The 72089-nt window shown below is 32.2% G+C and overlaps 3 protein-coding genes across 4 annotated transcripts; 2 read left to right on the plus strand and 1 right to left on the minus strand.

The window, feature by feature from the left end:
* Positions 1-27074: 27074 nt before the first annotated feature.
* Positions 27075-36070, plus strand: LOC133680318 (homeobox-leucine zipper protein REVOLUTA-like). Its single transcript, XM_062103182.1, has 18 exons — positions 27075-28160; positions 28668-28827; positions 29377-29459; positions 29570-29660; positions 29776-29871; positions 29987-30100; positions 30199-30282; positions 30416-30571; positions 30642-30716; positions 31175-31281; positions 31426-31609; positions 32863-33051; positions 33467-33547; positions 33967-34101; positions 34283-34614; positions 34826-34931; positions 35112-35261; positions 35682-36070. The coding sequence occupies exons 1-18, from the start codon at positions 27922-27924 to the stop codon at positions 35829-35831; spliced, it is 2532 nt and encodes an 843-aa protein (XP_061959166.1). The 5' UTR covers positions 27075-27921; the 3' UTR covers positions 35832-36070.
* An 8203-nt stretch (positions 36071-44273) lies between these two features.
* On the minus strand, positions 44274-47945 carry LOC133680658 (CASP-like protein 5A2). The gene is made up of 3 exons (XM_062103694.1): positions 47478-47945; positions 46403-46535; positions 44274-44736 (listed from the first exon to the last, which is right to left on the minus strand). The coding sequence occupies exons 1-3, from the start codon at positions 47690-47692 to the stop codon at positions 44545-44547; spliced, it is 540 nt and encodes a 179-aa protein (XP_061959678.1). The 5' UTR covers positions 47693-47945; the 3' UTR covers positions 44274-44544.
* Positions 47946-57609: 9664 nt separating this feature from the next.
* Positions 57610-66709, plus strand: LOC133679465 (uncharacterized). Of its 2 annotated transcripts, none has more exons than XM_062102067.1 (19): positions 57610-57965; positions 58694-58797; positions 58952-59038; positions 59136-59211; positions 59311-59385; positions 59488-59541; positions 60432-60491; positions 60588-60704; positions 60897-60991; positions 61099-61307; positions 61652-61749; positions 61940-62043; positions 62195-62360; positions 62604-62726; positions 63424-63506; positions 63920-64061; positions 64887-64916; positions 65087-65157; positions 65605-66709. In XM_062102067.1, exons 1-19 carry the CDS (start codon positions 57927-57929, stop codon positions 66416-66418), a joined length of 2547 nt encoding a protein of 848 aa, XP_061958051.1. In that variant the 5' UTR covers positions 57610-57926; the 3' UTR covers positions 66419-66709. The 2 variants fall into 2 exon arrangements, with proteins under 2 accessions (XP_061958051.1, XP_061958052.1); XM_062102068.1 differs by having other exon boundaries at positions 65608-66709.
* Positions 66710-72089: the final 5380 nt, after the last annotated feature.

Genomic DNA, 72089 nt, shown 5'->3' on the forward strand with positions numbered 1-72089 from the left:
GAGCTTATGATTCGTTAATTAATCATACAATATTTTCAAAAAAGGTTTTCTATTGCTTCAAGTTATTATTCTGCGCCTCATGAAAGCATTTGGATCCCGAAAGCCATTATCCGAAATAAGTTTTTATTAGATTCTAATCCCAGGAGCGTTAATTGATTCCTGACAGACTAGTTATGGCGTCCCCACACAAAAAGCAACAAATGCTGACTTTCTGGATCGATTTAAATCTCTGAATGCTTTTCTTTTTCTTCGCCATTTTTACAGTACTTTCATCCTGTAATCATTTCACCTCTGAAAATTACCATTTCATATCAATAAATGCCATGCATGACCTTTGTACTCGGGTCAGAGATAACTTGGATTTCTGCTACACAATCGTGGAATTGCCAGACGTCGGAACAAAATGCGCATCTAAATATGAAGAAGCACTTTCTGGGTTCAGTGGGAAATCGAGGGTCTGATCTGCTTGGACGGCCGGTAAAGTATCATCAAATGTCGACATGGCAGCTGCTGATCTGTCTTCTGTCTTCGAATATGCCTGCTTTCCCACCATTTTTTTTTTTTACTTGTAAAGATGGATGCTCTTTCCAAACCCGCTTCCGACCTCGCCATTAAATGATAGAAACATTAAGCTATATATGTCATTGTCTACCAACTTGAATCAAGAAATGTCCCAACAGAGAGACAAAAAAAGCTTGTCAATATCCCTCAGATTTTACACAATCATGCTTTCGAGAATCCAATATATGTTCACTTACTGATTAAATCAGAAAAACTCTTTCCAGTCTCGCTCTGATGTCTAAGGACGGGTACTAATCTTTCTCAACTGAAAGTCTGAAAGCTACTGCTTTCCAAATATCCAAATTCATAAACTCTAATTGCAGGTCTTATACTGGCTTTTTTTTACACATTTCTTTTATTGTAAGATGAGCATATACTGTCAGAATTCTTCCCTTCTTTTGAAAGATCATGGAAATGTCGGTAACCTAATAAATCAGACTTCGAAGACGCCTGCCAGAAGTCACGCTCCACCCCGTGAACTCTTAAAAATCAGCATCTGTTTAATTATCACGAAGGATGGAAATGGGGGAGGAATAGAAGAGTAAACTGGGAGGATAGAGAGGAGAAAGGAAGTAACAAAAACAAAATCAACTGAATGAATCGATAAGAAAGCAGTCGCGGAAGAAGGAGAAATAGCAAGCATGTCACCCTCTAGCAACCATGCATGTTATCCGAGGTAAGAAAAACCCACGTCAAAAAGCCCCCCGGCCCCATGAAAACATAGAAAACTAACCTAAAGCAGACCATAGAAAACGAAAAACTCAAGCACACATAATTAGGCAGCAACAAAACCAAACTAAAGAGTAAAAACAACATAATTCAAAACACCAAAACCAATATATATTTGAACAGAAAAACCTAAAAACAACCGGGCAAAAGTAAAAGATGTTGGAAAAACAATGACCATATTTGGAAAAACATAACAGAAGGAATCTAAAAAAACAAAACTAGAAAGTAAAACAGCCAAAAGAGCGTCAATGCCAGCATACATGTAATAGGCAGTCCTTCGCCACATCAACAAACCAAAAAGACCATCCCAAGCATAAGCAAGCACCAGCCATGGTTAGCCCTAGAAAACCTGAATGTCACCCAATAAAATATCGCAAACAAAAGATTAATACTTCGAAAAGCGCAGAAGGAATCAAGCAATCCACAAATGACCATCAACACTGAATACAAAACAAAAGAGAACATTCAAAGCAAATGCAGGGGTTGGGGAAAGTAAAAAAACAAACAACGTGAATGAACTGGTAAGATGCTACATGAACCTAAGAGCAAGAAGCAAAACACAGCCACGAAAAAGAGAGAGAGAGAGAGAGAAAACCAGTCTAGCAAATGGTTTGGGAGAGCCTACAGGAATCACAAAATGCGGCTAAAGCTCCCGAAAAAATGTTCTTAAAGCCCTTTATAGCACTAAGATGCATTCGTGACGCGAAAAGACAACATACAGTACCCCAGCAGTACCAACAAAGACATATGAAAAACGTGGCAAGCCTACAACAAATGAAATGGCATGAGTAAAAAAGAAGCCAAAGTAGGCATCATATTCACATGAGATCAGTCCAAATAAGAAACTTCAGCTGCTTGAACATTTGAAAAAAAAAAATTGCCTACTCCATTTACTTGATTTTCCTTTTATTATTTATTCATTTATTCTTGGTTCCATTGAGGGGCCTATACCCAGCTTTTCTACTCAGAGACAATTAAAGTCATCACCGTAAAGGTTGTTTTGATCCAAAAGAGTACATAAAATAAGAATAAGATGGGAACACGTCAAATCATGTTTCAAAAAAAATTAAATTTTTTTTATTAAAATTTAATATATTTTATATGTTTTAAATCGTTTTAATGTGTTAATATTAAAAATAATTTTTAAAAAATAATAATAAATTATTAGCATGTATTTCGACACAAAAAGTTATTTGAAAAGCAATCACAATCACACTATCAAATACACTCTAAAAGTCCAATAAGGAAACCTCTCACTCTATCTTAGTTTTGAAAAGTTTGTTTGGTGTAACGATAATTTTTATAGTTGTAGTTTTAAAAAAATAAATTTAATAAAAATATTTTTAATTGTTGTTATTTAAATTTTATATGTGTTTGGTTAAAATTATTGTTGAAATAACTATTATATTAAATAAAAAAACAATTCAAAATTGTTTGGTTACAACTGTTTTTAAAAATAAAATAACTAAAAAAATAAATATTAATTAAATTCATAGCTTCAAATTAAATAAGCATGCAATTATTAAAACATAAAAAATGTGTCTCTTGTTGTTTGTTGTTAGCATTAAGCATGCATGAAGATTTGTAATCAAAAACTCTCCAAACCTTATAGTAATAATTTGTGTAAATATGATGGAGTGTTTAATGTAGCCAAACAAAACTTTTGTTTCTCCAATCATACAATAGAGTGTTTAAATTATAAAGGTTAAATGATCTATAGATTTTTCAATGATAAGAAAACTAACAGATTTGTGATTTAGGAAAAGCATGAAAAAATAGCCTTACCATAACCAAGGTTAGACCTCATTTAATAGTAGGCCCCACAAATTAAACCACACTTTTATTTTATAACCGAACACTATATTGTTGTGGTTAAGACAAAAAAAACAAAATTAATCTCAAGCCCAACAAGCTCAAAGTTAGCAAATGAATCAGCTACTTCCCTGATGAACTACACATGCACATTTAAGACTCTTATTTCTACTATTTACATGTTATTTGTTTTATCACAATCCATGATTTACTAAGATTAGTCCCTTCACTTCAAATGTTTCTCAAAGTCTCATAACAATAATGGACCGTTTAACTTCAATGTAATACAATCGAGTTCACATCATTACAAAATTATACGTAAAAAAAATTTAAATACAGAAATTATAGAAAACATTATACACTACCTATATAAGAATAATGATGCACATTAATATGAAGAACAACTTAATCCAATTCAAAGTGTTTATGACTGATATGTAGGTACCTTTGGCAAAAAGAAAACTAATTGTCAGGCCAACCTGGAGCCACAACGACAATGCATAAAAATACAAACATCGAACAACTAATTGAGTAAAAAGTAGCTTGATTTCATACAGGTTCATAACACCAAAGATTTTATAAGTAGGATAAGCTTGGAAAAAGCACTTCATAATATGATGGATTAGTCCATATTATCCAAAACAAGGGGAAAAGGGATCATTCAAAGAAAAATATAAAAGCAGAGCTTTTATATACCTTATTCAATATAAAAATTAGGATGCAAAATATACCTTAAAGTTTTGGAACCTTGAGCAAGAATTGTCCAAAGAGCCTAATATGAAACCAACAATAATATTGTGAATTACTACTATAAATTGGCCAAAACACTCTAGTAGTACATGTGCATGAGTCTTTTCTAAAAACACATGAAGGTCATAACACATAATTATTGTATTTTCTTGAATATTAAATGCTAAATCAAACACCTAAATGTGGGCTAAAAATCGCACCAGTCAACATTTTTTGAAACATTTCAAGTAATAAAAGGATTTTATAATCCTTAAATGAAAGCTAAATCAGTCTAGCATTTCATGCACCATCCAATAAAACAGAGACTCAATAAATACAAACAACAAAGAAATAAAAGATGATTTATAGACCAAAAACATTCGTGAAGGCACATCAAAAGCATAGGAAAAACGCAAGAAAACATTCGGTTATATGAAAGAAACCCATGTTGCAGCAAGGCTGCAAATTAACATTAAGCCTAACATGAAACTATTATGCCTAAACCAAGAAAAATAGAGTAAAAAGGCATTAATAAAATATTAAATGGCTAAAACTCATTCAAGAAAAGAGGAATTTCATGCAAATTTTTCAAGACTTAAAGAATAAATCAATCAATAAGAAAAGGAAGAAAACTCATTCCCTCTTACCTCCTTAAATTGAAAATACAATAAAGCACATCCATACCAAAAATCTATATTGTTCTAACGATGAACATTCAATTAATAAATATTTTTTTAATCAATCACTTCCAAACCGAACAAACTTTCATTATATATATTGATTTGTTAACTAAAAATTGAGAAATCAAATACAACAATAATTAGTGAAAAATAAAATAACCCTTGTTATCAAGCAAACAAACTAATGTAGAAATTAAAGAGATATTAGGAAAACAAAAGTTCTCAATATGAGAACATGAAAATCAATAGAACCTTAAGGATAAGACATGCTTAAGAAAGAAAAAGACTACATATGTAGCAACAAATAACAAATCATTACCCATGATCAAAACATACGCTTGTCTAATAGGCCTATTAAGACTTAAGACATTGTTAGTTTGTGTATTCCGTACTGTCACACTGTGATATCAGTCGGGACTCCCTGAAATCGAGGGGAAATGTATATATCAAGGAAAATCAGGAGTTCCCACCTCATAATTAAAGGAAACTAGAGATTTTAAAATATACACTAATTCCAGATATTCATATAAAAAGTTAGTTATTCTTAAGGGAAGAACTACATCACCCTTAAGGCATCCTTTCTTATGAAAGTTTACCCTTATTATGTGTTTTTTCATAAATTTATCTTTTTTATTGCTATTAATTATCCTAATTGTTTTTAGGTTTTTTTATTTTATTTTCAATCATTTTGAGAAAAATTTGACGTCAATCTCTAGAAATAGAATACTCGTTGTCTTGGTTATTCGCAAAAATCAAATATTGACATTGGTCCCTTTTAAAAGAAGACTTTCCATTCATGAAAACTTTGATATTGATCCTAAATAAAGAGACTTATTAAAAAAGGCTAAATTAAAGATCTAGTTTTTAATTTCTAAGTTAACACCTAAAGTTCTTGAATTTTATTTCTAAGATCCCATTTGCTTCAAACATTGAAATTAAATAACAAAATATTTTTTTTAGAAAACCAGGGTTGGGTTTTTGAGTTTATTGGGTAAGTCGACTCGATAGGTATTTTCATTTTGGTCAAGTTTTAATGAACTTAATAAACTTGTTATTATGTCCAAATATGCATCTATAACTATAAAAACCGAATTAAACCTGTACATTTTGGCTTTAAAAATATTTCACCGTGGAAAGAGCATCGTACTTGATTTTACAGTGCCAATAAATTTGGTTTGTTGATTTAAAAGGGAATGCATTAGAATATTTAGAATAAACTTATATGCTTTGATGTGAGTATAACATTGTTTTTCCTGATCCTCTTTTCTCAATCTTTTTCCTCTGTTTTTTTTATATCTTTCTTTTCAATTTTCATGAACCCCCATCTTTGTTTTCATGAGAGTTTTAAGTGCTATATATAGGTGAAAGATTAGTTGTATGACCTTTAATGTTCATCAATTTTTATGCACAAGATAAGGCTAGAAATCTTAGCTAAAAAAAGGAATACAATATTTTGTCATTAAAGGCCAATGACTATGGTATTTTGCTTGGATTTAGGGAGAGTGAATCAAGAGTTGGATCTTTAACAAAGATGAAAATGATATATTTAAGGTGCTAAATAGGTTGATTGAGAGTTGAGAGTATGTTTTTGGTTTGGATTTTAGGTGGTTTCATGGAGTTAAAGCCTCATTCTTTGCATCATGATTAAGGCTAACATACTATAAAATACTTTTTTTTCCTTTTATTCCTGTCACATATATCAACTTGGGTCTGAAATTGGGGTGAAATATCAATAGAAAATTAGCCTTCCCTGTATGTATTTCAAGCCTAAAATTTATGGAAAATTAAGGTCAAAATGTCATCATTTTCTTTGAAAATTCAAACTTTGTTATCATTTTTTTTAGGTGAAACACATTATTTCATTTAATGTGAAATGGTGTTTTCTTGCTTTACATTTTCTTCAATTAGGATTACATCAATTTTCCTATTAGTCCTTCCATTTCAACGCCTTTTGCTCTTCAATCTCTAGACTTTTAATATTTTTATTTTGGCTAATTTTCAGCTTTTTCTCTTAATTTGTTTCAATTTCTCCCCTGATTAAATTACAATGTGCCCTATGATTTTTTTTCATTGCTCTCATATCAGTCATTGGTTCTTGAATTATTGATTTTTAAGTTAAATTGACTTTCATTTTCAGTTTTTTTTCAATTGAGCCCTTAATTGATTTTCTAACTTGGTTATTTATTTCAAACTCATCGTTGAATTTCCAATTCCTTTCAATCTTAATTAAATTAAACCAATTTAAGTTATTTATTCAATTGTTTCTTCATCTCAACCCTCAATTATGGTCCAGAAATTTCCAAACTCAATTTTTGCTTGTGATACTTAATTATTGATCCAATTTCAATCGCAGCTATGTATTTTTTTATTTTATTTTCTAAATTTATTTTATTTTTATATTTTTTTTTAATTTTCACGATTTATTATTAACACACAAAAATAAAATAAAAATAATGAAATGACTAAATTTACTGAAAAGAAATATTTTTTGTATTTTTCTAAAAATATACAAAATTAGGGGTCAAAAATTGAGTTATGACAATTGCCCCATCCTTAAAATGTTTACGGTACAAAGTCTTGTAAAATGCTTTATGTAGTATACTTGTAAAGCAAAATGATGTTTGAAACGAGAGGGATCTAACACCCAAAAAAATCCCATGTGTTTGAAATAAAAGGGATCTGACACCTTTTACATTTAACAAAGGGATTCAACACCCTAAAAAATCACATAGATGGAAGGAAATGGATTTAACACCCTCAAATATTCTATGTTTGAAATAAAAAGGATATGACACATTTAGATCCAATAGAGTGATCCGAGAACTTCAGAAATAACATGATTGGAAGTAAATGAATTTGACACCTATATATTTCAAAAGAGAGTTATGATACCCTCAAAATCTCATATTTGAAATAAAAAGGATCTGACACCCTTAGGTCCAATAGAGAAATCTGAGACCCTAAAAAACTGCATAGTTAAAACCAAAGAGATTTGACACCCTTAAAATCCAAAAAAAAGATCTAACACCTTTGGAGATTTTATTTTTAAAACAAAACGTATCCAATACCCTCAGAAATCACATAGTTGGAAGAAAAGAGATCTAACACTCTTAAATTCTAAAATATGGATCTGACACTCTCACAAATCACATAGTTGGAAGTAAAGAAATTTGATAGTTTTAAATTTTAGAAAAGGATTCTGACACCCTTAAAATTTATATAGTTAAAAGGAAATGGATCTGACACCTTTAAATTTTAAAAAATGATCTGATTCCCTTGAAAATCATATAGTTGGAAGAAAAAGGACCCGGCACCTTTAGATTCCAAAAGAGGGATCCGATACCCTCGGAAATTTCATGTTTGAAACGAAAGTGATCTAATACCCTCAAAAATCATATATTTGAAAGGAAAGGGATCTAACACCCTTAAGTTCAATTGAGGGATCCAACACTTTTAAAAATCACATAGTTGGAAGGAAATGAACCTCGCACCTTTAAATCCCAAAAGAGGGATCCCATACCTTCAAATATCACATGTTTTAAATGAAAGGGATTTGACGTCCTTAAGTTCAATAGAGGAATCCGACACCCTTAGAAATCATATACTTGAAAGAGCAAAAAGGATCCAATACCCTTAATTTAAAACAAAAAAAAAAGAAAGGATGTGACACCCTTAGAAATTATATGATGGTCTCATTATAATAAGTGACATATGTAAGATAGTCTCATTATCATGAGCAACCTATCCAAGATGGTGAAAAATACAAAAATGGTTGATTTTAGATGTAACCTACCTCATTAATCTTCTTTTTATTTATATTTAGATTAATATCTCTTCTTTCTTTTATGTTATTTAGAAAGCTTATTTGAAATGACAACAAATTTTTAATTGTGCATTTATTTTTTTAAAGATATTTTTCTGATTAATCTATATTTTTATTAATCTTTTGTATAGATGAACTTTATTTTTTAAAATAAAAAGAAATTTATTTTTAAATAATATTTCTAATATATGCAATCTTGCATATTATTTTTTTCTTTTATTTTATTCAATAAATTTAATTTGTGTATCTATTTTTATTATCATTTGATTGAATAAAAAAATATTTTAATTAAAAAAATTTCCAAATTTTATTTTTAATCATTATTTATGGTTTTTTTTCACTTATTTATGTATAGACTTTTTTATTTTCACTTAGAATTTTTAAAAAATATAAAATCATGTAGAAAAAGTTTGTTTATAAATTGTTTTGTTGAGAAAAAACATATCTAACCCACTGTTAAGCATGGGTCACATATATATATATATATAGTCTTTTATTGTAGAAATGACACAATTGAAATTTTCTCTAGTTTTTTATTGCAGCAATGGCAAATCTGTAATTTTTGGTATTTTTCTTTAGAAAACAATTTTTTCTTATAATTTTCTTCTCTTTATACTTAATATTTTTATTATTTTACACTTGACCTATTTATTTTCTTATCTTTATTTTTTTTGTAATATTTAGTTTTTCTTTTTTTCTTTACACTTTTTGTGGAAGAAAATAACTAATCCCTTGGCGATATTATTGTGTCCTAAGACACATATTACTATTTATTACAATAGTATAATTATTATTTTGCATCTTGGTCATTTTATATTTTGTCTGTGCTTCAAGGTTAGGTAGTCTTTTTACTATGACATAAGTCTATTGAGGATTGTGTGTGATTATTTTGGTACTTGTGTTTTTTAATGCATAGTAAAATTATTAATGTAACCTTTAAATAAAATAATTTAATACTTTTTGCACAAGGGTGTTTTCATATTTTTCATATTTGATAGAACAATATAATTACTACATTACCCTTACCATTCAATTTTTTTTAGCGTTGACTTCAGTTTTGTACAAAACAAATAGTTGATGATGCTGCCTCACATACGTTAGCCACTCTGTCGTTTTTTGGTGACGCGTGCGGTTGGCTTTGGTGGTTATAACCGTGATTCCGCCACACTATTTGATTTATCTCGATGTGCTCTTCTTCTTTGGATGGCGCATGTATGGTGGTTCTACATGATTTGACCTGAAATTGCTTTTCTTTTTTTCTTTTCCTCCTCTTCTTCCTTGGATTGCATGCTAACCTTGCAAAAAATCATATCAACTCTTCTCTAATTTGCAATTGTTTTATTTACATTGATTATTTCTATTTGTATTTTATTTTTTATTTCATCCCTAGTCATTTGATTTTTTTAAAATTTATTTTTAAATTTGGTTCTCATTCTTTTAATTGCTATTTGTTTTTTTAATTGTTTTCTTGATTGATTTGTTTTTTTTTTCAATTCCACCCCTAAGCATGTATCTTCATTTAATTTTTATGTCAAATTTGGTCCTAATTCTTTTAATTTCAATTTTTTTAATCATTTTCTTATTGGATTTGTTTTTTACAATTATATCCCTAAACATTTAATTTCATTTGATTTTTTCCTAAACATTTAATTTCATTTGATTTTTTCATATTGAATCTAGTCCTAATTCTTTTAATTGCTATTGTTTTTATTTTGCATAGTTTTTTGATTGATTTGTTTTCTCAATTTCATTCCTTAATAATTGTTTGTTTAAGAATCTTGTTTCTTTATTTTTTTGGGTTTGCCTTTATTGAGGTCACTCTGGTTTTGTGACTCAGGTAATAAATCTGAAAGATTAGCCCGAATCGACTTTTGTTTTTCTTTAAAGCATTTGTTTTTGGATATTTTTTTACAATATTGTTTTTGCTTTCCTATTTATAAGGTCATCCCAATTTCATGTCCTATATCACGTGTTTGATTTGTTGACATAGATTGCCTACCGGGTTCGCTCAAAACGTTTTTTGTTATTTTTTTTTGCTTTGACAAGTTTTAAAAGTTTATATTTTTAAATTGGCTTACAATAAGTTTCTTGATATGACCCAAATCCAGAGTTTCATAAGATGCGAGCTTTTTAAGATTTAACCATGTTTAAGATATTTATTTTGGTTTGCTTCATTTTTACAAATGCTTTAAATTTCACCCCTAATGATTTTTTTAATCTTTAAAATTTGGTCTTTATTCTTTTAATTTATATATTTTATTTGGGATTATTTTTTATTTTTTTCATCTTACATCCTCTTTTGGTTTTTTCTATCAAGTTTTATTCTCATTCTTTTTGTTACTTTTGTAGGTTTTTTTATTAATATTTTCTACTTATCTCACCCTTCGAAATTAAATTTGTTAAGAATTATGCTTCTTACTTGAATCAAGGTAAACAATTTCACAGGATGCAGTTTTTAGAGATTAGGCTAAGTTTAAGAGGTTTACCCTGTTTTTTTTCTTTTTTTAAATTGATGTTGTCTTATTTTTTATCCTTTTTTGAACTTTTATTTTGTTATTTTTTTGTTTAATTCTCTTTTTTAACTTTTGTTTTCTTATTTTTTTTAGTTTGATTCTATTGGGCTAGCTCTCAATATTTTTTTCTATTTCACCTTTACCTTTTTTAATCTATAAACAATCTATCATATTACAAATGATTTTCAATTTCACCTCCCAATGACTTTTTAATCTTTCAATTTTTTTCCTCTTTTGCTCCATTTTTGTTTTCATTTTCTTTGCAAGTTTTTTTTTATTAATATTCTTTTCAACAATTTCATCCTTTAAAATTAATTTGGATGATATTTAAGCTTCTTAAGTGAGCTCGAGTTCATAATTTAACAAGTTACAAGTTTTTAAATTAGATTATGTTTAGCAGGTTTGGTTGGGTTTGCTTGGCACCCCCCTCCCTTTATTTTTTATGCTGATGTTGTTTAATTTTTTAAGTTTAACTCTTTTTTTCTGGTTTTCTTCAGTTATGTTATTTTTGAGTTGTTTAATAATCCGAATAGGCTCGGATGTGGTTTTTTTCTTGTTGTTTTTTTATCAGTTTATTTATTATTGTTTTTTTTTGTAAATATGTTGTCAATTTAACCAATGACTTGGGACTTGAATTTTTTTAAACCTATCACCTTTTTTACTTTTAAAAGAAACTTTTCGGCCGTCATCGACATGCGAGCAACATATCTAGTACATATATTAAAAGGAAATAGTTTTTTACCGTAGAAATGACTCATTTGAAATTTTCTCTAGCTTTTTACTGTAGCAATGGCAAATTTATAATTTTTTGTTTTTTTAGAAAACTATTTTTTCTTATATTTTTTCATAAACTTATTTTTCAAAAAGAAAGAAACTGCATGCAACCATAAAACTCACTACAATATAAACTTGTTCATAGATCATTCTTTATATAACAAGTTTATATTGATCATCAATGTGTTTGTTGGACTACATCATTAATTAAAGATTGGAATAAGTACATAAGGTTCTGGTTGGTTCCGTTTGTTTGTTCATGTTGTTGGCAAAGCTTGTGTCGAGATTAGATAATCTTCTTTAAAGTTTGTTTAATATTTTCGTGAAACGTGTTCTTTAAAAATATTTATTTATTTATTTTTAATATTAGCATATCAAAATTTTAAAAAATATTAAAAAACATCAATTTAATAATAAAAAAAAATGAAAAAGCTTGCATCAAGGTTAGATGATCTTCATGTCTTCAAATTAATAATAGGAGTATTTATTTTAAGTGGAAGCTTTCAGTTTCCAGTAAAATTGAAAACTATCTGTATAAAATACAGCTCTAAAGTCATTGGGCAGTTGCCACATACACACATGCTATAGAGAAAAAAACAAAATAGTCGTCAAACAACTTTCCTCCAGCACCAGTCATCGCAATATTCCTCCCCGTTACAAAAAAAAAATAAAAAATAAAAAAAAAATCTAGAAAACATTCCTACGTAAAAACAACTGTAATAGAGAAAGCCTGGATAATGTTGGGTGTAAGCAGACACCACCAACCCCTAAGGAAGTTAATGTCCATCAAAACACAAATTATTGTTTATTGTAATAGATAATTATGAATTTACTCTTAGATAAAAAAAAAACAATGCATTAAGATTTGAGAATAAGATTGCGTTTTACAATTGTATGAGTTTAGATTAGTAATTTTATTTTACTTTGTACAATAAAGTTATTAACTTAACCCTAAAATAAAATAATCTAATACCTATTACTTAGAAATATTTTTGTATTTTCATTTTTTTTAGAACAATATAACTACGTTGATGCCTTTAAAGAGGAAAACAATTGAACTCTTACTCAACAGCTTTTTTTCATCATTTTTCATTGTTTTTATTGTAACTTTCAAGGGTCTCACGAGACATTGTTATAAATATATTTATTAAATATAATTTAAAAAAAATTGTTGGTGTAAGCGCAATAGCATGCACCGAGTGGGTGGACAGCCTCGGCGTTGTTCAGGCGGCGCGTAGAGGCCATCCAGCCATTAAACGTTGCCTCCCCGGGCTGCATTTGAAAGATATCAGTGCCCTAGACTAGATGAACAGAGTTTTAAAACCCGAACCGGATCGGCGGGTCAACCCGGGACCCGGGCGACCCGGGCCTGGGACCGGTCCGGGTGGAGGCAAAAACCTGCTTGGGAATTGACCCGGCAAAACCTGGTCGACCCGGGACCCGGTCCACCCGGTCAAATCCAGGTGAGACCCGGCTGATATATATATGTGTGTGTGTGTGTGTGTGTGTGTGTGTGTGTGTGTGTGTGTGTGTAACGGCATCGTTTACGATTAAAACCATACTACAATCAAATTATCTTCAATGAAGATGAATCAAAGCATCGTCCAGAACAAAGCCATCAAAAATCGCATCTTTAACACTAACTTTAGGAGATAAAGCAAAAAACAAAGGCTTTAAACTATTTTCAAGACTTTTTACATACTGGGCATCGTCACTTTTCTGGTAACTGGTAAGTCAATGGAGATGAATCAGAGCCGTTGATTCGATTGTTGCCAATCAATATGAGCTGTGAGATTCCAGGAGAGAATAAGAGGAGCTGGAGGTGACCTGACTCGGTTGAGAAAATCCAGTCTGGTTCACGGGTTTGAGAGACCAAGAGAGCCGCGATTTGAGGAGACTTGGTGAGTTGGATTGGAGAGTCGAGGACTGCAACTCGGAGGAGGTGAGTTGGTAGTACAAGGTTGGGGATTGTGAAAGAGAGGAAACAAGAGGGGATTATGGTTTCGAAAGTTTTTATGTCAAGGGCCATTGAGTCTGGCTTTAGAAGAAAAGAGGGAGAGGGAAAGAAAGGAAAATCAGGACAGGGGAAGGAAGAAAAAATAGGACGATTGAAGTTGAAGTTAATTTCTTCATTATTCAATTTGTTAAAAAAAGGCAGAGACAAAACTACTTGGAAGTAAAGGTCACAATCTAAGCTTTTTTTTGGGTTGACCCGGTTTGACCCGGGTCAACCCATCTGACCCGTAACCCGGTCATTATATCGGGTCGACCACCAGGTCGGGTTTAAAAACTATGCAGATGAGACAGTGCGTGTGCCAATATTCGTGGCAGTTTGCCATCAACGGTCATTTCTTTTTTCCTTTTTCTTCTCTCTCCTTCCACCTAGATTTTCACGTCAGCCCTTAAAAATTCAAGAACAACCCTTTATTTTGTTGGTTCTTCATATTTGATCCATTTTATTTTTATTATGATTTTTTTATCTTAAATAATTTATTAAATTTGGTCCTCATTCTTTTGATTTATATTTTTTTATTTGGAATTTATTTTTTCAATTGATTTTGTTTTATGATTTCGCCCTCCTTTGCTTCTTTTTTTTTCTATCAAATTTAATCTTTCATTGTCAATTTTTTAGCCTTAACAACCTTTTTTTTTATCATAAGTGATTTTATTTAATTATTTCACCCTTCTTTGTTTTTCTCCTATCAAATTTAATCCATATTCTTTTAATTCTCAATTTTTTTGACAAGTTTTTAAAATTTATATTTTTAAATTGTCTTATAATAAACTTCATTGGACTCAGGTTCAGGGTTTCACAGGTTGCGAGTTTTTAAAATTTGACAAGGTTTAGGATATTTTATCAGGTTTTCTTGTTTTTTATAAATGTTTTTTAAATTTCACCTCCTGTGATTTTTTTTCTTTAAAATTCATTCTCCATTCTTTTAATTATTATTTATTTTATGTGGCATCATTTTTTAATTTTTCATTAAATTTTATACTCACTATTTTTTTTAATTTGTTGAAAATTAAGCTTTTTGATTGAATCCGAGTCAAAGATTTTAAGTGCTTGATTTTTCATTTTGTACAAAGCTCTACTATCATTCTTCCATTGAAATTCTAAGCATTATCAATTATTATCTTTCCAGGTGCTTCATAACAAGAGATTAAATCTCATTCAATGAATCTATTCACCACCTTCTAGGTTATATGAGCTTATGAACTGTCTTCCATCCATTTTGTGAAGTAGTCAATATCCACTAAGATAAACCGATGTCGGTTGCTGGCTTTTGGATTGACATACCCAATTACATCAATTCTCCATATTGCAAATGGCCATGGAAATGTCAAATGGAATAGATGAGCTAAAGGCTTATTTATCTTATCATTATACACCTAACATTTATAGCATTTTCTGACTAGTTATATGCAATCCTCTTCCATGTTCATGCAAAAATACCCCCAACCTCAGTATTTTCCTAGTCATCATATGTCCATTAGCATGAGTTGCACAAATCCCTTCATGAACTTTTTAAAGCACTTTTTTTTTCCTAACTAAACATCTCAATAATGTTCCATTAGACGACCTCTTGTATAACACTTCTGCATTGAGGTAATAGTTCATGGTTAATCTTTGCAAGGTTTTCATATCTGTATTGGATACCCCTAGGAGATACTTCTGGTGTTGGATAAACTATTTCATATCATAATATTATGGATTCTTATTCGTTTCTCCTTCGACTGAGCAACAATGAACCGAAGTATTTCTAACTTAAATACTTATGGGTTGCACTCTATTCCCATAATCAATTTTGGCCATGAAAGTTAAAGTGGCCAAAGCATCAACAAATTGGTTTTTGTTACTTTTTATATAAGTGAATTTTATCTCGTTAAATTCTTTTGCTAGTTTGGACAAATATTTTTGATATGGCCTTGGCTTCTTATCTTTTGTCTGGCATTTTTCTCTCACTTAGTAGATTATTAACATTGAGTCTCCAAAAACAATAAGTTTTTTTATCTTCAATTATAATGCAACTTCTATTCTGAGGATGCAAGCTCATACTCAGTTGTATTATTGGTGCGCTCAAATTGCAACTTGATTGAAACAGGGTATTGCTTTTTGTTAGGAGAAATTGGCATTACTCCTGCCCTATTTCCATATACATTTACTACTTCATTAAAATACATTGTCCACCAGTTGACACGACCAAAAGATTGATGTCTTCTCCCAAGTGCAGGAGTGTCGAAGTAATAAATAACCCAGCAAGACCGGGGTCAAACCACAGGGAGGTTAATTGTATAAATTATAGATAACAATAATACAAAAGTAACAATAACAACAACAACAACAATAATAATAATAGTGTTAATAATAATAGTGAAGAAGAAGAGGAAGAAGTTGATGAGAACTTTGAGATGAAAGATTAACGTAAGGATTAAACAATGATAACAACAAATGTCAAGGTTAGAGGATCCACTAATAGTATTTCAAACAAGTATAGTATAAACTCTTTTTATTCAATTGGAAACCACACACAAGGAGGTTCCAATCAGATTATAAATTGTTAACATGATTACATTAGCTATCTTATTCGAATAATGCTAATACTTGTAAATGTTGTCAGGCATTTATGATTATAACTTATGTTAACAACAAATCAAGTTCCTTTCATAGCTCAGGTGTCGGTTATACCATACAGTATGGGCTATGAAAGTGCCAAGTATTTGTTGTACCAAGTGTTATACAACATAAATCTAGATTAACCATTTAACAAGCAAAGTATTAAAAGTGAACAAGATAACAAATATAAAGCATGTTAGTATCCAACATTAAGGTCCATGTTAAGTTTATATTATACTTATTCTTACACCATTAGTGTACCCTTTTTACCTTGACATAATTAATTTAGCTAGACATAATGAAAAAAAGAAACATAAATAAACAAGGAAAGGAAATGAAAAGCATAAGCAAGAGATTAATATAAGCAAAACTTAAGCATTACAAAATATAAAGAGAGAAAGCAAGAGCATGATCTTGATCTGGAAACCAAGATGCCTAAATACATGGCAAATGCCTCCTTTTATAGGCCAAAATTCGGAACTATTGATTTGTTGACTAATTGATGAGTGGGTGGCCACATCTTGACTTGGTGACAATTCTTATCTTCTTGTCTGCCAAAAACATCATTGATGACGTCATAATTTGAACAAACTTGAATCATGAAAGTTCTAGGAAATTGTCTCATCTTTTCAGGGTAAACATTTGAGATCATTTGGACTTCTAGAACTTGAGATATGGGCTGAACACTGAACAGTGTCTGGGCTGCAGGACAGATTCAGACTTCTTTGTTGTTGCTACAATTTGGACTTGAAAACAGCCTTGTTAAATCTTGAGCTCTACATGAAAGTTGTAGGCCTATGTCTTATCTTTCCATCCATATAAAATGAACCTAAATCCAAGATCTTCAGCTCCAGATATGACCCAATTACCGAACTGTGTTCCAATTTGGACTGCACCAGCATCTCATTGGCCATCTTTTTGTCCTTTCAATTTCAGTACTTCAACTCATCAATCAATTCTTTCATTTATGTGATAGGCCTGCATTTAAGATTAACATTTACCATAAATTAAAGGTATCTTATGTAATTAGATATGCTATTATAAAACATGCTTTAGTTAAGGAGTTATTGATACTTCAAGTGCAAAATGATGATATAAAACCTTGATAAAAATGCACTTTTAAGTACTAATCACCAGTCGAGTTTTATTTTTCTACTACCAGCACATCTTCATCTAGAAAATCAAAATTCAAAGGCTTACAATCTTCAATAGTATTGTCTATCAAATGATCAACGATAACAATTCCTTTCACGGATTTTCTTGTTATATACACAATATGTTATACTCAGCCAACAACACCTGTCATCTTGTTATTCTGCTTGATAAATAAGGCTTTATAAAGATATATCCAAATGGATTTAGTTTTGAAATCAACCATGTAGTGTAATATAACATGTATTGTCGAAGTCATTTTGCAGCTCATACAAGTGCACAACAAAGTTTCTCCACCATTGAATATTTGGACTCGCAACCTGTAAACTTTTTACTCTGATAATAAATCGCTCTCTCTTTTCTATCAGACTCATCATGTTATTTGAGTACACATCACATTGCTTTTTTTATTGTTGTTGTTACATATAAAATCAATGGTCTGTCATGTACGAGAGGCACCGACAAAGGTAGATTTTGTAAATACTGATTGATTTTATCAAAAGTTTCTTGGCATTCTTTATTCCATACCCCAGGATTTTTCTTTCAAAGGAGTTGGAAGCAATGTAATTCAAATGACCCAAGAACCCTCTTACTTCTTTTTCTATTTAAGGAGTTGACATGGCTTGAATTGCTTTTACTTTATGAGGGTTAACTTTTAATACATTGTCTACTCACCACAAATCCTAGTAGCTTTCTGGATTTTACCCCAAATAAGCATTTTACATGGTTCTACTTCAACAACTGCCTTCTTAACCTTTCAAACAACTTTATCAAATTCTGACAATGGTCTTCTCTTTATTTGGATTTAGCAATCATATCATCCATATACACTTTGATTTTTTTTTATTCATCATATTGTGGAACAGAGTTACCATTGCCCTTTTATAAGTGACCCTAATGTTTATCAATTCGAATGGCATCACCTTATAACAAAAGGTTCCTCGTAAAGTAACAAAGGTTGTCTTTTTTTTTAATCTTTATTGGCCATTTTGATCAGATTGTACCCAAAGAAACCATTCATAAAAGAGTATATTAAGCTTCGCACTGTATTATTAATCAGTACATTGATGTGTGGTAAAAAAATTTTTGTCTTTCAAGCTTACTTTATTTAAATTCCCATAGTCTACACATACTCTGATTTTTTTGTCTTTTTTAGAAACTACTATTATAATAGATATCCATTGGAGGTACCTAACCACCTCAAAAAAACCATCATCTCATTGTCTTTCTATCTCGGCTTTCACCTTAAGCACTATATCCGGACGAGTTCTTCATAGTTTCTACTTCACAGGTATACCTCTTTCATTTAATGGCACCTTATGTACTATAGTTAGTATCTAAACCAGACATTTTTATGTAGGACGAGTTCTTCATAGTTTCTACTTCACAGGTATACCTCTTTCATTTAATGGCACCTTATGTACTATAGTTAGTATCTAAACCAGACATTTTTATGTAGGACCAAACAAACACATCCACATACTAGCGTAGCAGTGAGATCAAGTTTTTCCTTTCACTAATAGTGATTAGAGTCCCGACTTTCAATTCTTTTTTATCTTGCCTTATACCGACATTCTTTGTCTCTAACTTTTTTTTTTTACTAGTTTCCAATCTCATTCTAATTGTTCTACTAACTTAGTGAATTCTTTTATATCATATTCTTCCCATTCATTTTCTTTCATTGCAATTGTGTACTCATCAAAATTTAGTCATTCATTCTTAATGTAACGTGCTCGTGATTTTATAGATGATCCGCTTTCTAATTTCCTGAAAGTGGAAGGTGTTTCAGTATAAGTATGTATTTTGTAAATGTAAAGAGACAAAGAAATTTTTGAAAATACATGATCTCATTGAAAAAAAAGGCTCAACTACAATGAAAACCATATGTTGACATCTTGAGCCAAGATTGCCAACTTGGTATGAAAACAAGAAAATGTTCAGCTACAACGAAAACCATATGTTGATATCTTGAGCCAAGATTGCCAACTTGGTATGAAAGCAAAGACAAACATATGAACAAACACAAAAGGAACACTAGAACAACATTGTTATTTACTTTTTGAAGACTTTAAGAGCCTTTTAGGTCATCCACTTTAGGAACCTTTCGCCATTTGTTAGATTTCGCACGAAAGTCTTTGCAAACATTTCTTTCATGAAATGGATAATTAGTTGTGGTAACAACTCTTCTCCATCCACAACTTTTTCTTTCTTATTGTAGCTCTTGACCTTATTGTTATCTTATTTCAATGTGTTAATGCTCATAACAACCAAGTCTTGGATAAGGACATTCATCATATCTTTAGAGTGCATTACATAAACAGCCAAGTCTTGTTGATACCTGAATCGGGGGATGCCAATCTTTTCCTCTTCTAGTTCCTTTCCTCTTAGCCTGGCCAGCCTTTTTTCACTTTTGATATCAGCAATGCTTATATAATCTTTCTTTCCATGCTTAAAATCGAGCCCAAATCTCTGATTTGCAGTCTTTAACCTTATCAGACTTATTCCCAAAGATAGGATCATACAGGAAATGAAGTCTATGCTTTAAGAAATATTTAACCACCATTCTAGCGGCTTTAAAAATTATTGGTTTTCTTGATACCATGTTTTATCAAAAATTTCAAAAGTATGGAGATTTCTATCTTCACTCTTTTCTGCTTCTATGTAAAGAATTGCCATATTCTACACCATTGTCAAGGTCTTTTCGATCTTAATTATTACCAATATTCCATTCACAATATACTCCAAACATTGATGCAAAGATGATGCCACGACACTAGTGGCGTGTATCCAAGGCCTTTTTAATAACATGTTGTGTGACGGGTGAATGTCCATCACTTGCAAGGTTACTAAAAACACTTATGAGATAATGAACAACTCTATTTCAATGGTCCCCACCACTTGCCTTGAGGAATCATCATAAACCTTAGTTGTCATGGTACTTGACAACATATACGTTGAATCAACTAGCATTTTATTCAGCACATGATTTGGCAATACATTTAAAGTTGAACCATTGACCACTAATATTTTACCAATGGTACAATCCTTGCACCTCACATTGATGTATAAAGGCTTATTATGACTCGTTCCTCCAACATCAAACTTGCTTTTAGTGAAGTATAGGTAATTTTTTACATTGATTCTTTTTACCAGATGTTTCATAGTCTTTTGGGCCATGTCTTGGGGCATATATGTCTCGTTTAACACTCTTTATAGCGCATTATGGTAGGGCTCAGAACTTAGGATAAGAGACATCAGAGGTATCCTAGCAGGGGTTTTCTTTAGCTGCTCTACCACACTATACTCATTATGCTTCATCAGTTTTGGGAATTCATTAGCTTTTTCATCACTTACAGTTTGTTTATTTCCATATATTTAATGGATTTACAACTTCTTTGTCTTTGGCTTTCCATTGCTTTTCTAGTTCTTCAAGTGTAAAACATCTACCACTTCAAGTTAATCCATCAATCCTGGTTTGAAAAACAGGAGCAATACCCTTAATATTGGGATAATTTTTATAATTATAAGGCAGTGCATTATAGTTCTCATTGTAGGTAACAATATGTTTTGTCAGAACAAGTTTAGGTAAACCACTTTTGGTATGTTGAAGCCTACACATCTCTGTTTTTTTCCCTTAGAAACTTATCTTGCCCACGACATCATCCTTTTCTCCTTTCTTTATTTATAACAAACCACAATTTATCATTTGTATCACCTTCTAGTAAAACTCTTCACATTCATCGATGATATGTCTCATTGCTTCGTGAAACCTATAAAAATTATCACTCTTTCTTGAACCCAATTCATTTTTTTGTTGGCAAACACTCGACTTTCACTAACATGTCATACAACTGATCTATGGTTACCCCTAAAACCTTATGTTTTTTCTTCCAAACTTCACAACATTTACTCTTTCACTACTAGAAGCATGATTAGATAAAGGGTTAGAATTGATGTTGAGGGTATCTTCAAAGGTTATCCACTCTGCTTTGAATAATTGCATGAGCTTTTTTTTTTTAATATTGAGATAGTATCAATATTGTGGCCAAGGTTTTCAGCATAATACTCATAAGTTAGATCTAGTTAGCACCCCTAAAGCACCTTACCTAAGGTAAGTTGCATTGTGTGGTCTAGATGTGGTTTAAAGGTGTTGATGGATTCCTAATCAGTGACTTGTCTATGACTTAGAACAAAGATTTACATTTATAAATAAATTTGGCGTTTTGAATTTATTATGAACTCGTATGCTCAGGTAAATTCTTTTATAAAGAATCCATGTAGGTGTCCTGATAGGGTTCACCTATCCTAGAATGCGAAAGTGTTTTCCACAACTCATATACTATGATTAAAAAATACTTTCAATTAAAATTTATAAATATCCAAAATAATTCTCAGAATTTTCTAGTCAACTCCTAGTATTTAAAAACCAGCCTACCAGTAGGTACAATATTTATACCAGAATATTGACCACTAATTTTCATAAATTAATTTTTTTATGGTTATTGAAATATTGGTCAAATTCTTTTCTAAAATAATGCTCAAAATATTTTTTTTTCTCTTTTTTATAAATAAAATGTAATTTTTTGTAAGGATTGGGTTGTATACAACAAACAAAAATCATTTTTTAGATTTTTATTATTATTTATTTTTGTAAGGCCATATTTGGCAAAACCATCTTTTTTTTCTTCAGAAAACTGTCAAAATGGACTTAAAGGTGTGTTTTTCAAACACCTCATTAGGCTAAACAAATCCTTAACAAAAAGTTACCCAAAATTATACCTTCTCCAAGCTTGCTGGTTAGGAACTATTGTTTTCCTTCTCTTTTCTTTCTTTCTTTTCTTTTCACTATCTTTTCCTTCCAAAGTTTGTTAAACCTTCCATGTTAGGTTCTTGAATCTTCAAATTATGACTTTTTCACAGTATGTTTCTCTATGTTTTTCCTTTATAACCATTTTCTTCATTTTTCAGGGGGTATTTATAGGGTTTTGCTAGGGTTCTTGATAGATTCAACCATAGATGGATCAAAGCTTGGCATTCTAATGAAAATGAGAGGGGTTTTAGACAAATGTTAACAGTTGGAACCTTTGTCCTTCAATGGTTTTGGGATGTTGGTTTTGTAACAATTTTGCCTATGTGGTTTTCTTTTGCTTGGAGATAAAGATGACATGATCAAAAAGTTGATGTCTCATCTCAAGTGTAGGAGTGTCGAAGTAATAAATAACCCGGCAAGACTAGAGTCGAACCATAAAGAGGTGAATTGTATAAATTACAAATAAAGAGAAAGATTTGAAGATAATAATAACAAAAAAGAAGTTGAAGAGAGTTTTGGGAAGTGATATTGATGTAAGGATTAATAATAAAACAGATGTCAAGGTTAGAGGATCCATTAATGGTATTTCAAATAAATATAATATAAACTCTTTTTATTACTTAATTGGAAACCACACACAAAAGAGGTTTCAATAGGATGATTTGTCATTATTAGCTCATTATAAATTATTAACATGATCATATTAATCATCTTATATAAATAACACCATACTTATAAATATCATCAGGCATTCATGTTGCTAACTTATGTTAACAACAAATCAAGTTCCTGTCATAACAACAATGTCGGCCGAAAACTATGAAGGATCAAACATTTGATGTACCAAGTGTTATACAACACAAATCTAGATTAACCATTTAACAAGCAAGGTATTAAGAATTAGTAAGATAAAAAGATAAAACATGCTAATAACAAACTTTCTTGGATATAAACATTAAAGTCCATGTTGAGTTTATATTATACCTATTCTAACACCATTAGTAAAACATTTTCACCTTGACACAATTAACTTAGCTAAACATAATGAAGAAGAAAAACATAAATAAACAAGATAAGAACATGATTATCATATAAGTTAACTAAGTATATCAAAGGAAATGAAAAAGCATAAACAAGAGATTAATATAACATGAAAAAAAACTTGAACGTTACAAAGATATAAAGAGAGAAAGCAAGAACATGATTTTGATATGAAAAATAATATGACTAAATACATGGCAAATGCCTCCTTTTATAGGCTAAGATTCAGAACTATTGATTAGTGGACTAAAAAAATAGTTGGTGGCTAACCATTGATTTGGTAGCTGGTTTTTGACATTGTTGGTTGTTGGTTATTGATATTGTTGGTTGGCCAAAACATCATTGCTAACATCAGAATTTGAGCTCTTTATCCCATAAAAGCTGTGGGCAATTGTCTTAGTTTTCCAACAAAAAAAAACCAGAGCTTATTTGAACTTTTAGAACTCAAGATATGAGTTGAAAACTAAACAGTGTCTGAGCTGTAGGACAAGTTCCGACTTCTCCATTGTTGCTAAGATTTGAACTTGAAAGTGGCAGAATTGAGTCTTGGACTCCTTATAAAAGTTTTAGGTATATGTCTTAGCTTTCCATCCATATAAAGTGGACCTAAATCCGAGTTCTATAACTCCGGTTATGATTAAATAACCGAATGATGTTCCAGTTTGGAATTGAACCAGTATCTCTTCTCTTAGCCTAGTCCTCTTTTTATCTCTTCACTTTCAATAGTTAATCACACCAATCAATCCTTTGAATTGTGAGATATACCTGCATTCAAAACAAGCATTTACCATAAATTAAAGATATATTATATTATTAGACTTGTTATTATAAAACATGCTTTAATTAGGGAATTTAATGATACTTTAGTGCAATACGATGATATAAAGCCTTAATGAGAATGCACTTTTAAGTACTAATCAAAAGACATGAATCCCTCATCTTCTGATTTTGGATGAAAGACTTATAATCCTTGTTAAGAACCGTTGGGAATTTTTAAGTGTGAACACACGAAAAAGTTGAGTGGTTTTGCACAAATGGCTATCTCAGACAAGACTGATTGAGTTGACCAATTTTAAGGTTTCGTCGGAGCAACTCCGATGTAAACGTCATCAAAGACTTGAACTTGGTAGAGGATAAGCATAGCTCTCGACCGAATCCATTATTACTCAATTTGGAGGTTTATAGCTTCACATTCATTCGTTTAAAGATGCTAACTTGATTAGCCGAGAATTCAAAAATGCAGTGATGACTGATTAGGGATAAGATATTGTTGAGTTTGTTGAATAAAATAAGATGTAAATGTTTGATGAGAGTAGCTTATATTTGTAGAGGGGGTGTTTCTCAGTTGAATTGTGGTGGTTGAAGCCTAGAAGTAGTTGGAGACACCATATTCATTTATTGGAAAGTGCCTACTCGATCAACCAAAATTGCCAAAGAAGAAACTAAATAGTAGTCAAACGATGCATCATCTAGGTTAAACCCTAGAAATTAGGATTTTTAATTTGGGATTTGAAAAATTTTACTTTAGTTCATGTTCTTTTGATTGCTTTTAATTGCACCCGTAATTGCCTCCTAAACTTTTAATTTCATGTAATTTCATCCTTGCCAAACTCAATCACCAGTCTCAAAGTTCAATGCCTTTTTCATTTTGGTCCTTGGTTTTTGATTTATGCACGTGGACCCTTAAGTGACCATTAAATTTTTAATTTTCTTCTATATGGGATCTGATTTGGTCAATTTGAGCCTCTACAATTACACATCTTTTTCAGTTTGGTCATTGGTTTTGGATTTATTCAATCAAGTCCCTAATTGCCCATCAAACTTCAATATTATTACAATTAAAACCTTGATTCATCCAATTAAACCTCCTAAAAACCCAATTAAGTCCCTAAACTTTAACTTATTCCAATTAACACCTAAATTGACTCAAAAAACTGATTTTTCTTGCAATCAAGTTGTCAATAAGATTAATTAAGCCTTTCAAAATTCTCATTGAGTCCTTACCTATCCAAATTTGTATTTCTTTACCCTCAAATAAAAATATTTTCAATAATGAGACCCTTTGTCAATCAAAATTGGGTTGTCAATTTTGTCAATCTTATACATTTTGGTAATCAAATTTGTTCACTTGTCATTTTGATCCTTTACCACAAACTTGGGCAATCTTCTAAGCTTTCTTCATGTATGTCCTCTTGTATTTTGGATTTTCTTTTTTTATTGTTTCTTGATTTTTTATGGGGTCAAAAATGGGTAACAACAACCATCACTCATTTGTGGTGCCTTTTTTACTTTGGTCCCTCGTCTTTCAATTTTGTCCTTAGTCAACAAATTTGATCAAATTATCATTTAATTTGCCCTAAAAGGGATGCAATCGCACATAAAAAAAGTTTGAGGACCAAATTAAAAAAGAAAAAAATCTAAACAATAAATTCATAATAAAATATTAAATAAAAAACTGAAACGCGTGGGGGATTCATTGTGCAAAATGCATCGTAAATCCCCTCACATGGCACCGTGAACAGACTGTTCACAGTGCCATTTTGTTCACCTCTTTTCTTTTTTTTTATTTAGCCCTTATTAGACCAAATTGTTCCTTTTAACGAGGGAAGCTAACATTAGGGTTTTTTTTTTTACCTTGAAGTTGTAAAGAAAAACATATTTGATCTTGAAAAGATTTTTGGTTTCAGGTTAATTTCGAGTTTTGAGATGGTTTTTCAGGTTTTTTGAGCCCATAAATGGATTGATCATGTTGCCTATGATGTAACAATCAACCATATTTTTTTAGCCACCACAATGGCCAGAAACTTGGCAATACAGATGATGATCGTCTAAGTATTTTGTTTTAAAAATAAAGGCAGGTGACATGTTGTTCACCCCAGTTACAAAAACATAAAGGGCCCTAACGAAATGGGTTAGGCGGATTGGCTTAGCTTGGCTTGGCTTGCTACGACTGACCTTTTCTTTTTTTAAATTAATGCTTTTTTTTAAAAAAATCATTTATATTTAGATTAATATCCATTCTCTCTTTTATTTTGTTTAGAGAGAATCTTTTAAATGATATTTGTTTTTTTATTTTGTATGTATTTAATTTTTTGAAGAGGTGTTTTTGATTTATCTATATTTTTTTATTTTTTGTATAGATGAACTTTATTTTTAAAATAAAAAATATTTATTTTCAGATAATATTTCTAATATGTGTAGTCTTGTAAAATATTTTTTTTATTTTATTTAATCAATTTAATATGTGTGTCTATTTCTATTATCATTTTATATAAAAAAATTATTTTAATAAATAAATTTAACAAATACAATCGGGTAAATATCTTATTTTGTAATATTAAATATCTTGATATACACCTATCTTTTTATTTTTCTATTTTATTTGTAGTTATTTTTTATGACTTTCATTTATTAATATATATATATATATTTTTTTTTTCATCGATTTGATTTCATGTATTTATAAATTTTTTAATTTTAATTTTAATTTTTTTATTATAAAAACATGTAAAAAAAACTTGTTTATATAATATTTTTTTTTTAAAAAAAAGACCCGCGTAAAATAAAAAAATTGGCGTGCAACGTGCATAGTGAAAATTCGTTCGAGTCAGGTCAACTTGCACGCGAGAATAAAAGTTTTTTGTTTTATTTTTGTAAAGAAGAGGCTGCTTAACAAAAACTTAGCAGTGGGAAAAGGAGCGGGAGGGAGGGAGGGTAGGTGCTGCCATCTCTCTGGCTGGCTCCGAGTCTAAACATGTCATTTCAGACAAGGAATAGGGAGAGGGGCGTAAATGCGCCGACCGAAATTATAAAGAAAAGAAAGAAACCAATCCTCTCACTACACTACACAACCACGGTCTAAGTAATTTGTCGGGATGCGTGCAAAATCAAACTGCTCTCCTCTCTCCTCTCTCACCTTTTCTTTTCTTTTCCTCCCTTACTGTTTCAAGCTCAGACTTAGATCACTCACTGTCACACGCGCATTCTCTCTCTACTAAAATGCTTTTGTGCTCATGGTTAGGGTTGCATTCTTTCTCTTCATTTCTTTAATTTCCCATAGAAGCGGCAGCAGCAGCAGCAGCAGCTCTCTAATGTCACACCCACTGGCTCTCTTTCTTGAGAGAGCCCTTGCTTCTAGATTTCTCTCTTGCACTCAAGCTTGTTTGTGAAATTTCTTGTGATACTGAACTGGGTTTCTGTTTTCTTTTAGATTTTAGATTTTAGATTTTAGATCAAGAGAGATAGGGATGGTCTGAAGCTTGTGTTTTTTTCCCTCTCTTTTAAGGCTCCTGGTTTTGGTTTTGTTTTTGGTTTTAGCTCAAAAGCAGGAGTTGGGTTTTTTCTTGAAAGATTCTTGAAACTGATAACGGAGAGGTTTCTCATAAAATTACACACACAGCTTCTGTCTTGTTATAGCATTACATATTTATATTAGTTTTAACCTCTGCAAAAGAAGATAAAAAAACCACCCGTTCTGGCCTTTACTTGCCTCTCTACAAACCGTTTTTTTTTTTAAAAAAGCTCGAACCATACTCGTCTTTTCCTTTCTCATCTCTTGTATCTTGCGAAGAGTAAGAGACGGACATTACTAGGACCAAAGAATCTTAACTGGTAAGCTCCTCAGGAAAGAAAGCGGACACCTTTATTTATATCCGTGTTTGATTATTTAATTGGTGGTGGAAATGGCGATGGCGGTGGCCCCTCAGCACAGAGAGAGCAGTAGTAGTGGGAGCTTAAACAAGCACCTTACTGATAATGGAAAGTATGTTCGGTACACATCAGAGCAAGTGGAGGCTCTTGAAAGAGTTTACGCCGAGTGCCCTAAGCCAAGCTCTTTGCGCAGGCAACAGTTGATCAGAGAGTGTCCCATTTTGGCTAATATTGAGCCCAAGCAGATCAAAGTCTGGTTTCAAAATCGCAGGTTAAGATAAAAGAACATAAATTTACTCATAATCATTTTGTTTGTTTGTTTTTATTGAATTTTTTTGGGCGATCAGGTCTTAAGGGACTGGATTAATGACATTTTTGAAGAAAAGGTTTACACTTTGACATTAAATGCGTTGAAATTTTTTGTATAAATATTTAAGTTCACATGAATGGGTTCTGGCGTCGCTTTCTTTTATTTATTTTTAGGTGGGAGAAAGGCTAGATCCTTACTGCATTTGGGTTTAATTTCCTGAATTTTGTTTGTTTTGCTAGTCTCTTCCTTTTTCTATAAATGCAAGCTTTCCTGTATTGGGTCATGATTTCACACCGGGTTTATGTACTTTCTATTCATAGGAAATGCATTAGTGTACGTGGTTTACTCCAATATGGGTTTTTGATTAGTTGAATTTGGGATGTACAAAAAGAGAATCACAGTGTAAAATTCTTTTGGGGATGAAGGGGTTTCTTGGGCACTGAGAGAAGGTGGTGTTTGGGGGTGCAGGTGTCGAGAGAAGCAGAGAAAAGAGTCTTCAAGACTCCAGACTGTGAACAGGAAATTGACTGCAATGAATAAGCTGTTGATGGAAGAGAATGATCGCCTGCAAAAACAGGTGTCACAGCTGGTGTGTGAAAATGGTTTCATGCAGCAACAACTACAAACTGTAAGTTTCTGATCATGGTCTTCTATTTATAATCCATATTCCAAATTGGGAAGTACTGTGGGTGATCTTGGGATATAAATTTGGCATGATGACCCAGAGTAACTCAAGCATGTACTTCTGGGTGATTCCTACTGCGACAGTTTTGCCAAGTGCTGTGGATGTTGCAGAGTAGAAGGTGCATTTGATGTGTGTTGATTACATTGATTCTGTCATAATTGTTGCAATCTGAGGCCCTAGCATTGAAGTCTAAACAAAGTCAGCTTCTAGGGAAAGGAAAAAAATAGTATTTACATTTCATTTATTAACATCATGTTTTTGTCTTCATTCAAGCTAGTGGTTTTATACTTATTATGTTCATCTATTTTCTTGCTGCACTTTCTTCTGTGTTTGGTCATGCTTCACTTCGTTAATTATTTATAGCACCAATAGTATGTTTTACTGTTTTATAAATGATAGCTCTAATTGAGATCTCTGGATTCAGCACTTGTGTAATTTTCTTTCTTTTCTTCATGTTTGGACATGGGTCACATAATTTGATATTTTGTACAGGCACCTGCAGCAGCTGATGCGAGCTGTGACTCTGCGGTTACCACTCCACAGCATTCACTCAGAGATGCCAATAACCCTGCTGGGTAAATCATTCACCAGGATCTGTTTTCCATCATGTTTTTCATTGTGTTTGGCTGGATGTATGTCTGTTGCTGTACATCATGTTTCTTTTTTCCTTGTTTTCTTTTGGCAGACTCCTCTCATTGGCAGAGGAGACCTTGGCAGAGTTCCTTTCAAAGGCTACAGGAACTGCTGTCGATTGGGTCCAGATGCCTGGGATGAAGGTTGTTTTCATTAATTATTTTCATATATGCATCAATTCCACCAGTAGTTTGGTTGATAGTTTTTTTGTAAGCACTTTTTTTCCCATCTGAATGAGTCATTTAAATTCTTTGGCAGCCTGGTCCGGATTCGGTTGGGATCTTTGCCATTTCACAAAGGTGCAGTGGAGTGGCAGCTAGAGCCTGCGGTCTTGTAAGTTTAGAACCTACCAAGGTATGCACACTCATATTTGTAAATAATTTAAGATGTTTCTTGTCATTTATTACCGACTGCTTGTTTTAATGTGGTATAAATGTGCTGTTTGATTTTTTTTTTCAAAATATGACAGCTTGCAGAGATCCTTAAAGATCGTCAATCTTGGTTCCGGGATTGTCGGAACCTTGAAGTTTTCACTGTGTTTCCTGCTGGAAACGGTGGAACAATTGAACTATTATACAGTCAGGTAATCAGAAATGGATAAAGTCGGGATTTACTTGTCAATTTTTTTATCTAGACTTCTATGCTCTTTACCAGAGCGGCTAAAAGTTGAAATTGATTCAGATATACGCTCCGACAACTCTAGCTCCTGCGCGGGATTTCTGGACTCTGAGATACACTATAAATTTAGAGAATGGCAGTCTTGTGGTATGTATGCCTTCTATAGTTCAACTGATTCTTATGGACTAATTGATGTTTGTCAATTCAGTTTTAGTGTCGAGATGTTGCACTTGTATTTTTAAATTGTAGTGGCCTTACAGCACTTGTATCTTATGTTAAGGTGTGTGAGAGATCTCTTTCTGGTTCTGGTGCTGGACCAAATGCAGCTGCAGCTGCTCAGTTTGTGAGGGCTGAAATGCTTCCTAGTGGCTATTTGATAAGGCCATGTGAAGGAGGAGGGTCAATTATCCACATCGTGGATCACCTGAATCTTCAGGTGCAGTTTTTGACAATTGGCATTAAGTGTCTTAATAAGTCAGAGCTAATGTCTTTCATATTTTTTACAGGCATGGAGTGTGCCTGAGGTGCTGCGACCACTTTATGAATCATCAAAAGCAGTGGCACAAAAAGTGACAATCATGGTGAGTAGGTTCTTGATGTGACCATCTTTCATAAAGCTGTATTATAAGGGATCAACTATCTTTGCCTTTTTTACCTCTATTATGAGATGACTTTCCCTCGGTCAGTTCATTATCTATCTATTTTGGCATGGGGTGCTGCATGTAATAATTTGCATCTGTTTTACATTATTGTTTGATATGGTTGAGATGCCTTTTATGCTTGTGAAATTGCAGGCTATTCTTCTGCAAGTTGAAAATTAGGAACCTTTTCTTTCTTTCTTTCTTTCTTTTTTCTAATGTGGGCATGTGCTTCTACCTTGTTATGACATTATTTTGGCATGTTTACAAGTTTGGAATCCTTGAAATAAAACAATTTCCATGTGGAGTATTATTTATTGGTCCGCTGCATATGGTGTTATGGCTTTCATGGATAAGACAAGTTTCAACACTACTGTACTGATTACCTGGTTTCTTTCAAGGCGCTGCGCCATGTCAGGCAAATAGCTCATGAAACCAGTGGTGAGGTGGTGTATGGTTTGGGCAGGCAGCCAGCTGTGCTGAGAACCTTTAGCCAAAGATTAAGCAGGTAGTTATATGACCCTGTCTGTCAATTTAAGTGATCTTCTTGCAAAGACAGTCATGTGGGCCAACCTAATGTATATTTAAGCATTTGAGGTGTGCGTATATATGATTTAATTGTGTATTTCTGTTCTGTGTCAACTTCTCATAGAGGCTTCAATGATGCAATCAATGGGTTTAATGATGATGGTTGGTCACTGATGAATTCTGATGGAGCTGAGGATGTAATAATTGCTGTTAACACAACCAAGAATTTGATCAGTGCTAATAATCCTGCTCATTCCCTTTCATTCTTGGGAGGGATTCTTTGTGCAAAGGCTTCCATGCTACTGCAAGTAAGTTTTGAAACTATGATCACAAACTTTCTGTGGCCCATAGAAATATTAAAGAAATCTTTAGCATGTAATTGTTAACTTCATGCTCTTGCATTCTAGCAAACCCTGAATAAGCAAGTTCATTTGCATTTTCATCTTGAGTGCTAATTGTGGTTGTTGAATAAAGTGCACTTTTTAACCAATTTAATTTTTTCCCTCTACTTTTGACTGCTTATTTACTTTGAACTGACTATTTGTGCATGCCATTGGAATCTGAAATTACAACTGAAGTCTTTTCAGGATATTCTCTGAATGCTCTGGCTTTTTCATCTTTCTTGCTATATGTGGAAAGTCTGTCTGAAATTTCCTTGTTTGAGGCTAGATTATACTCCATCCTATTATTATTGGCCCTTTTTTCATTTTTTTAGTTCTCCCATTTTATTTGGCCAATTTGAAAATCAAACGTTTTACAAATACTAAATTTCTATTATGCCCATTTAAATTTACAATATAATAATGTAGATTAGCTAAGGAAAATTAGGAGTAGAAAAGGAACAACATATTCACACTAATTAATGAGCAATTGGTGTTTTCTTAAATTTTGTGTTTTTTTGTGAAGGGGGCAATAATAATGGGACAGAGGGAGTAATATAGAAACTGATAGTTATTTCTTCCTTTTGGCATCAAGAGATGTCAAATGTTGGTGTACTGTTTATAGACAATGTGGAAATCTTAGGTTGCATGTGGCGTGGGGTTAAAAATCCGGAGGGAAAATGTTAAGAGGGGTAAGTGTTGAGGGTGTGCAAAGTGTTAAGAGGTAAGTGTTAAAGGATGTTTGGTAGGGGTTGAAAAAATTAAGAGTAATAGTAGGTCCCAATATAAATCAAATCAAATTTTAAATGAAAATATAATTATTAAAATATCAAATAATATATATTTGCAGTCAGAAATAGGAAGTGGAAGAAAAAAAAGAATACATAAATATAAAATTCAAAAAAGGGAGGGAAAGGCACAGAAACCAGATTTTTCCTCCAAAATTGCTTTACCTTTCCCCCCACAAGGCTAACATTAACCCCCCTTTTGGGGTCAATGTTACCCCCCAAGAAACTTTCCTCCCTCCCCAAAATCATACCAAACATAACTAAAGGGGGTAACTTTTCACCTCTTTTGCCCCATGCCAAACGTAGCGTTAGCACTTGTGTATGATTAAAAGAAAGAATTTAGTGCAACATGTCTTTGGATAAAACTGATTTCTCTTTCCTTTTACCTGCTAGAATGTGCCTCCAGCTGTGCTGGTCCGCTTCCTAAGGGAGCATCGCTCTGAGTGGGCTGATTTCAGTGTTGATGCTTATTCTGCTGCATCGTTGAAAGCTGGTTCATATGCATATCCAGGGATGAGATCTATGAGGTTTACTGGGAGCCAAATCATCATGCCATTGGGCCACACAATTGAACAGGAAGAGGTATGTTTTCTGATGGGAATTGTTTCATGCTCATCATCGCAACATTGCTGATAAATGGAACCAAAAGGATTGTGTAATTTCTTAAAAATGAGACGATGTGATATCCCAATCCATATTTTATTTTGGTGCTCTATGGGTTTCCCTTTTCATGAGCTTCTCCGCATTCAGTATTCAGATTGTCACGATGATTACTGAGCATTTGCTTCGTGTCCATGGTTGCTTCTTTTTTCATGACCTCGCACCCTAGTCCTCTTAAGGGATTTCAGAACATTATCATGCTGTAGTGGGCGAGTCTTCTGTCCAAACAAAAATGTTGTGCCCTGCTTAACTTGGCCATATACTGCCATGGGTGCAATCATGTGTTGCGAACATGTATCTTCAAGTACTTTTGTTCCTAACTGAAACTTGTGTCCAGTTGCTTGAAGTTATTCGACTTGAAGGCCATTCTTTTGCACAAGAAGATGCTTTTGTTTCACGGGACATCCATCTCCTACAGGTGCTATTTTTTAGCATTTCTATTTGTTTACCTTTTCCTTTTCTATAGCATGTAGGAGTCAGTTTTTTTTTTTTTTGGTTTAATTGAGTGTTAAAGAGTTTTGGGGCTACTACAGTTGCAATCTGTACCCCTCTTTTGACACGGCTAACCTCAACCAGTTCAACTTGGGCATGGTAACCAGGTTGATGAGCCTGTTAGGTTCACAATTTTACTGTGTTAGTTTATACCAAGGTTGAGATCAGTTTCTTGTTTCATTCCTATTTACTATTTTACAGAATTCAGAAAATTTCTTTAGCACTTTTTTATGCTGTACTTTTGGCTGCCTGAAAGAGGCCTGATCATCTTCTTTAGTCAGGCGTGCATATACTAACAAGAACCAACTGCATATGCTTTAATGGTGTTTCCTTTCTTTTGGGCAGATATGTAGTGGAATTGATGAGAATGCTGTCGGAGCCTGTTCTGAACTGGTTTTTGCTCCAATTGATGAAATGTTTCCGGATGATGCTCCGCTGCTACCCTCTGGTTTCCGCGTCATTCCACTGGAATCAAAAACAGTTGAGTATGAGTGGATTTTTTTCCTTTCCATTGGCCTCATTGGACCAGAGTTTCATTTGTTACGTATGTTGCTTATAAAGTAAACATATCTCAGTTGCATTTTACCCTGTGTTGGCTTGAGGCCTTACCGGAAGTTGCATCCCTTTTTTTTTTTTTCAATATGTTGATGTTGTTATACAGAAGGATGCGCAGGAGGCATTGACCACAAATCGCACTCTGGATCTAACATCAAGTCTTGAAGTGGGCCCAGTAACAAACCATGCTTCAGTGGATGGTTCATCATGTCATTTGCGATCAGTGTTGACAATTGCCTTCCAGTTCCCGTTTGAGAGCAATCTACAGGATAATGTTGCCACCATGGCCCGTCAGTATGTCCGCAGTGTGATTTCATCTGTCCAGAGGGTTGCCACGGCCATATCTCCATCAGGATTGAATCCAGCTTTGGGACCAAAGCTATCTGCAGGCTCCCCTGAAGCTCTAACACTGGCTCACTGGATCTGCCAAAGTTACTGGCAAGTCCTGCCTCAAGTTTCATCATGGTTTAGTGACTATATTAATAATATTAATAGTAATGAAGCTATAATAATCAAGTTGTCCCATGTACTGTTATTATGTGTTTTAGAGTAGAATATCTGTTCATTAATTTGCCAAGGCATCTTGTTATGCAGCTTCTATGATGTTTTGAGCTTGATAGAACTTTCTGATCTTTCTTTTTTTAATCAGTTACCATTTAGGAGCAGAATTACTGAGATCTGATTCTGTGGGTGGAGATTCTGTCCTGAAACATCTATGGCATCATCCGGATGCAATTTTATGTTGTTCATTGGAGGTATGTTTACATCCAATTAGATAACATTATCTCTGTCAAATATTTAGTTGAAGCGCCTCTTAAAAATTGCATATGGTACACCAGACCAGCGATGCCACTATTGAGGACAACATCCATTCTTCAGTATCTGAGATAACATCAGAGATTGTTTCATGTATCTATGTTTTTTTGGTGTTGCAGGCACTACCAGTGTTCATCTTTGCTAACCAGGCAGGACTTGACATGCTGGAGACAACTCTAGTGGCTCTGCAAGACATCACACTGGATAAGATATTTGATGAATCTGGACGCAAGGCATTGTTTACAGACTTCGCAAAGTTAATGCAACAGGCAAGTTTTACATGGAAATATGTTTTGTTCCTTCTGATCGTTTGTTGACTTATGTGTTGAGAAACGTTGGATGTTTGCCTTCAAGTTAGGTTCTTTATGAAAATTTCCCTCGTCATTATAAGGCACTGTAAAGATCTGTGACATTATTGTTCTCTTTCTTATGATTGGATAATTCTAAGACAATGTGTGTTTCTGTTCTGTGTATTCCCCAAATTTTTCTAAGCAAAAAGGGTAGTTGAGGATGGTTATAGCTGGTTTGATTAATGAGATCCTGGCTATAGTAAATATGTTTTCTGTGCATTGTCTTCTGTTATTACTGGGCCCAGCTAGTCTCCGGGTTGCCTTCATTAGGGAAAAAATGGAACAAAAACTGTATTACTTACAAACCCTAATTGGTGAAACTTGTCCTTCTGTGATCAGGGATTTGCATGCTTGCCTGCTGGAATCTGCATGTCAACAATGGGGCGTAATGTATCATATGAACAAGCTATTTCATGGAAAGTGCTTGCTGCTGAAGAGAACACTGTCCACTGCATTGCTTTCTCTTTTGTAAACTGGTCTTTTTTGTGAAGACCACAGTTCATTCACCCAACTCTCTCTGCCCATCTTTCCTCCCAGTTGAATATGAAGACAACAAAGGCATGGTGGAGGTTTTTGAAAATGAAAGATAAGTTTTGTAATATTTATACCCAGCTGCAGGTTTGCATCATATTAATTTAATTATTTTTCATTTAGTACACCCAGTTTTTCGCTTTGTCCATGTAAATATACTTTTCCTCCAATATCAGCGGAGCTTTTCTTGCACTTTACTGTAGTGTTTATACCCAGCTCCAGCTTCATTTTGAGCCTTGCATCTGTGCTGCTGCATTTTGTCTTTGAAGATGTTTTGCTATTTATTAGCTCCACATTGCGCACTGCTAGTATTCGTGTGGAGTTTTCCTTCTCCTTGGATTTACGAAGGAGGCTCTGAATGCTAGTTCTGCAGCTTCTGCTACAGAATCTTGGTGCTTTTAAAAACTTGTTCACGCTCATCTTTCTTCCTTGCTCTCGTAGGTGGGATTCTATCCGAGATTCGTGTCTGTTTTATCCGCTAGCTCATTAAACGTAGGTGCTTGAGAATTCGTGCACTGACATCTTTTTTTACTTATTGCCATCACGGCCTCAAGTTAAATAGAAAGGCTTGTTGAACAAAAATATCCAGAGGCCCTTAGGCAGCTCGCGGCAGTAACTCTTCCTCCCTAATAATCATCATATGCGGGCATCGATGATTTACTAGGTAATTGGTTCTCTTATTTTTAAATGTAAAAATTATGTAGATATTGTTTATGTATTTTTTATTTGTCAGCAATCAGCAAATCTTGATTAAGAACTTTATTTTTTAAAAATAATTTTCATTTAATTATAAGATAATAAAAATATATATTAATAAAAAAGCAAAATAATGATGGGTTACAAATAAAATTTGCTGCTATTACGAGGGATTGTTAAATAAAATATTATAAAAATTTAATGGTATTTAATAAAAAAATCTCTAAAATATATTTTGAATTAATTTAATTATTTAATTATTTTTTAAAAATAAATTTAAATTTAAAAAAAAACAGGTCAGGTGTATCTTGAATTAAAAAGCTTATTTGTAGCTTTCACAAACCAAAGAACAGTTATATCCTCAATCACCTATCACAAAGCTCCACCTCTCATATGCCATTTTCATCTCTCTCAGCTTGGTGGCGATCTAAACCAAGGCTTCACTCTCCCTTTCTCGGGCTTGCTTCACTTTTTCAAAAAAAATCTAATAGGGCTTGCTCGACTTGATTTTGATGTTATTAACTACTATACTCAAAAGAATTGGGCTGGAATCATTATTCATGTCAATAATGAACCAACTCAATTTTTTTTCTCTTATTCTTTATGTTTTTTTCAATTTAGTTCTTTAAACTTTTTTCTCAATTTAGTCCTTTTTTTCTCAATTTAATCATTATGTTATCTAATTCTATGAGATTGAGTTTTAAATTGTAAAAGATAAGATCAATAAATCCTCAAAAAAAAATTTAATTTAAACCTTTTGTTACCTAATTCTCTAAGATTAAATTTTAAATTGTGAAAGATAAAATTAAAAGAGAGAAGATCATAATAGAAAAACATGCGGCCATTCTCAAAGTCGGTAAAAAAGTGTTTTTTGACCTATCTAATTTCTTTTCTTCTCCGATTATGTGGCTTTCACCTTTAGAATTTCAGTTTTTGTTCAAAAGCTCATTTTATTCCTTTTCCAGTCTTTAGGTTTTTGGAGATGAGAGATAAACTCATCAAAAAACAGCGAAGTAGAGAGAGGAGAGAGAGAAAGTTGTCGGTTAGCCATTATCCAACAATAGAAAAGACCGATCTTGGTGTCAACAAGATTTATTTGATTAGAGAAGGTCTATTTAGGTTTTTTAGGCCTTCATCTCACTAGAAAAAATAGATCAATTTTGAGAAAGAATTTTTTCCGTTTTATTTTGTATTTTTGAACAAATTTATGAGTGTTTTGAGTTGAGAGAATGGTTTATTGACATGAGAATGATGTTAATTGAGTGTTTCTAAGCGAAAATATGTTGAAAATAAATTTTTAAGTTCAAAAAACCTCAATCCAATTTTACAATGACCTCTTTAATGGTTGTATATGCCATAGTGAAGCAACTTCTTTTATTTTTCATATTTAAACTTCTTGTTTTAATTTAATCATTTTGTTACTGATTAAGTTTTAAATTATTGTTGAAATATAAAATAAAATGAGAGAGGACCACAATGTAAATCACGGGGAAAACATATGGCCAGAGTCAAAGTCGGTAAAGAAATGCTTTTTGACCCACCTATTTTCCTTTTTTCTTCAATTTAGTCTTTTTTGCTTTTGAAATTTTAATTGATATAAAAGTTTTTTTTTTCAGTCCCTGAGATGGGAGAGGAGAGAGAAACTAGCTAGAAAACATTGAGGGAGAGAATTGTTGGTTGGTCGTATTTTAGTAACAAAAAAAATCGATCTTGGTGTCAACATGTTTTATTCGACGAGAGAAAGTCCATTAAGGTGATTTTAGACTTTCATCTTGATTTGATTTTGTATTTTTAGACCAATTTAGGGTGTGTTGAATTGAAAGTTCGGTTTGTTGACATGATAAAAAAAAATATTTATTAGGTGTTTTTAGATGAAAATAAGTTGAGAAATGAATTTGTAGATCCAAAAAAATCCGCCCTAATATTCAACCACCTCTCTAGTATTTGAGAATTAGGCAAGCAAACGACGTGTTGTTTTTTTTTTCTTTTAGATAAAAAGGCCAAAAATAATTTCCTCTGTAAATCAAAATAGAGTGATGTAATCTAACCTATAAATTTTATTTATCAATTTGATTGATTTATTTAACTAAACATCCATCAACGAGTCTGTTCATAATGATAATAAAAAATCTTCAATCTAAAAAGCACTTTGACAATACATACACATTTTTATATTAAAAAACTAACTTTTGACATCTTCTACAATGGAATAGGAGTAAATAGGCTAGCATAGACTAAATAAAAACAACTTACATTGATCATAAATGCCTCCACAACCACCATGTGCTACCTTTAATTCAAAACCCATAAAAACATGTATTTCTCAACCCTATATAGAAAAATTCCATATTTAACATAAAAAACATGTATAGATGAGATGGTAAAGTCTAGTTTTCTCTATAATAATTATTGAATCATTATTAATTTAAATTAAAATATATCACTTAAAATACATAAACAAAATTAAAAGATCTTAGAGTCTAGTTTTCTCTACAAAAACTTCCTGAAATGGAGGTTTTTGAATGACAATTTGGTAATTATTTTCTATTGAGAGGCGTTGTTGATGGTTTTGAAAAAGAAGGGCTAGGGTTTCGAGAGATGGATGACTCATCAAATAATTTCTTAAAAATCTTCATTTCTTCCATCAATTTTTTTAAGCCCTTCCTCTTCTTCCTCTTTTTCTTTTCTTCAAAATCTCTTCTGTGGGCTATTTTTTGGGGTTTTTAATTGATTTTTATCTTATTTAATCATTATATATTTTCTTTTGTGTTTTGTTTCAAAACCCTAACCCTAGTTTCTCTTCGACTTTATTTTAGGGTTTGCTACATGAATTATAAGCCAAATTGGCCATGGATCTTTTGTTTTATTCATTGTAGATTGCTTTGGTTCAATATTGTTGTTGCGATGAATGAGAGTTTTTAGTGTTTCTATTTTTTTTTAATTTGTATTTGATAATATTTTGAAGTTAGGGAAGTTATGATTTTGGATTTGAATCTAAATTGAATTGAATGAAAATTAAAGTGGGTTAGTGTTATTGTGTGGTTATTAAGTGAAAATGGTAAGCGTATAAGGAATTTAGGGTTTTCAAAAGGAGTTGAAGTTGAAGTTAGAAATTTCTTTTGTACTAGTTATTTGACATATGCTCCGTCATGGGTTGTATATTATTTTTCCATATAAAAATTGGATATGTAGGCTTTTTCAAAGTGTGTTTTAACATAAAAGATTCTAAGTGTGAATCAAAAGGTTTATGCAAGCATCTAATTAAATAAATCGAAAATCATGTATGTAAATAAATGTGAAAAAGCCATCATGATAATGTGAGAAATTAGAAGCATGAATTGGATAAAAAAAAAGAAAAAAAAAACAGGACGAGTCAACTTAAAGTAGCGTGATAAACATGTAATTTGGACAATAAAGGGCAAGCTAACCCGAGTTAGCCCTTAAAACCTATGGCTTAGGTAATGAGATCGAGATAACACAATAGACAAGAAATTGAAGAAAAACACAAAGCTAATATTTTTTTTTAAGTAAACAATGTCAAATGATGAAATAAAAAAATAAAAAAAGAATGTCGACCCGTGTTAATTTTTCAAACCTATAACTCAAGTCATTAGATCAAACATTAAAAGATAAAATTGGAGAAAAATCAATTAATAAAAGGATCTAGGATAAAAAAAATGTTAATTAAAAGAATGAAGGTGAAAATAAAAAACAAATAAATTAGAGGGTAGACTAGAATTTTGATTGGAGGATTAAATCGAAAAGAAAAATAACTTTAACAAAAGAAAAAAAAATAGAGAATGAGGATCAAATTGGAGAAAAACAATGCCTCATAAACTTGGATTAAAGAATGAAATTGAAAACCAATAAAACTTTTACAAAAAAACCAAGAAACAAAATAGAAAGTAAAAGAATAAGTACTTAATAGAAAGAAATAAAACATGAAAAATTGAAAGTGAATGACTAAATCAAAAATAAATAAAACTTGTATAAAAAGGTTAAGAAATAAAATCTAAAATCAAAAGAATAAGGATTGAAATTGAAATACCAAAAATAAAGAGAACCAAACTATATTTGTTTAGGGAGGAGAAAGAAAATAGAGAGAGAGAGAGAGAGAGCGCTCGCTGGGGACAAACCGTCACACCTATATGGACACATGCCTCACCAAAAGGAAGAGTACGTAATAGTGCTTCCAACGACACAATGAAAACACGAGTTTGGCTATTGAGAGGCGTCACACGCATCGTCCAAAGAAGATGGAAGCCTCTTAAGTGCTGACACGTATACAGAGTTTTCAATTTTAAGATCAATTAATTAACTTGAAAAGACCAATCTACCCCTAATGACATGAAATTAACAAAAAAAAAACCATACTAAAAGGGCCAAATGGTCACTGGACCCATGTTTTATTTTTTTAGGTTCTAAAGGAAAATGTCATTTTTATTTAAACAATTAAAAATATTTAAATACCCTCGTCTATAGCTTAGAAAAAAAACTTATCTAAATAACACAGAAGTCATTTAACTCTTTTAGAACAGCTGGAAAGACACATATACCCCCCTTGCAAATAATTAATGACTAATGGTCACCTGAAAAGACCAAAATAACCTTACCTATAACCTTATAACTTTTTATCTGATGGAAAAAAATAGTGATTACATTGTAACAATGAATAGTGAAAATAAAGTATTCCACAAAGTCTGCTGCAGGGTTTACCCCACACGTTTTAAAGTTTTTCTCAATGTGTTGATTGTTTGGTGTTGTTTATTAGGGCTAGAAAATTGGGTTATAGACTTGTAATTTAATGTGTTTTCAAGAGGAAATAAAGTTGAATAGGGATCTTTTCTAGTGTTGTCTATTAAAAGTGAAAAATTATGTTTTAATACATAAGAGGCTGAATTTTGAAGGTTATATGACTTTGTTTTGTCTTTTTTCAAGGATCGATTTGGATGACTTGGTTTAAAAAATCCAAGGACGTGTTTCGCTATTCATATAAATATTTAAGCTCTATAAAGAACATTAGATCTTTTAGTTTCATAGTTAAATAGATATAAATGTATAAATCAAGTAGTTTTTGCATTGATAGAGATTATTAGCTAGCTAGCTTAGCTTTTAAAGCCTTTTGATATAAGCTAGCTAAAATTAACTACGTGTAGCTCCCATAAAGGATTGAAGAGATTATGGAAGAGATTGCATTGCTTAAGGCTAATCACCAAACAAAATTAATAATCCTAGGTGCACATGTTAGGTAATGTGATCCTAGCTATGACATCAAATGATCTATTAGTAGTGTCTATTAGGTTTATTCTATGACCTAAAACGAAGTGGATCCAAGAGGAGTTTTATGGGTTAATTCGAGAGGCTTGGGTTAAAAAGGTTTAAATCAGTCAGTATGGATCTTTATCTACTTTTAAGGTCATATATGAAGTTACAAGAGAAGTTTGGATGCAATTTCAATTGGGTTGGAAACTAGACATTTGTTCTTTTCTAATTATATATGGTAGGCCAACAAATTTATCTAGAAAAGAGAAAACGACATGTTTGAAGTTGAACCTAGAAAATATCAGCAAAGTGTGAAAACAAAAACAAAAAAAAATTGTTTCCGCAAGAGTTATAGGTTCCATTTACTACAAGGAGTTCTTAATGTTATTTAAAACTTATATGGCATCCTTTGACTTACTTATTTTACAAGAATTTCATATCAAACAAGAAAAATTAACTGGTCAAAAATCAATTCTTATTTTACAAGGCATCAAGCTTTGTTTAACAAGGATTCTTTAACAATTATTTTTCTTGAGTATTTTTCACTGTCATATATAAAAAATGATGAAAACGATCTTAGACTATTATTATTATTATTATTTTATGTTAATAAACATTTTGTACTCACATACAAGCATATTGATAGATGGGATTGGAGATTTCCATAATTCTAAAGAATTACTTGTTAATTTGTTATAAGTAGAAAACATAGAAAACCTAACAAAGTTGTTTAAGGGTCAGTAATGCAGTGCTAAACTCAATAAAAAAGATGTTCAAGCTAATCGATAGCCTGATAAAAAAAAATCATAATTTTTTATCTAATTACTGTATTGCTCTTAAATTTAGCTCTTAATTTGACTAGAAATTTTACCAATATAGTTATATAAAAAAAAACAGCTTCCTATAACCGATGGAGGTCCAAAAGGCCTTTAAATTAGATTTATAAGATATTATTTAGGCCAATTCATTGTTTTCCTTTGTATTTTTATATTTTATAATATTTTTTTTATTTGATTTAAAATTATATAAGAAGTTGTAGATTTTTTAAAGAGATAAACTACACCAGAGAAAAATATTCATTAATAAAATATAAATTAAGTTTCTAATTGCGAGACTACAAAAATGTTCTTTCTTTGTGTTTATTATTAATTTTTTTTATCAGGTTCGGTTGCATCACATATAAATCATTTGATCACAAAATACATGCGTTATAATAATCTTGTTTCAATAGATGGATGAAGGTATGCAAGGTTATCAGTATATGTTAATACATGCATACCCGTTTCTCAATCTCTTCATACTTCTTGAAACAGCTACATAATCTTGCATCATCATCTTCCCTCGGCATTAATCTCTCTCTCTCTATATTTTTTTTTTTTTAATATATGATCTAGTAAAATTCTTGGAGAAATATCGACGTTTAGCTTGGGAATGCAGCTTCATTTATACTACTACTTTTGACACATGAATCAAGGATGCTTTGCTTTCAGTGTAGTAACGATTTCTTCCTGAGCTTTGGGATTCCGATATATATATTACATAAAAAAAAAAAAAAGGAGGCAAAAAAGATAGCGTTATTTTGCCCACAATTCCTTTCTTCTCTCCTCCTACCTCCAAATAAGAATGATTATTTTCAGTTCGGTTTGATTTTTATCAAAAAAGAAATAATCAAACTGAAATTTTTTTTGAAAAAAAAACCAAAACCAGGTCAAATCAACCGGTTTTGGTTCGGTTCGGTTTTTAGAGCAAAAACCTGTTCAAACCGGTTTGGCTCGATTTTTTTCTGGTTTTTTCGGTTTCGGTTTCGGTTCAATTTTTTACTTACAAAACCAAAACTGAACCGAACCGGCCAGTTTTTTCAAAATTTTAATCGGTTTAATCTGTTTTTTTTTTTATTCGGTTTTTTCAGTTATTTTTTTTCCAGTTTTCTCGGTTTAATCAATTTTTCAGTTTTTTTTGCTCACCCTAACTCTAACTCCAAGTGTTACTCTCGTGGTGACCTTTTCCCTTTCTACGAGAATGTGAGCGAAAGCAGTGAAGTCAGCAGGTGGTAGAAATGATACTTAGAAGGAAAGTAGCCACTTCTTGGTTTTGCCCATTTCAAGGACTAATCCCTTGTTGGGATCTATCTCTCTTGCCATCTCCGACCAAATGTCTTCCGACCGTTCAAAATCAAGCCCTGCTATCCTTGTTTAAACATCCAACACAAAATTACTTGCGGTGATCAAGTTCTTTCAAATCCCAAACTACTACAGGTGAAAGATTGTCAGAGCATAGCACCCACCTGGTGCCTTCAGTTTTACATGAAATTTGGGAGCTAGTGCAAATCTCAATGATACGTACTTTCCATTGCCTCGATGCCTGCGTAAAGTAAACCTGTGGTGCTGCATGTTAGATAACTCCTAGCCAAATAGAGAGGAGAAAGAATGTGAGCGTCCACTCTTCAGAAGTCATTACACATACTCCTTGCGAATGTCCACACCAAAGTTATCCAATCAAATCCATTGTGCCTAAACAAGCAAATACAAAGCACCCCAAATATTTACGTTGCATTCTGATTTACAACAAAATCGCATGCCAAGAGTAATGAACTCATCCTTCTATCAATGCACACATGCAACAAAGATTAAACAAGACTGTCTTGTATTTCAGTTGGTACCACAAAATGGCCAGTGTTGTCAATTTCTTTTTAATTCAGCAATTTTTTTGTTCTTCATCGTGATGCCAGTGACCAAAAGTTCAGGAGAAAAGATGGCAATGCAGAGAACCAGCTGATGAATGCCATGGCTGTAGCAGTTTCGAACTGTAAACAATGGTTATTGGCACAGCTGTCAAGATCATTGTTGATAAGGACTGTGATGCCAGCAGAAGCACAGGCAGCAGCAAATGTGAGAGTGGAAGCTATCTGCATGAAAATGAAACAAAATTGAGGAGAATAAAATCTAAATGCAAATAAATTAACTCACGAGATAATACAACAGAGTTAATTGATGTGAAGTGAAGAAAGATAGAAAATGCACACTCGGATGTAGAGTAAACATCCATGTAACTGAGGGAGTATTATCGCAACCTTTCCATTCTGCAGTTCAATGTACATTTTTGGAATGAGCACCATGAAAAAATTTCCCAAAAGGGAACCTTATGAAAATGCCTGATCAAACTTACCTAACTCCACAAAACTAAATGTCAAGGGTCATAAAATATGCAGTGTTTATGCTCTCTATACATTTTGCAAGCTTCCATGAATTTTCTTTAAGAATTAATATTTTCAGGCTGCAAAAAATCTTCTTGTGTTAAAGATATTTGTATGTACAAGGAAAAAGTGGAGAAAGAACATTGATTTTGTTTAATCTTGATATATATGTCTATTTTGATCTCTTATTTTTGTTGCTAATTGGGTGCATGTTAGTGAAGAATAGGAAATGGATAAATGAAAGAATATTTTGTTTTTGAATCACACTGTAACTCTCTCGTGTACTAACCATTTAGTTTCTTATTTTTCCAATTGACAGAATTGATTTTCTTTATCAATTTAAAGCAGATCTCAGTAACAAATTTAATGATATCTTGCTAGCTCCACAAAAGTATTTGACAATCTTTTGCAAAATGGACTTTATATAGAGGTATTTTAGGAAAGTAGACTACTTAAAGCATTGACCAGACGAACATTTTGGGACAGATAAAAAATAGAAAGGCAGACAATCTCTTTGACATGGAGGGAGAATATTCAAAAATCCTAGAATAGCATGCACCCAAAAGCTTATGCAGAAACCATGATGAGCATAGTTATAGCACTTGAGCTTGTGAAATATTATAGTGAACGCTATCTTCTTGCCATTTCACAAAGAGATAAGTCATAAATATTCAGTCTAAATGTGTATTTGGGATTGTGGTGCAGAATACTTTTCAAAATAACTTTTTGATTGAAAATGCATCAAAATATTTTTTTTTCATATTTTTTATATTTTTAACATCAACACATCAAAACCATCAGAAAACATTAAAAAAGTATCAATTTGATGCTTTTTCAAGCCAAAAGTACTTTTGAAAAGCACCTAAAAGCAAAAGCATTCCTAGACACTCCCTAAGTAGATTTAAATATGATTCTAGTCTGCATTCTAGTAAAATGTAGTTAGCTGAATTTTCCCTCTAATTATGACTCAATGTAGACTCCACTCCTTAATGCTAAAACATTAGACTGGTGATAATGAAAATGTTAAAAGTTGAAATAAAACAGCAAGTGATGGTAATTGTAGCTTTAGCTCTTACAAGCTGAAAATCAAAACGAAAAGAAGGGGTAAAAAGGGATGGTAGTGGAGTAACCATAGAGCACAGGAAATTGAGTGGATAAATAGGGGGAAAACTAGTTTTTAAGGGACAAAACCAAGCAGTCCAAATCACTTGACAATCTTATGTAAGAGGAAGACCGGCTGCTACAAGCCACAAGCAAAATGCATCTATCTTTAGGAGTGTAAAGATAAGGGCTGCATATATATAACACGCGAGAACAAGGATGGCCCAGATGTCCACTGTTAAGATTCAGTTTTACATTAAAGACATTGTCATCTTACCCCATCACCAACAGCAAAAGCTATGACAATCCTGTAATTCTGCAATGAGCGCATCACCAAAAGGGCATAAATATCAACAATAGCCAAGCAAAGGCTCCACAGGCACTGCAAGCTAGCGGCCACAACTAGGTAGCTGATATTGCGCATTATAAAAGAAAAGAACTGATGTCATCAAACAATAAATATCATAATTCACATAAAAACTGACTCACAAACCAAAAATTAGACATCCCATCCTGTTAATAGTAGGATATGCAAAATTCAGTAGCATGATTACGTAAAGAAGACATCCAAAGCACAACTAATTCAGTTGTTGGGATAAAACAACTCACTCATCAACAGTGAAATCTTATTAATAACCAGAACATGTCAAACATACTTTTTATATTTCCAAGCTGTTAACCACATTGAAATACAGATACAGCAAGCTAATACAAAACAAGGATGCTTTAAATATTAAGTAACAAGGAAACAAACAAAGAGTGTTTGAAGATACTATATGGTGAAAATTTAATTATAAGCTCTTTAGAGAGCCGTGCTCTTCATGACATACCAATGCAACTCCGGTGTAACTCAAGTGTTTGAAGATACTATATGGTGAAAATTTAATTATAAGCTCTTTAGAGAGGCATGCTCTTCATGACATACCAATGCAAGTCCAGCGTGACTCAAGTGCTCCTAATTCTCTTCTTCATACCAATGATCCACACAAATCAATCAAAATGCTAAAGATAGTATCGCAAAAGGAGTGTTCTTTTCCAAATGAACAGCCACAGCCTGATCAAATCAAGCCCTAGATAAAATTATTGGAAACGAAAGTGTTCTCTTTTTTCGAGCCTAACTTGTAATTTTGCTACGGCGTTGAAACATTTCATCTTCCCTGCTTTTAACATAGCAGCAGCAGCAGCAATCAAATAAAAAATTTAGGGTTTTAAAAATACCAAACTGATATTAATAAGCTAAATATTTCATATAATTCTCTTAAGGAAAGTTGAAAGCAAAATCAAGCAATTGAGCCAAACACAACAAATAACAAAATAAATAACAAAAAAAGGAAGGCAAGGAATTCAATTACGTAAAGGCAGTAACAGAAGGGAAATCGCTGGTGGAGGCCATGACAGAAAGAGCCGTAGCAGCAAATATAAACTGAGAGAGACGCAAAGCAAGGCCGCCTTTGGTGCCTGGCATCCCTTGTATGTCTTTCATCCTCACTCTCGGCGCGTTATTGTTTCCGCCGTCCGTTGTAGTCGGATCTTCCACCGGATGTATTGATGCATGGCTCACGCTCATCTCTCCACCACCACCTGCCTCTTCAATTCATTGCTATAACAATAATAGTAATAATCTTCTTCTTAAATTAAATTAAATTGAAACAAAACAAAACAAAAAAGAAAATACTTCTATTTTCTCCTCTAAATCCAAAAATTACTATTTCTTTCTCAGATTCTTTTTCTTTTTTTTTTCTAAAAGTGAAAGGTCAAATATTTCCTCTTCTAATTTTGTGAGAGACTGGGAAAGAAAATCCTGCCTAATTGAGTTAATGATGCGATTTCACTCACTGTATGGTAATGGTAAAGTTTTCAGAAAGTTGTAATTTAGTCCCTATTCTTTTTTATTTTATAATTTTGTTGTTCTAGTTTTGGAAATCATGAGTTAGTCCCTTGATATGGTTGACTCTTTATTCTTCTTTTATAGTGTTCCAAAGAGCGCACTTTTAAGTTTTAATATGCCTCAGCCTCGTGCGCGTTTTCGCTATTGTTGTGCGTCTATTTATTTTTGGTTTAAAATTAATAATGTTCGATTAATATTTGATTTGATGTTCTTTTATAAATAAAGTACAACTATTTACTATATAAGGTCCATTTTTAAAATTAAAATTACAACTTTTTTCCGTTAACCTTTATTTAATTACACATACCAAATATGTAAGTGTTATAAGTAATTATATTTTTTATTTTTATTTTTTATATATCATTAATTTTATTGAAACAATGTAGTAATTTGTGTAGTCACATATTTAACTTTTTTATGTTAAGAATTACTCTCATGTAAAAAATCACATGTAAGTTTAAGAGTTCATAATCGATTTAATATAAATAAAATATTTTTAGTATGATATATTTATTGGTTATTTTTTACTTGAAATCCCCACAAAAAAATTTATCCCGCCACCATTTAACTATTTTAAATATTTTTAGCATAATAAATAACTTGACATTGTTTTTATCCTACAACACAATAAAATAGTTATAGCACAATACATCACAGTAAACAATAGTCATAATACAAACAATATCAAATAGACCTTGTTATAGAAACAAATCTAAAATGTTAAACTAATTAACAAGTAAAAAAATATTAAAAAACAAATATAATCAATCACAGAAAAGCACATAGGAAATTCACGGTGTTCGACAAGTTAGGTCTATTCCATAGGCAAAATGATTAGGGAAATTCATTATCAGAAAGTAGAAAATTACAGGTGTCATGTAAAATTTCTCTCTCACCCAAGATCTCAAAGTAACCTATAATTCATATTTTCTCTCTTTTCTCCAACCATCAAGTGTAAAGAATAGAGACACTTCCAAATAAGCATTAATTATAAAATATGACAACTTTAAGCTTTTTTATATATAAACTAAGTACATTGATATTTATTTTCTCATTTGAACTCATAATTTAAAACAAACCCGACTACAATACCTCAACCCAAATATTTTTGGGCTGGAGTATTATAAGGACCAAGTTTAAATATAATATTACTTTGTACTAAGTAGAAGAAGAAAAAAGGCTTATGAAGTCCTATATTCATATTAAAAAAAGATAAAATGTTAGAGTTCATTCACTCTAGTTTTATAAAATTCATGATGGTTTAGAGAAAATAAGTCTTGAGAGGAGTGTAGACTATTGACCTTAAAGGATTAAAGCTTCATTCTATTTTTTTAATTTCAAGGTAAGAAATATGAATTGTTTTTATTTAAAAAAGTTTTGGATTGATTAGGATTCACTCTATATAAAACATGCATAAGTTTAAAGAGATTTAAATGGTATTTGTATGAATGACTAGATATAATTAATATGGTAGGTTATATGATATTTTAAGATGCATTAAGAGTGGTTAATAATTGTTTAATAGTGTGAAAGTATTATGTATAAAAGTGAGAAATTGTTAGTTTAGGTTTTTTACAAAGGTTTTTGTTCAACCTAAAAACATATTAAATAGAAGTAGTTTTTTTACCCAGATTTTATACATAGAAAAAGTTTATTATGTCTAGTTTTTAACACCATAAACGACGTATTAATCCGATTTTTGTAAAGAAAGTTATGGTGAAATAGTAAAGGATGCGTAAATTATTTGACAACAATACCCATCAATGATTTTTGGACTCATTATAAATTATATAAAAGAAATTGCTAGATGAATCATATATGGATGGAAAGATAATCGAGTAATGGAATTGTAAATTTTCTAGAAAAAGTTATAATAAGTTTAGTAGATAGTGTGTGGTTGATAAATTATTGTAGTTAAAGTGTTAGATGGACTTTAATAGGTTATATGATTATGAATAGGTTGTTTAAGCTGAGATTTTGGACTTTGATTATTTAAGTAAGGGAAATAAATAAACCTTCACACTTTCTATTATTTTTTAAATGGAATAAATATTTTTCTCAATTATACATTTTTCCTTTACAATATGTATTATATTTTTTAAAAGAAGATCAAGCACTTGCTATGTTTAAATTGATTTGCTTATATGTTATGTTTGTGAATGCATAATATAGAATTTTTTTACGAATGTTTTATAAATTCATCTATGAAAGAAAGTGTTTTTTAATGGATTTGCAAATGGTTGCATAATGACTCGTAGATGACTTTGATTATAATGACTCTAATGGCCCATTAATGAGTTATAATAATTGACAATGACCCTTCTAATGAGTTACAATAATTGGTTGGAAATAGTCGACTAGTGGCCTGCTTGCACGTATATTGTGATCATATGAATTTGATTTGAAAGTAAAGTCATGTTTATGAAATTGAATGCCAAGGAAAAACAAGTATTGATGACTTATTTTATGGCATGTCTTATAAACTAAAGAGACATTAACATTATTTATTTATTTATTATAAGTTGTTTTATTATTGGAAATGCAACACACACACACACACACACACACACACGAAACTTGTGCTTGGTTTGGGAATAAGTAGAGCTTTACTTGCTATACTATGGTTAGCTTACCCTCCTTTATTTTCCCTCTCTAAACAGGTAGAAGAGTTAGAAAGTTTTGAGCTATGAAGTTTACGTTACCAGTTTAAGTTGTTAACTAAGCTGAAGGATTTATGTTTAATGAATGATATATTTTGACTTGTTATTAGACATTCATTATTAATACACTTGAGGACTTGTAATAAATTTTTTTATCACTTTTTTTTTAGTAAGATTTTTATTACGTTTAAGACTTGATGTTGTCAAGTCATTATTTATGGGATGCAGATATTTAATACCTTTTGGTTTAGCATTTCTGGTTTTTGGTGAACTTTGTAAGGTTAACCTTTGTATTATCCATGGTTGAATATTAAATGATATGGGCATGTCTATGCTTGATTTTGGGGGCGTGATACCAACAAACCTGTAATCACTTTCCACTTCTTAGAGATTAAGCAAAGAAATCTCATCTTTAACATTATTGTGCTTTTAAAGTAAAATTACTTTTAGTTTCTTCTAGTTAAACCCAAGTTGCTAGTTTAGCGAGTTAACCCGGAATGATCAAATTTTCTTCTTTTTTTTGTCTTTTTTTTTATTTTTTTCAATATCATCCTTTAACATTTGATTTAATTAGGAATTGAGCTTCATAATTTATTTTGATCTTCTTTATATGAGATTATCATGGTCTCATGATCTATTTCACAAACTTGGCGGGTTAACCTTAGTCATTTTTAGTATTATGTTTTTAATTGATTTTTTTTAATTTCATTATTCAACACTCAGTTTATTGGGAACTAGGCAACTTTTTAATTTATTTTGATTTGATTTATATGGGTTTTTCTCAGTCTTATAACCTAGGTTGTGAGTTTGGTTGGTTAACCCTAATTGACTTAAGTTGTTTTTTAGATCTTTTATTTCTAATTGTTTATTATTTAATTTCATCATTCAATATTGATGTTGCACATCACAGTGACCCACCCTCTTTCCTCAAATCCAGAGGAAAGGATTTTGTTTTATGCATGGGAGGGGGAAAAGGTTTAATCTTACAAAAAAATAGTCGCCATGTAAAATTATGAACATTTAGAACCCCAACTTATCTTTAGAGATATGTTGTAAGCTATAGTTATGCTTAAAGAAAGATACTATCAACCTTGAAATATTTTAAATGGGATAGGTTGTATTGCCTATCTTGTCCCAGGTTAATTAGGTCTTATTGTGTTTAAACTACTAATGGTCTATCTATTAGGTGAAGATGAGTTTGCTTCAATAAGTTAAACCTTAGTCAAAAGTTCGAAACTTATCCATTTTAAAAGCCTGGTTGGTTTTTGCCACTCCTAGTTATTTGGTGAGTTGACAACTTTAAGGCGTTCATTCCAGATCACATCTCAAGTTATTTTTATGAATATATTGGCGAGCTTATATTGTGTTTATAGAATCTAGCCCAAATCCTATAGAAGGTCCATAGAAGGTGTTTTAAAGAGGTTCGCATGTCCTATGTTACCTCATATATTCCTAACCTTAGTGCTATGAAATATTGCATTAAAAATACTCCTAATTGGTGAATATTTTAGGAAATTTAGTTTTACCATTAACCACATTATTTTTCTTTAAGGAAATTTTGGTGAGGGGTTATTCCCTCTAATATCCAAGTATTGGCTCGTTATGAGTCCATATACCTAAATATTAAAAGTGAATAATTATAACATCCTCAATATTTAAATATAAATTCCATTTGATTTCAACTTTGTTAGCTGTAAAATGGTGGTGTATTTGTTTTTATTCGTCTAAAGATCATGTCATTTCATTCATCAATAAATCTACTGAAATTTTAACAGAGTTTCCTCTATATTTACTACAATCCAATATTTGTAATGACCTTTTTCACTTCAATAAACTCCAATAATTGATCCAATCACCAATCACTATAACACACAACAATTGTCCCATCATTTGGGACTTTCATATTCATGTTAGAACTTACCACCAAAGTCAAAGTTTTTATTATTTATTTATTTTAATCGTATACCCATTACATAGAACATGACGAACGAAGTGGTTTCATGTTTTAACTGAGAATAAAATAATTCCAAAACATTTTAGAATACACATATATATTAGGTTCTAAATTAGAACATAACATAATTAAGATAGAGCTTCTAATTACTCTAATTACATAACAAAAAAAAGTAAAATAGACATTAAGTTTTATTTACAAAATTACATCATAAAGCAAAATATTAGATTATTCATTACATAATTTTGATTATGAAAAAGATATAAAGAGAAAAGTATATTACTCAATATAACATTGTAATGTACTTGAAAATATAATTACAATCGAATAAATTCAATCATTCAACTCAATGATTTGTTAATCAACAATTCAATTATAACTATGAAAGTAAATGGATCTATCCATGTTCTTTTCTAGTTTAAGACAAATATCATGTTCTTCTCTAGTTTAAGAAGAATATCAAATTCATTACTAAGTTCTTTGATTTCTCTATTAACCTATTAATCAAAACACCAATTTTATTAACCAATGATCCAATTTCTCCATTAGCCCATTCATCAAGGCACCAGTCCCATTAATTAGGTATCAAATTTCTCCGCTAACCCATCCAACAGAGTAGTGGTCCCATCAAGTAGGGATATAGTTTCCTCCATTAACCCGTTCGAAAGGCAATGGCCTCATTATTCAAGTATCTATTTTCCTTATTAGCTCATTTGATAGGGCAATAGTCTCCCTATAAAGGGATCCATTTTTTTTATTAAGACATTCAACATGACATTACTTTCATTAACTAGGGATCTAATTTCTTTAACAATTTATTATCAACAAACCAAATAATCCAAAATGCATTTAAAGAAAAATACAATAAAAAATTTGAGTAATAAAATAATTTACAAAACCAAGGTGCCAGACATCTACCTATTATGATGCTCGATTAGTAGCTCCTTATTGCTAAGTAGTGTCCCCTATCTCCATTATATGAAAAAAAAAAGGTCACATTACTTCTAACCATCACACTTTTTAATATAAATTTCAAGAATACGTAGAAATCCACTTTTCAATCCTTTATGATAAAACTTAATAAAACTTTTTCCTTAAACATAATTTTTTTTCTTAAATCTTCCATGATTTACCCCTCAATTATTCATTTCCAATCCAAGTCTATTCATGTAACATAACATAAAAATCAATTAATGCCTCCCTTTTTTCTCTTTGATTTGGCTGAAATATGGTTAAGAAGACAATACCAGATTTTTCTTAAATCTTCTATGATTTATCCTTAATTACTCATTTATAATCCAAATACATTCATGTAGAATAACATCAAAATCAATTAACGCTTCCTTTTTCTTTTCTTTTTTATTTGGTCGAACCCCTTCTAACTAAAAGAGTGAATTTTTTTTTTTTGTTTTAATGTCCACAACATTTCCACAATACCAAATCATTAAACATTCATATTAACATATTATACACCCTTGACAACTTCCATCAATTAATCACACACATTATTTCCATACATCTAATTAAAATCCTAACATGGTAAGGATTGAATTCTCACTTAATTGGAACTTTACCCATTGTTTATATACACATAATAACATCATCCATCCATAACTACACTAATTCAAATACCCTAACATGCATATACACTAACATTTGCAATCCTACACGTAATGTAAAATTATTCTACACAATCACTTTAAAAGAGTTTCTTACCTCCTATCACAAAGAAAAAAGATGGAATAAAAGCTTGGAAATACTTTTCCTTTTCCCTGTTTTTTGTTCTTCCAAAACCATCCATTCCTAATAGAAAATATTTAGAATTTTTCTTGTTTAATCCTTCTCTTAACTCTGCTAAACCTTATAATCTAGCCTTCTTCTTTGTTTTAATGGTGAGTTTGCAAGGTTTTCTTCATAACTTTTCTCTCATCTTTCTTTCACTCTATGATCGGCTAAGAATGGTGTTGGAAGAACACTATTCACTTATTTATATATATAACTTCTTGTTTTTCACATTAATGGTCCATGTATTTTTTTATTAATTCCACTTCAACCCCATGTCTTTTCTTTCATTAATCTAATGTCACTAAATCTTTTAATTCCATTCAATTTCTTCTCTCAATTAATTTTAACTCCCTAAAATTTTATCTTTGCCATTTCATTTCCCAATTTAATTTATTTTATTTTTTTACAACTCATTAACTTTTAAAAAAAATTCTTGGTCGAGGTTTACAATAACAAAATATTTTTTTATTAGGTTTTAAAATGGCATTGAACCCGTATGGATAACAAAAATAGGTTTTGACCATTCATTCAAAAAATTCCTATCATTTATCAAATGAGAATTATCATGGAAAAAATTTAATGTCATTATTATTATCTTTTTTTTTCCTTTCTAAAACAAGGGATGTTTTTTTTTTAGGGGTATAGGCCTAACAAGTCTTTTAATTTAGACCAAGCTTTTAATGAGCATGCAACATTTACTTTTGAAAATATGCTAACATAAAATGTTCCATCTTATTTTTTTTAATGCGAAACATGATATATTTATAAAATGCTAAATCATTCAAGTAAGATATTTTTAGTCTTTTTTTTTTAAAAAAATGCTTGGCCATGATGCAAGTTAAAAAAAAAAACAAACTAATAATAATTTTTTTTTTATAATATCACCTTTTTTACCTTTTTATTCTAACACATTCTAAGAAAAGTCATGCATCATCCCATACACACAATATCACTTCCCTAATCAAACTACACAGTCTTCTCACACGCTCATCCAAGTTCATCATCAAATAAACAACTAGTAACCACAACAACAAATTAAAATCATTCAAAATCTAAAGCAAACCTTTTAGAATAGGCTGGACTGGATCCAAATAGTCAGAATAAAATAGGGAAGCTGTTGGAACCTTGCAATGTTGGAACACCTTAGAATAATAGAGGCCATGTACCTATAAATTGAAAAGGATTATGATAGTTTGTTTCAATCGAATACTAGGAAAAGAAACATACACTATAGTCCTTAATTTTTATAAATTGATAAATCTCATGTTTAATCAAAATCAATTTTTAATCTTTTAATTTAAACTCCTTTTAAAATTAAATTAAAAACAAATGATTTTAAAATTGAATCATGATAATTAGTAAAATAAAAAATCCATAAATATATACTCGAGAAATAATTATATAAAATAAAATTGTGTTGGAGGGAGCATATTAAAAAAAACTTTTTAAGTATATACAGATCTAATTAATTCAATAAAGAGTAGAAATTTCACACTAAAAAGATACTAAAAATGACGAGATGTAAAATTAATCAGTAAATAATTGTGTAAAATTTTAATCAATCATGCATCAATGCAATCACAATATAACATTAAAAATATAAACATCAATTACTAATAGTAACGTACGGATCATTTGGAACATTACCGATCATGTTCTTTTAAAAATACAAGAGAGTTCAAGTATAGATAAATCCTCTCATAATCGGTTATGAATTTAATTATTTAAATCAAGTGAAAAAAAAATATTATGAGAAAAATCGATGACTCCTCTCATATAAAGTTATTACCAATTTTATTACATATTAAATTATGTCCGCTCCAATTAAGTTAACAAAACATAAGTGAACGTTAGGAAAATCTCAATCCCCAGGCACTATTAAAGCTGAATCTAAAGAAATCTATTTATAGTTGGCTTGTTTTTATATTTTAAAAATATTTTTAAAAAATTTAATTTTTTTATTTTAAATTAATTTTTTTATTATATTTATATGTTAATATTAAAAATAAATTTTTTAAAATAAAAAAAATATTATTTTAATATATTTTTAAATAAAAAACATTTTAAAAAATAAAATTTCCATGATAATCCATCATATTTCAAACTATAATTTTGAAATCCAGCCCGATAGGTCGACCTGGGACCTAGCCGACCTAGGGCTAGAACCGGGATGAGTTGAAAAAAAAATAGAAAAAAGAAAAACCGGGTGTGACCCAATAAGACTTGATCAAAAATCTAATTATAATTTATTAATTTTTATTTTTTTACTAAAACAATATTATTTTAATTAAAAAAAATTTAACCTAAATAACCTGATGAAAATCAAGTAACTTGAACTTAGCCGAGTCTAGAAACTATGTGCCAACACATAAATTCTAACAACCTTTAAAGCTCACTCAAAGGCAGCACGTGACGTATATGCCAGGTTGTGCAAACATTCTTGCGCAGATCTCTATAAAGTCACTAATCATTCACCTTGTCTAAATTAGTCCCAATAGTCTTCTTTCATTTCAATTATCCCTAAAACAGTAAAAAATCCCCACTTAAGTGGCCCGTCCGAACACTTCACAGACTTCTAAAGGAAATCTTTAAGTTTCCTAAGAAAAACTTGTCATTTCCATAAAACTCGATTAGAAGTTGCTAAAACTTTGTTTTGGTATACAATTGAGATAAAAAATTGTCCGAGGACTTAATCTAGATTAGCTACGTATAGAAGGGACCTTTTTGAAGTTTACCCAAAATTGAATCATCAATCATCATATATGCCCATCTGATATCATACACATCAAAACCCATACATGCAAAATCCATCCCATTTCATCAATTATTTGTGAATTGTACACAGCTTCTCCATAATAATTTATAGAATGATTCATGAATTATTTTTAAAATTCTTTTCTTCTCAAAAAGCTTTAAATTAATATTTTAATAGTTTTAATATGTTTATATTAAAAATATATTTTTTAAAATTATTAATTTATTTTTAATTAAAATATTTTTACAAAAACATCTTGTATTACTGATCCCACGTAAACGTGGGATCCGTAAATAATTTTTATGATTATACCCATGTTTATATGATGATTTATCTGATCTATCCGATGCCCCCACATGCATGGAATGCAATGCACATGCATAGCATAATAACATCATGAAGTTTGGTTTAGTGAAATCCGGAGTACCTCTTTTGTACTTTTCTGCCTCCCCCGTCGAATCCCTCCTCCCACCCCCCCTCTCTCAAAAGAAAAAAAGAAAAAAAGAAAATAGTAATAATAAATAAATAAACTCGCTCGCTCGCAGCTACTCTCGCGATTCTTGGGCTTTCTCTCTCGATCTCCACGATCTGGCCATATTTTGATCGAAAATTAGGGTTTTCCTCCTCTCAATCTCCCTCCATCTCTTATCGAATCTTGTGTTTCAAAACCTAGATTTTGCTGCTCTCTTTAGGGTTAACAGATCTACAACGTCTCTTTAGCCTTTTACGTCTGTTAATTTTGTTTCCACTCTATTAAGCATGTTCTGGAAGCTCACCACTCTCTCTACCTCTTCTCCTGTAAGTTCTTTCTTATCATCCCTAATTTTATCTAGGGTTTGTAACAATTGGTGGATTTAGAGCTTTGCAATCGCTGTTAATTGGATCTATAAACCCTAGGAATATGTGAATTCTCAATTGAAATGGATTATTTTATTGTTTTAATTGGGACTCGGTTTGGACTGATTGAGTTGAGATGGATGTTGTTTTTCATAGTGTAGATTTGTGTGATTCTCTGCCATTTATTAATTAATCAGTGACTCCGTGCATAAAAAATTGTAGGGAAATGTAAGTGTTTTAATATGTATACAGTTTAGAATGTTTTGGGTTTGCATTTGAACCTTATTTGTTTGTCACATTTATTAGAAGAATTAATTAATAAATAAATGGGTTTTTTTAATGGTATTGACACTTAATTTAATTGACATACAGTGGGTGCGTGGCGGCTTCTTTGGAAATTAAAGAAATGATATTGAATTTTTTTTTTAAGTTTTACTATATCACTACTATATTTGGCTTTGAATTTTGAATGGGAGGGCAGCCTTGGTAAAAATTCTTACCAGGCTTTTTACTCCCCGAACCATGTTAATTCCATGATTTACTAGATTTCAATAGAAGTTTTGCTAATGATATTAGTTTCTGTGTGCTCGGTAATATTTTTCTAATAAGCAAACATTTTTAAATGCTGCAATAATATTTGCCAATTTTTTTTCTAGTTGACTGATGTCAACCTGCTATTGCTTTTGTAGGTGGAGTCTGTATTAGACAAAGAAAATTTCACGTTGGAAGAGCTTCTGGATGAAGAAGAAATAATCCAAGAATGCAAAGCCTTAAACACCCGACTCATTAATTTGTAATTTTTTCTCTGTTTTTACAATCCATGCTGAAATGCTCTGATTTCTGCACAAGGCCATTCTCTGTCATGCATGGTTTACGGTCTTTGAACTGTTTGGGAACATAAAATAAAGTTGATCCTGGTAGATGCTCACCATAATTATTGTATGCAGTCTGCGAGATAGAGCCCAAGTGGAGCAGTTGCTCAGATACATTATCGAGGAACCTTCAGAGGATGCTGAAAGCAAACGAACCTTCAAGTATGTCACTCTTACTAGAGAAATGTTTTCTCGTACTGAGATGTTTCTTAGGTGAACTTCTGTTTCTTGTCTCTGACAAATTGCTTTTGTTTTCCAGGTTCCCCTTCATTGCTTGTGAGATATTTACATGCGAAATTGATGTTATTCTTAAAACTTTAGTGGAAGAAGAGGAGGTAGGTTTCATTTTTATCATCACACTTTGTTTTAATCAGGAGGTTGGTTTAGCAAATGCTCTTTTACTGATGGTTATCTTTACTTTCATGCTATTTCAGTTGATGAACTTACTCTTCTCGTTCTTGGAACCAAATCGGTCTCATAGTGCCTTGCTTGCTGGGTATTTCAGCAAAGTATGCTTTTAGAATCCGTATCCAATTTTCATGAGAAGTTGTATCTTTAATATTTTGTTTGTCTAGGATCACTTGATTGATGCCTTTTGCTTTGTATTCTAGGTTGTTGTTTGCCTTATGTTACGCAAGACAGTTTCACTTATGAACTATGTCCAAGTGAGTATATTCTAACTATATCTATGCTATGGTTTGCCACAAGTTTTACTCTACTTAATTGTAAAGAATGTTTTGTTTCAATCAAGGAAAGTTGTGTTTTTCAACTCCCACCATATGAATATTTATTATGGGTCATGACCTGGTATGTACATGTATATTGCTGTGGTTAGATTTTCATAGCATTTGATGGTGTGGAATTTACTTAAGAAATATAAGATATGGGAATACACAATGTTATGTTAACTGGAGAAAGGATGCAGGTGCATTTATTGTTTTATGAGGAGATAGTTGCTTCCATGCATAAATAACACCCTAGACTTCTCATATTAGTGTTGCTATCTGTTGCTTGGACTTGGCATTTCATCCCAAAGTACCCATGCTGACACAACTTGACAAGGGTGCATCTGTGAAATCCATTTTTGACTCTTCTACTGACACTTGGATGTGGCTTCATTTTCCATACCAAACCAAGCAAGTGGAAAGATACTAACAATTGCAGTTTCAAGGAGTTAAAATTGAAGACAACCAAAAGAAGCTAGGAGAGCTTTTAAGGGAATCTCAGGAATTCATAATAGTGACATGAAAAATTGTAAATCTGCTTGTATCCAAAGTTTGCACACTGTATCCAAAGTTTGCACACTGCATGAATATCCTCCCTCCTAATTACTTTTCCACTATTCAACATGTAAAAACTCCTATTTTCTGCAATTTGCTTTATATATCATCTCAGGAAGTTGATGAACAATTAAGCAAAGCATATGATTTGCTCAGAGACCAATCTGTGAAACATTGCATTCCTTTCGTATTTCAGTTTTGCACTTTTTTCTTGGAGGATGTGACTATTACTATTAGTCTGTGAAAGAAAACATTCATTAGTTGATTTCTTACAGGCCCATCAAGATGTTTTCCGCCAACTTGTTGATTTAATTGGAATAACATCCATCATGGAGGTAATTGAGATTCTTACTGCCGTCCTGGTTTTTATTTTAATAAGCTCTTGCTTGTAATACAATTGGTTGATTTTGGATTTTGATTGCTTCATGTAGGTTTTGGTCCGCCTGGTAGGAGCTGATGACCACGTTTATCCTAATTTTACTGATGTGATGCAATGGTTGGCTGATAGCAATTTGCTAGAAATGATCGTGGACAAATTGAGTCCTTCTGTAAGTTCTGCATTTTTGTCAAGATAACATCTCCTTTTAAAATATGTTTTAGAAAAAGTCTGTTGATATAAGGTTAATAAGTTTTGGCTTGGAAAGATAACAGAAAATGAAATAAGAATCTGAAATGATTAGCTAGAGGTTCTTTACAATGGATGTATAATTGAATCATCTGATTTTTTTTATGTGGATCAGAATCCTCCTGAAGTTAATGCTAACGCAGCAGAAACATTATGTGCAATAACTCGAAATGCTCCATCAGCCTTGGCTTCTAAACTCTCTAGTCCAAGGTTTGTGAGATTTTTTTTTCTTTAAATTTTTAGTACTATTTAAGTGATCTCCCCTCCCTGTTTATGTTTTAATTTATTTGGGGCTTTGATGTTTTATGCATATGCAGTTTTGTGGGAAGGATATTTGGTCATGCATTGGAAGATTCACATTCAAAATCTGGTCTTGTCAATTCACTTTCTGTTTGTATCTCTATACTGGATCCAAAAAGATCGGCAATGGCTTCTCCCTTGATGCATTCTTTCCGAAGCCAACATATGTACGAGTCTCCAATCCCTGTAAATCCAGAGACTATTAGTGCAATGTTACCTAAACTTGGTGAGTGGATTTCTATGGCTGTGAGAACATCCCCTCCCCAACCGAAAAAAAGGCAGAAATCCAGGGACAATCTTCCTGAGATTGTTTTGGAAGGAGGGGGGGGTGCGCATAAATTTTTCAGCCCCCCCGTCCCCGTCCCCCCTCCCATTGCATTTTTAGTAATTACATGTTTTGGATGCTAGTTGAATTAACATTAACATAACTATATTGAATTAAATCTGTAATTTTAAGTATTATTCTAAATTAAAAAAGAGTATCTGACAGAAGTTGCTGTTATATAGATTTTTTCCATCTTTTCCCTGTCAATGCCGGTGTTTTTTAAGACAGCACACTCCATTTTGCAGGTGATTTGCTTATGCTATTGAATGTCTTGTCCGATGAGAAGATTTTGCCAACAACTTATGGAGAACTGAAGCCTCCTCTTGGGAAACATCGTCTAAAGGTTGGTTTCATGCTTCTTCTGTAATCTTCATATGGGTCACAACACAACCAAAAATTTCAATAAACATGGTTTTGGAAACTGATGGACATTGATAAACTGTATGGTGTTGGCGGAATTGATAAACCTTGAGTTTGAATTACACTGAGGTATAAATTTGTTTGAAACTTAACTGCTCTCAAATTTGCTTTAGATTGTGGAATTCATTGCGGTGCTACTAAGAACTGGAAATGAAGCCACTGAAACGGAGTTGGTCAGCTCGAGAACCATTAAAAGAATCCTTGATCTGTTCTTTGAGTAAGTTTCTACATTTTTGAAAGGGTGAATCGATGAATCAATAGATGAATGAAGTTGGTATCTAGAAATAACCATTCTCTTTTTGAAGTAGCTGATCCAGTCATTGCGTGTTACCTAATCATGCATGATTCTGATGTTTTAACTGATGTAGGTACCCGTACAATAACGCCTTGCATCATCATGTAGAGAGTATCATAATGTCATGTTTGGAGACCAAGAGTGATGCTATGGTTGATCATCTTCTTCAAGAGTGTGATTTGATAGGAAAGTTTCTCCAAACAGATAAAAACCCTGTAATATCTGGTGATATTATTAAGGTATGTGGGGTTCCATATGATTTTGGAATTTATCTCGTATGATAGTGCATGATCTAAGCAATAATAATGATAAGGTCCTCTTTGCATGTAATCTGCCGAGCCAAAAGGGAAAGAGAAAAAGACAAAATCCCATGCTTATCCCTCCACTTGGCAATTCAGTGGAATGGAAAATTAGTTGATGTATGGTCATTTATATCCTGCATTGGCGTGTTTTACCTGTTCATAAATATGTTTCTTATGCAGCCAACCCTTCCTGCTGCTGGAAAACAAGCACCACGGGTAGGAAACCTTGGACACATTACACGAATTTCAAATAAGCTTGTTCAGTTGGGAAACAGCAGTAGCCGTATTCAGTCTTATCTACAGGTGGGTGGTAAGCTGGATGTACATTGCAGAAAATTGTATTTCTAGTACAAGGTTCCTTAAAGAAACCCCCAGAGTTTTTCTGGTATGTAGAACTCGTGATAAAAGCTTTGGACTGATTCTGAATGCTTCAGAACTCATCTGTCCTCTGAATTAGCGCTGAAAGAAATAACATATGGAGTGACTTTTATAATCTCTGATATAAATCACATTAAGCTTGTTTTGTCTAGAAGTGTCCATAAGTGGGTGATAAGCTGTGTTTTGTCTAGAAGTGTCCATAAGTGGGTGATAAGCTGTGTTTTGTCTAGAAGTGTCCATAAGTGGGTGATAAGCTGTGCTTTGTAACTGTTGCTTGTTTTGGTGATGACCCTGTCTATCCACTGTGCTGTTCCTTCCTCGAGCAATTCCAAAGAGTTTATGGTCTCTCTGCTGGGAACTGAACTCTTAAATTTATTATTCTTATTTAATCACCTTTCTAATTGTAAGTGTATTTTCAATTATTCTTTTTCATGCTGCTACTGAAGTAGACAATGTTTCCAACTTTAATAGTATCATTATTTGCTCTTTCCAACTTGTTCTTGTGGCATTTTGTGCATCTTTGCATCCAACATCAGCATAGTTGTGTGATTGAAACGATGACCCTTGAATGTAATTTTGGTTTAATGCCCTTGCTGACACGCTGCAGTTTTATTTGTCACAGGAAAATAGTGAATGGAATGAGTGGCAAGCCAGTGTTTTGCAAGAGCGCAATGCAGTTGAAAATGTCTACCGATGGGCTTGCGGGTATATTTTTCCCGCATATCTTTTATGCTTATGAACTCTCTAAAAGTGTTTGTAGTTGTGGTGATGCTCATCACTTGAGTGAGTACTCAAATATGTGATAGGCTAATGAGCTGATTTAAATAATAGTGATATGGTGATGAGCTGATTTAAATTTAATGGCGATCTGTGTGTCGCGCTTATAATTTCTTTTTTGTGCCCCTCTGAAAATCTAGCTATATGTTATTAGGTTATTTGTTTTTAGTATGAATTGTATGTTAAAATTTGCTATCAATTTTTTGAGTTTCGTCCGCATTATTTTCTCCATTTGCCTCTCTGCTGTAAATTACTGCCGATGGAGCTCTTCACCACAGAGAAAATAGCTCGGTAATTTCACTTCATCCTCCTCTTGTTTTGTTTTTCCTTGTTTCGTGCAGCCGGCCAACAGCATTGCAAGATAGGACACGTGACAGTGACGAGGATGACCTTCATGATCGAGATTATGATGTAGCAGCTCTAGCCAACAACTTAAGCCAGGCTTTTAGATACAAAATATATGGGAATGAGGATAATGAAGAGGTACATCAGTGGCTTCTCTTTCTGATGGCTTTCATCCCCTTTTTTCTCCTTTTTTTTTAACCTATCATTTATATTACCGGACTTATGGTCCCAACTTGTATCACTCACAAAAACAGGAAGGAGTAGGATCTCAATAAGCTCTTCCAGGATCTAGAATTCAAATGAGTTCTTTGTGAATGATTCATGCAAAACTAAATCCTTCTAAGTTTATTACATTTACAATCTGGCCCAATTGATAGCAGCAGTTTTCTCCATCATGTGACTCACTAGCCTGTTTCTCTGCAGATGTGGCCTATCCCTCCATGTATCCTGCCATCTCTATCCCCCATCTTTGCACGATTTCCACCATTATTTCTTCATCTTTCTCTCACTCGAATCATCATTCTCTTCCTCTCTAATGTCCCTTCTCTCTCACTAAACCCATTAGTCTCTCTTCTTCCTATCCAAAATAACACTACTGTCCCTCCTTTCCATCCTCTCTTTAAAACGAGAAATCCCTACTCCAATTAAGCAACAAAAACTTTCATAAGAATCAAGCCTGTTCAAATAAAGAGGCAGAGGAACATGGAAGGGAAGATATTGGGAGATGACTTGTACCTTTGTGTTTTAGTTTATCTTTATTATCCAACTAAACCCTTTTTCAACAAGAGCAATATATTCAATGTAGTGTCTATCACTTCAGGCAGTTTGTTTTATTAAAAGAAAGATATTTGAGCCAATGGTTCTGGGTGGTTCATTTGAATTTTGCGATATTTCAGATGGATACTTTATGTATCAATCTATAAGAAATGGTGGTTAATTTTTTTTTTATCATTCTGGTTGCAGGACAATGGGGGCCTTGATCGTGATGATGAGGTAACAGTTTAGCTTTTTAATGTGTGTATGTGTAATGCATGTATTTTGTTTCCCTTTGTTTCCATTTTTTTCCTGAGTGGGTGGGAGGGGGGTTGGTGTGTTGGCAGTGACCTTTTCTCTATATTGCCTTTTGATATCTCAAACATGTGTTTTTTGATCTTCAATATCAGGATGTCTACTTTGATGATGAGTCTGCCGAAGTTGTTATTTCATCCCTAAGGCTTGGTGATGACCAAGGGAGGTAAGGGTTTTAGCCATCCCACCATTTTTTATTGAAACATTGGATCTTCTATAAGTTGTAGGTGAACCGGTCTATCTGTTTCTTTCATCCTATTTTCTAGAAACAGTATGCAAAGGTTGTTTTTAAACTTTAAATGTGCAGTCTCAACGCTTTTGGCTTGAACCTTTAACAATGTCTAGTGTGTACATGCCTGCCTTTCTTTCACCCTGTTTATTGGAAACCCGATAGGAAATTTTGTTTTAAAATACCATGCCAGGTCTTGATGCTTTTGACTTTAACCTTTACATCTTTTTGGTTACTAGTGCATTTGAGAAATTTTCTTGGACAAAGCTATATATAATATCAATATCTTGGATGTCAAATCATGAGCATGCATATTAAAGCTATATATTTTTTGGGATGTGATTTGGAATCACACTGATTTTTTTAATTTTGTTTTAAATACAGCAGTCTGTTCACAAATTCAAACTGGTTTGCATTCCAAGACGACAGAATTGGTGATGCACCTTTGAGCACATCGCCTGGAGAGATGATGGATCAGATTAACTTAAATGGAAACACGAATGCAAATGGTGGTAACAGCTGTAGTCATGACGAGGTGGTGGTGGGAGAGGAAGATGAGTTGACTGAAAGCAAGGATTCTGTCAATGGCACATCCACTTCCAACACAAACCTCCTTGATCAATTTCCTGGGATTGGTCCGGTTTCACTAAGTAGTGATGCCAATGCTCCTGATACCAGTTTCTTCAAATTTGAGACACCAGACAATGAAGACTTGTTTGGAGATAGGCCTTTACCTGAATGGGTAGGATGGGGAGAGCCATCCGATTTGCAAGCAGCAGGGGGATCAACTGTGAATCCATTTGAAGATCATGACAGCTCTGATGTCAATCTTTCCAGCCAAGCTGAAGCAGCAACGCCTGATGCCAGTTCCCCATCAGGTGGAGAGTCTATACTTCCAAATGGGTCATCACCCACCAAGGGTTCTAGTGATGGACCAGTTAGCAGTGATTCAAGTAAAAAATCTCCCACCTCACCTTCCTTGTTTGAAGAGGATGTTGAATTTGTTGGTGTTGAATTGGAAGGGACCGAGAAGGCAATGGACCAAGCTCTCAAGGAGGGGATAGTTGGTGAAGCAGGGCCTCTGAAGAGGAATATTGCACCAAAGGTGCCAGAGAAGGAGAAGTCTGATGATGCCGAGGCAGAGAACAAGGAGTTCAACGATGCGAACTATTGGAGGGTTGATGTTGTGGAAGGATGAATGATTGATTGATCTTGTTTAGGTTTTCTGGACATGAAAACTTGGTTCCTAAAGACACACAGACCCCATTTTTGGTTGGAAAGGGATTATGCAGCAGATATATGTACAGTATTTTTGTTTCCAAATGGGGATTGGATGGTAGGTCGTGCTATGGCTTTACTGTTTGTTTAGTTGTCATTGTTACCCTAATTGTTTATTATTCAAGGTCTTCTGTTTCTTCCTGTGACTGACTCTTAGGGTTCCCCTCGTCCCTCATCAATATTTATAAATTCAACTCTGGCTAGTCTCTCATTCTTGGTTTCATTCAGGTCAGGTTGGTCTTGGCAATCGTAGAATTTGGGTAATTTATGTGTCAGGGATTTAATTTCCCGAGAGTTCCTTCTAGCTTCTCCGAGGGTCTGCTGCCTAGATCATTTAGGGGAGGGAATGGTTGGTTATTTGTAGCTTAGAACATTTTGTTATGGAGAATAAATTGACAATTTAAGTTTCAGATTTCAAGATGCTATGCACGAAACAGACCATGATGATCCGTATACGCTTTAAATCCATCCATGGGATGCAAAGAGGATCTTGTAGGTTTCCCTGCCTCCCCCCTCCCCCCCATCTGTAATCATGTGAGGGATCTGCGAGGAGAGTGAAGAGCGAGTGGAAAATCGAAAACGATAATTTTTTTTTTCTTTTTTTCGCTTGTGATTCGATGCAGCGTTTTGTATGGGGATGGATTATCATGCGAACAACAAAGATTAGATCATACTAGCCATTTAGCGTGCGTTTGACCGCGGGCTGAATAGTTTTTTTCAGTAAAAAAGTAAAGAATATGTATACTTTTTTCAAGGTGTATTTTTTTTTATATAGCAAAACTAATAGAAAATACTTTTTTCAATGTTGTAGTATTTATAAATACTAGAGTTGCAGAGTTATAAATTAAGTAAAACACATTTGAATAAAATACCAATTTAAACCTAGCTATCTAGTTGTTACAAATAGCAGCTCACAAGGACTCTGTTGATTCTGTCTTAGCAGAGTCGTGCATAACTCTATCATTGTGTGATTAGGAGATGATTTAGATCCAAATTTGGTGAAAGATATTTTACTTTCTAATATGTAAAATTTGTTGTTTTTATTTTTTTCAAGAATTTTTGAGATTAATCCATTTCTCTATCATTTGTTTTATGTAGAGAGAACAAATTTTTAATTTAGAAACCAACTCTTACCTGATTTTTATATAAATTGAAAATTGATCGAATTACAGGTGAATTCAAGTTTTGACTAGATTAGTTCGAGTCAACTACTTACCTCATTTCCCCTTCAACGTATATTGGTCTAGCCCTTGAGTTAGGGTTGATTTAGGTTTTATAATTATAATTTTAACAACTTCAGATATTACAATACTCTTTTTTTAGTCTATTTTCAGAGTTAGTTCTACACAAATAACCTCAAATATATATAGTTCCCCATCTTCGACGTCCTCTAATTCAATACACGACACCGCCATATTTTTCATTATTGCCAGGATTTCTTCGACCTTCATCGTGGGATTTCCTCGGTGAACTAATTGTTGAGTTCTTCAGCACCTGGACATTCCCTGTCAAGTTGGGCTATATTTCGTGTCTTCGCTCACCACACTGATGGTCAACCATGGGAGAGTCACCGTCTCGACATTTATCGGTGTAGGCATAGGGAGCACCACCACATTCTCAACATCATCTTCAATAAAGTCAGTCTGGTGTTGCAAGTGCCGTGGGAAGTGGCCTTTAAAATTGGAGAATGTGGTGATTTCTTACCAAGACTTCGATCATCCATGAAAGGAAGGGAAATCATTGCATGCAAGCATATTCACTTAGCCGATCAATTTGAGGAAATCATGCTATGTTTTCTTTTCTCTATTACATTTTCATATTGATAGATTTTATGCTACAAGGTTGGTATACGAGCCTAATGTTTTAACTCGTTCTTTTTTTCTCTAAGAAATGCTAATATTGTTAACTGTTTCTTTCTTTAATTATTTTCTTCAATCACATGGCTGGGGGAAAATAAGGAGAGAAAGAGAAGAAGAAAAAAAGATAATTTCCCAAGGGAGATTCTTAGGAAACGAACAAACTTGATTATTTGGCTTTATCTCTGCAATCTATATCAACAAAATCTTGCTTTCCATCTTATATGAGATTTGTTGGGGTTAAATATATAATATAATATAATATACGGACCACATTGCAATTGAGTTGATTTTAATCTACGTTACTGTCTTCTTCTTTGTTTTCTTGCTCATAAAGAAGGGAAATGCAAAGAAAATAGTATTTTGTATGTTTTAAATATTGCAGAGATAATAAGGATGCTTTAGCTTTTACCTTGGGTCATTTTGTTATAAGCATGTCGCAATGAGAACTCTCCGAGCCCTTTTCCATTTCTGTGCAGTCTCAAGGATGAGGGATGATTTTGTGTTCCTGGTGGATTGGCTACTAACTGAATCCACCCTCGAAGCTGCTACTAAGAACCAAAATCGACTGTGGCAAGCCATACCCTCTGCAAATAAAGCCAGCACAATCGACTTCTCATCGCAATCGAACATGGATGGTGACAGTAACATGGAGATACCCTGTTCTTGCCGTGGCAGTTTTAGCTGAATTCATTCAGCCATTTATTTTAAAATCTCAGCATAACTGTTAACAAATAAAATAATTGCGGTCTTTCCCATAGACCTTTTCGTTACAGTTTTGATGAATTAAGGAAATCCCAGATGCCTGAAATTCTTCATGTCTTGAAATTTGAATGTTTAACAGGGGCATACTTTGAGCATTCATGGCACACATATAAAACATGTATAATCTCCTTTAAACTCATAATTTCTTGTACTATATGCTTGCATGATGCCAAAAACTTAAACACTCAATTTAAGTCCTATATTCAATTGATTGTTGAGTAAGAAAAAAGCTAAAGAGCATCGTAATTGTCTGAATCAGGATGCCTGCGACAAAAACTTGGCATGAGCAATCTCAGCAGATTCCATTCCGAGGGACCCTGCACCCTTTAATAATTAGTGGCATGGCACCTTAAAATGACAGACCAAGCCTGTTATCTTGCAATGCAGTGAACGCAAGGGCCTGAACATACAGTATTTGAGCAGCAGCTTTGATGCAAGTAACTGATATGGAAACCAGGTTACCAAATAACTTTTCTGTGATGGACGCACTGAAGGGCAGTAGCAAATCTAGGGGAGCTAAAGCCATCGTGTCTCATGGAGCCACCAATATTGAGAGGAGGAGGAGGCGGCAGATTTGTAACTTGCAGAGATGGTGCGAAATCTCGAGGTTGACTTGTCAAAGGAACATAAATAAAATACATTACAATTAATTATATTTCAAGATATTCAAAATAAAATATTTAAAAAAAAGCATATCCAAAGTAACAATAGTCTTTTTATTTGATAATAATAGATAGATATATTTGAATTAGTTTTATGTTAGCCCAGATTAAATTAAGTCTTTGAATGATTTTAAGGGTATATTTTTTGTATAAATTCTTTTTTTAAAATTTTTTTTTAATAAACTCCTCTTGATATTAGCTCTAAAACTTGAACCGAAATAAAAAAATAATAATAATCAAAGAGCGAAATATATCTTTCTAGCTACCAAGACAATATCTCGAAACTAAAGTAATACTAGCAATTAACATAACCTAATTGGTGCGACAAAAGTACTGTAAAAAAAAGGAGCGTAATTCACTGTGATTTTAAAAAGTAAAATTGTGCCTTTGCCCTAAACCATAAAAACCAATGAACTGGCGGAGAAAATGGGTCTTTTTATAGTGTCCATTACTCATTCTCGAAATGATAGGAAGCAATACAGTCTTTTCAGTAAAATAATTTAAATATTCTTAAAAAAAACCCATTTAATTGTCTTATCAGCATAGATTTTAGACCTGGCCGGCCTAGTTTTCAAGTTTTGATAGGATTATTGGGTTGTTCGGGTCAATTTTTTTTAAATCAAAATGATATTATTTTAATAAAAAAATAAAAATCAATGGGTTGCAACCAGGTTTTTGACCAAGTTTTGCCAGGTCACACCGAAATTTTTTTCCTGTTTTTTCTTCAACCCAGCCTGGTTCTAACCCCGAGTCGACCCACCGGGCCGGATAAGGTTTTTAAAAATATGCTTATGAAAGTTTTTTTTTTAAATTTCACTTTTTAAAGTACAATTAAATCATTATTTTTTCTTGGATTAAAAATTTCTAAACACAGGACTAGAGGAGATTTTTTTGTACTTTTACATTGATTTTTTGTTATTCTCATATGAGCTCAGAGATAATTTAATATTTTGAATGATATAAAAAAATAAAAATTTATTGCTAGTGCTAGCTTGTGAGTCACTGCATCATTTTCATACGACGCATGCAGTGGCTTATAGTTATCAAAACAACCATCCTTGGTCTTTTTTAATTCTTGTCGGTGTGCCTATCTTTCTGAGTGGAGCGTGTATGGTAATTCATATTGGTTTGATACCATTTGATTTTTTTTTTATTTTATCTTTCTCCTCCTCAAATTATATGTTGGCTTTCAAAAACTTCATAGTCACCTTTCAATTTGTTTTTCTTTCAAAATTAGTCCTTGTTATTCTAGTTGATATTTTTTTTATTTGAATAAATTATTTCAATTTCATCTATCTTTAATTTTTTTCATCTATCAAATTTAATCCAAATTCTTTTGATTGCTATTTCTTTTTAATTAAGATGATTTTTAAATTTGTTTTTTTTTATAATTCTATCCTTTTTAACTTTTTTTCTTCTATTAGGTTTGATTTTTATTATTTTGATTGTTATTTCCTTTGCTTCAATAATATTTTTTAATTTATTGTTTCTTTCTATTTTATTATTCAACGTTAATTTGATTGTCATTTTTTTTAAAATTAAGATGGTTTTTAAAATTTTATCCTCCTTGATTCTTTTTTCCCATTACGTTTGATTCTCATTATTTGATTGCTATTTTTTTCATGTTGGTAATTTTTTTAATTGATTGTTTTTTTTGGATAATCATATAGAGAATTGATTTTTTTTTAATTTTATCTTTTAATATTAATTTAGTTGAAAATTGAGCTTCTTAATTGAACTCGAGTTTATGATTTAATGGGTCATGAATTTGGGTAAGTAATCCAAGTTTAGGAGATTTGCTTAAATTTACTTTGTTTTTCAGATTATTAAATTAGAATTGCCTTTTCTTTTTAATAATATTAAATTAATCAAACTTATTAAACTCAGTCGACTCAATGATCAAGGTTTCAATTTTTCATGCTTCTTTAGGAACTATAGTGTCACTGTAACTTTTTACTTTTTTGTGTTTAGAAAAATTTGGCTCTCCTCGCTACATAGCAGCGACCATCAATATAAGTTTACTTGAGTGATTTTTGTTGAATTTTTGTTGGATTTGTTTTTTTATTTTTAGCCTTCAATATTTGGTGTATTAGAATTAAGGTTTTGAATTTATTACAATATGAATTTCATAGAGTTATCATTGTTTTATATTCTAGATCACAAGTTTTAAAAGTTAATCATAGTTAGATTGGGGTTATTAAAAATGATATAAGGAACTAGCATGATCTAAAGGTTTACAAGACATTTAAGCAAACAAAAATAATATTTTATAAACACTTTAATTTAAATGTAAATGGGTTGTTTAAAT

Source organism: Populus nigra, chromosome 19 (assembly GCF_951802175.1).
Source record: "Populus nigra chromosome 19, ddPopNigr1.1, whole genome shotgun sequence".
NCBI lineage: Eukaryota > Viridiplantae > Streptophyta > Magnoliopsida > Malpighiales > Salicaceae > Populus > Populus nigra.

What these genes read in the sequence shown, in the direction of transcription:
- LOC133680318 (XM_062103182.1), top strand. Translation starts at nt 27,922, where the DNA reads ATGGCGATGGCGGTGGCCCCTCAGCACAGAGAGAGCAGTAGTAGTGGG. An exon ending in ACACAATTGAACAGGAAGAG is followed by an intron (nt 33,052 to 33,466) that starts GTATGTTTTCTG and finishes ACTTGTGTCCAG; the next exon opens with TTGCTTGAAGTTATTCGACT. An exon ending in TTTTATGTTGTTCATTGGAG is followed by an intron (nt 34,932 to 35,111) that starts GTATGTTTACAT and finishes TTGGTGTTGCAG; the next exon opens with GCACTACCAGTGTTCATCTT.
- LOC133680658 (XM_062103694.1), bottom strand. Translation starts at nt 47,692, where the DNA reads ATGAGCGTGAGCCATGCATCAATACATCCGGTGGAAGATCCGACTACA. An exon ending in CCTTCTGTTACTGCCTTTAC is followed by an intron (nt 46,536 to 47,477) that starts GTAATTGAATTC and finishes GCGCAATATCAG; the next exon opens with CTACCTAGTTGTGGCCGCTA. An exon ending in CTTTTGCTGTTGGTGATGGG is followed by an intron (nt 44,737 to 46,402) that starts GTAAGATGACAA and finishes ATTTTCATGCAG; the next exon opens with ATAGCTTCCACTCTCACATT.
- LOC133679465 (XM_062102067.1), top strand. Translation starts at nt 57,927, where the DNA reads ATGTTCTGGAAGCTCACCACTCTCTCTACCTCTTCTCCT. An exon ending in AACACCCGACTCATTAATTT is followed by an intron (nt 58,798 to 58,951) that starts GTAATTTTTTCT and finishes TATTGTATGCAG; the next exon opens with TCTGCGAGATAGAGCCCAAG. An exon ending in TGGACAAATTGAGTCCTTCT is followed by an intron (nt 60,705 to 60,896) that starts GTAAGTTCTGCA and finishes TATGTGGATCAG; the next exon opens with AATCCTCCTGAAGTTAATGC.